We start from the raw sequence: 72,089 nt of genomic DNA on the forward strand, positions 1-72,089 counted from the left end.
GGATATGTGTGGGAATGAATATTAAGGGTGTTAAATATCGATCAAAGATTATAAAGTTGGATCAGCCTGAATTTAATGCTATGTGTCCACTAAACAGAGATCCTTGATTCTATGTCATAGCTTGAGGGATTAGAAAGGGCTCTAACAGTTTGTTCAGGCATTTGGCTGAAACATGGACCAAAAGGTGAAGTACATTACCTGAGGTCCAAATGCCAGAACTCCTCTTATGTAATGTTGATGAGGGGATCCAAAGGCTTAAAGAAATTAGAATGATGGAATGTATTTTTTTGTTTATGTAAGCCCTGCTCACTCACCCCAGGAATGTCCAGAGGATACACTTTTTGAAAAGGATCTGATGAAAAAATTTGTGAGACCAACACCATTTTCTCTGAAGAGCTCTGTGATAGATCTTCTTTATTGGTTAAGTATTACTGTGGAAATTGATATCACCAAACTTTGATCCTTAAACTCATTGGAGATGAATCAGATCCAGGGTTGGCAGAAAGTGGCAGCACTTAACTGTCAAAGACAAGATGTCCGTGGCTATAACAATGTACAGCAGACAAAAAGCAGCAATTAAAATAGTCTGATTTGCAGAGACAATGGCATTGGCTAGTTGATCATGGGATACCTAGAAGTAAAAGAGAAGGGCAGTGTACTAAATTCTTATTTGATCTGTCTAAGCAGAAGAGTTCTAGGTAAAGTGAACAAAAGTCTTACTTGAATTACAAAAACAGAGTCATGGCTCCTAATTCCCAGACTTGAGACATTTTACAGAGATAGAGCCAATAGAATGAAGAGAAGTTCAGATCCCCTTAGGGAAGAACCCTGTTACATTTTCAAAATATTATAAGTTAATCTTCCTCCCAACCTTTCTCAAAGAGATGTACAGACTTTCACTAGGGTAAAGATGCTTTGGGAAAAAGGAAATGATCAGAAATTTGGGTCATTTTTAGAAACTTTCTCAGAAGTCACATTAATTCCAGAAGAACCAAAATGTCACTGTTTTCCACCAGTCAGGCTTATATGTCAGGCTTATAGCGTTTGGGTGATCAATGGAATTTTAGCTCAGGCCCACCCTACGGTGGGTCCAGTAGGTCCTCAGGCCATTTCTGTGACAATTTCCTCATTCAGGAATGCATAAAATTGAAATAAACATACTAAGCAACTTGCAGAATCCCCAGAGTGGTTTCCTGACCTGTGAAGGGAGGGCTATTATTATTAAGGCCAAGTGGAAGCCACTAGAATTGCCCTTTCTTAGGAAAATAGTAAATCAAAAGCAATATTGGATTCCTAGAGGGATTACAGTGGTTAGTGTCACCAACAAGGACTCGAAAGACGCAGGGGTGGTGTTTCCCATCACATCCTCATTCAACTCTCCTATTTGGTCTGTGCACAAAACAGATCAATCTTGGAAGACAACAGTAGATTGTCATCAACTTAACCAGATGGTGACTCATTTGCAGGGGCTATTCCAGATGTTGTATCATTGCTTAAGCAGATCAATACATTCCCTGGTACCTGGTGTGCAGCTATTGACATGGAAAAATTATTTTTTCTCATTTTCTATAAATAAATACCACCAGGGATAGTTTGATTTCAGGTAGCAAGGCCATCAATATATCTTCACTTTCTTACTTCAGGAATGTATTAATTCTTCAGCCCTATGTCATAATCTTCACAGGAAACTCAATGATCTCTCTTTTCCACAAGACACTATATTGCTCCATTATATTGATTACATCATGTTGATTGGACCTAGTTAGCAGGAAGTAGCCCTGCTCTAGACTTACTGGCAAGGAGTTTGCATGTCAGAGCATGGGAGATAAAATATAAACGCAGAAGCCTTCCATCTCAGTGAAATTTCTGGGTGTCCAATTGTTTGGGGCATGTTGATAAAGTAAATACAAGTATTTGATAATTAAAATTAAAATCACTAGCACATCAGCATTCTTCAATCCACAGTAACAATTAGTTTGTTATTTGTTTCCCTTAGCCTAATGCTCTTTCTTCTGGACCTTTTAGATAATGTGGATGTCCTGGGGTTTCTAACTGGTACGCTACAGATAACTCTGCTGTTGTTTCTGTTTCCCAGCATTCCACTGCTTTGCCATATGGTTAGAAGTACACTGGGGCCTTTTAAAACACATCCTCTAGCTATCCTGCCTGAGGTGGGATCACAGCAGTCCTGCACTCTGAAGATGACTAAGGGGCCTGCTGTTTTCACATCTTCACATGCCCCAGTAGAGCAGATTTTCAATGCAGGAAGCATTGCTTCAAACCTGGTTAACTGGCTGCTTTCCAAGTTTTTAAATTCGCTCCTCTGGCTGTATCATTTAGGAAAATAGATTCTCTCTTTTCATTTATGGGCGGTGTTGGCAGCTCTCTGTGGAATGTAACCAAAGGAATGGGTGGTATAGGAAAGGTAATCAAAGACACAGAATAATTGCAAATACATGGGAAAGTACAAGGTAAAGGACAATTTTCAACGAATGTGAATGTCAAGCAATCATTTAATTTTATTCAGTAACTTATCAGTACTCAGTATCAGACCAAAGCTTACTGAATACGAATCTAGTGCTCTTTCCAATAGAACATAGCCTCATTTTCTTAAGGCATTTCTGATAACTATCATCATTACTATTATTTGAGTCAAACTGTCCCCAAATATGAACTATAAAAGGCCACAGATTTTTTTTTTGCTTTTTTTTTGGGTCAATTTAACTTAAGATATTATATGTGTGGTTAAAAGCATAGATTCTCATTTCTTATGTACTCATAGATGGAGTTGCCCAGGAACACAGGCAGAACAAGGTGTATGATGGTTTTTAGGAAGACCCAGAAAGTAAAGGGTCATCTGGACATTCCAAATTGGCTTCCACCCTGTCCCCTCAAGTTGTTTACATTTAGCAAAAAATGTTTTAGGCTCTGTGTTTCACACTGAAAATACAATGATAAAATAATACGTTATTACTCCCCAAAGCATATAGTCTCAGAGGAAGAAGTATAAATGAATAATGACAATAAAATATGGTCAATTTTAAGACAGAAAAGTCAAGAATGCACATTAATGGGCACTGATCTAGACTAGAGAGTCCTGGTAAGTTTTATGGATGAAATAGCGTCTGTTTTCTTTTATTTATATTCAATATCCAACAAATTATAAAGTTCTGTTAAAACTATTCAACAAGCCTCTTCTTCCTGTTTACATGGCCAATATCCTTTTTGAAGTTACCATAATTTCTTACCTAACATGTAATAACATTCTAAATAATATCCTACCTTCACTTTTGCCTATCTTTCATTTATCTTTTCTATAGACAAAAACACAAATTATGTTTTTAAAATTTATATCTGATCATCTTATATATTGCTTAGAAAATATTTTATTTGATCCAAATAAATTTATTTTATTTTGTTTTATTTTTTATCAAAGCCAATAAACTCCTGCATTATTTCTTATTTATATCTCTAATGTAAAGTGATACTGATTTTTCTCCTTGTTATTTTTCTTTCTTGCTACTCTGACCTTCTATCTGCCTTTCTATGCTAAAGTTCCAATTTGATAGTTGCTGTATGCAGTTCCTTCTCTAGGAATGCTCTTTCTAAATGCCTCCCATTTTGGTTTCACCAGCATGTCTCCATTCAATTATCTCATTCTATATCATTTCTTCCTAGAGACATTTTCTTAAATCTACTAAAGGGCTAAGGCATTCTGCTTTCATGGTACCTATTATTTTCTCCCATTATAAGAATGTTCTTTGTATTCATACAGTCATTTCTATAATTACTGCTCTATTAAATATCTCCTTTTTGGATTTTCAATACCATGAAGGCATGGATATAACCTATATTTTTCTTCATTCTATCATCAGTACCTAGCATGGTTCTTCATATATTCACAACAAATATTTGTTGAGTAAATGAATGTATTTGAATTCTAAAGAATGAGACAGACAAGTGAAGAGGGGGCAAAAGATGTTCCGGGCAGAAGGAAGATCTGATGTCAAAATTTCTGAGACATGCACATCCAAAGATCTGGAGACATATTCCAGAAAGCATGCCTGAGATCAGCTAGAAAGTTAGTAAGGGAATCATTAATGAAGGACATTTTGTTCATTGCTAAAGAATTTGGGGTTTATTCTAAAGACAATGAGGATGTAATGATTGATTTTACAAGTAGATGAATTTTGTTTTTCAGAAAGAACCTAAGATAGTATGTGAATTAGCAAGTACCAAGATTTGAATCATTAATAGGTTCTATAAATTCAAAACCAGTGTGTGGTAAAAATGTGAAGAAAGTCTAAAATTATCCATGTTCTTCTGAATCCATTCCATTTTTTTCTTTTAGGGATTCAAAGATTTCAAATGGCCCCCAATAAAAACAGAAGAGAAAATAAAATAATCTTCCTTTGATCCTAAATAACCATGTATCTACAGTCCTAACTTTCTAATCCCATTAAAAATTTCATGCAAGATACCTACATATACTCACCTTGTATTTCTCCATCAATTGATTTAAGTATGGTTTCTACTCACCATTAATGAAAATGCAGCTGTCAAAGACATTAGCATCATCCTTATGCTAAATCCAAAGAAACGTATTAATTCGGAAATTCTGGGAAGCTATACCAATGGACATGCAAATGATAAAGACTTTGCAAAGGCAATTGATGACTCATTAGTCATCAGAAAGAATGAGGATAACTCTATAAGAGTTTTCCAAGGAAACAGAATTGATAGGATATAGATATAGAAATAAAATAAGATTTATTATGGGAATTGACTCACATGACTGTAAGGATGGTCAAGTTCAAATTCCATGTGGCAGACTGTAAACTGGGAATACCAGTGAAAGTTTTGAGGAATTCCCAAGGAGAAGCTGGCTGGCTGAAAGACAGCTGGACATTCTTTCTTCTGACTATTGAAATCATCACTTCTTCTTTTCAGGTCTTCAGTTGATTGGATGAGACTTCTCTCTCACTGTTGAAGGCACTCTCATTAGTTGATTGTAGATGTAATCAAACATTGATGCTATTAACATACTGATTATTTAAAAATATCCTCATAGTATCAATCAGGCCAGGGCTTGCTTGACCAAACAATAGAACACAATAACCTAATGAAGTTGATACGTGAACTAAACCAACATTGTCAATTTGACACCCACACACATCTCCTTAAAGCACACTTAATTACTAAATAGAAACAATGGCAGTCATATTTTCCCTTACAATACACAACTGCCATGCATACAACCAGGAACCCTCTCTTCCTCCAGAAGAAGGTAGAAGTCCTTGGGTAATATTTACTTTTATATTCAATATTCTATCACATAGTACTAGTACATAAAGATAATACAACTTACGTTATATGATAAGGTGATAAGATAGGAAAGAAAATAAAAACATTAAATTTATGTGTATATATACAAACATATTCATAACAAAATAAGAAAAATATTCAAAGCTATTATATTCCTTATTTCTGTAACTGGTCACGTGGTTGTAGCCTTGTATTTATAACTACCTTCTTCCAATACCCATGCAACATTCCCCTTAATTTCAGCAAGAACCTCAGCTGGACATGGTTCTTTGGTTTTTGGGTGACCTAACCCTTCATTTCTGAGATTTCTAGGCCATTAGTAACTCAGCCTGTATTGGGTTTTAGCATTTTCCATTGATTTTAATCGTGGGGCATGATAGTGCTACAAGATGCTCTAAAGCATCTCCTGTATTCCAGACAAACTATCATTTACATTCATTGTATATTAACAGTCCAATTGTGGGGTCTGTGTCCAGGTTTAAGGAGAGCTTGGTTACCACCACAGAGGATACAGCCTGGGCCCAGGTGTTTGCATGACCATGCTGATACTCCAAAGAAGATAGGACATACATTACTGTGTTGAGAAACAGCTTGGTCACTATGCCAGTGCTTGGAAGGTGGGACTGCTGCTTCATCAGATCCAGAGGGCAAAACATCAAGACCTGGAAATTTAATGAAGTTTGTCTTGCAGAGTTGCAGAATTGCTTGGAACTCTAGACTCCTGTTTTTCTGCCAATTTAATTATCCCTGGCTCCCTTATATCTTGGAAGCAGATTACTTGTTTTCTAGAGTTCACAAATCCACAAATAGAGGGGAGTTGTGCCCAAGATAGAACACACCCCTAACTGATTTTGATGAGACTGTACTTAACATTGTTTCTGAAATGACTTAAGGGTTTGGGGATGTAGTGATGGAATGAATGTGTTTTGAATGTAGAAATACAGTTCACCAGAGGGTGAAATGGAGTGGTTGAGAGCTATGTACCCAAGAAAAAACAAAAGTTCTTAAACTTAACCCATTCTTAAGGGAATGAACCATTGTAATAAGATCTTTTTGATGAGATTACTTCAGATAGAGTGTGGCACGGGATGGGTCTTTATCCTATTATACTGAGGTCTTATTGGGAAGGCCACAAAAGGAGAAAAGCCACAGAGAGAACAGCCAGAAGCTGAAAATCAGTAGAAGCTGGAAGAGAAGGAAGAGGACAGGAGAAACCACCATGAGCATTTCCATATGACAGGGAGCATAGTACCAAGGTTTGCTGGCAGCCAGCCTCAGAACACCAGTTATCAGGAAGAAAACATCACCCTGATAATGACCTGATTTGGGCATCTCCTAGCCTCAAATTTGTGAGCCAATAAATTCTCATGGCTTAAGTCAACCCATTGCATGGCATTTGCTTTATCAATATTGTAAATAAAACACCACCCAAGAAAACTAAAATTTTAAGTTGGGAAACATTCACGCTAACAGTTGTTATAACTACTGAAAATATGCCATTGGTGAACATGGATGGGTAAGTGGAAGAGGAGCCAATAGATACACTGAATATGGACAACTCATTTTGGAAGTTTAGCTCTGAATGGAAGGTGGGTATGGGTAATAGCTAGATATTCAGAAACTAGAGTTAAAGAAAGATAGATATTATTATTAATAGTAGTAGTAGTATTACTATTGTTTTTCTTTTTATTATTACTCCTATTACTAATTCTTTTCCAAGAGAGAAGAAACAATGGGATGATTGTTGAAAGAGTTCTCTGAGCAAGTAGAAGCAAATAGAGTCGGAGAACAGCTGTAACAGGCCTTCAATAAGAGAAGGAACTCTGCTTACCCTGAACTCTAAGATAGGAAGCACGGTTATAGAAATAGTATTTTGAGATGTAGAAAGAGATGATAAATAGTTTTTCAGTATGCTAATTTCCAAGAGAAATGTAATATGAATATATCTTCTGTGGTGTTATGTTTTGCAGAGAAGGGTGAAAGCTAAAAATATTTGTGGGAAAGGGAATTTATTAAGAGCACATAAGAATGTCAAAGCACTATTAAGATTTCCTTTGAGTTTAGAGTCTATCGTTTGCTTTCAAATAGTAGTATACAGATTTCTGCATGCAAAAGTGAAGGCATTTGTTAGTGTTGAGTCCAGGTTCATGTTTTTTGATAGGGAAATAATATTAGAGAAAGCATGGCTAAATTATGGATCACCAGGTCTGTGTAGCATAAGGAAGGAAAGAAAAAAGACCTCGTTTTTCAGAGGAAAAATAGGTTAAGGAAAAAGCAATTTTAATTTGATCTGAAATCAGGGTCTATGTGGAATGAGTGAATTAAAGAAGAGAAAAAATATGGAAACTCATATCAAGAGTTGCATAATGAAGTTTAAAATTTTTAAGTTTAAGTAGTTTCTGGCAGGACTAAGAAGGAATAGCTGAAATATGATAGAGAAATTATTATATTCTTTGAATTCAAAACCAAAGAGACAATCATGTTAGAAATAGTCATAAGACAGAATATGTTTAATGATATAGTTTATTGAGTGGTAAAATTATTGATGAATATGGACTAGTGACCACAAATTGGTAGATCAGGCAAAATATAGAGTTCTGCACTTACATTTAATAAGCATCCAGAAATGTACAAATTGTAATGATGATTAAAGTCTTGCAAGTAAAGGCGTGGAGATACTAAAGAAATTCTATTTGGTAGGGGCTTGGACAATGCAGGTTTCATGTAGTAGAGGCAAGATTGAATTAGATAACGAGTTAAACAGAATACAGTGAGGAGAGGTTAACATGCATAATAGTATTTTTTTTTTTTAACCGAAGAGTTGGTTCTAGGATAATGGAAAGGATTTAACGCTAAGGAAAATGAAATGAATCAATAAAAGTTGAGAGGATGACTGAGAACAGATAATTTTAAGTCATGCTTTTTTCTATCAAGACCAATCACAATAGAAAATTAAGGATGAGGCTAATCTCAGGCTTCCAAGAGAAACTCTAAAGTTAGTTTATGGTAATCTTATTGCTATTATGTGTACTTGGATATACACATTTTTTTTTTCTTTACTTTGGCTATGCTGTCTTAAAATTCTCACTCAGGTTTAGGTGAAGAGTTTTGTTGGTCATGTGACTTTTGCATTTTATTGTTTAGGACTTCAGTTTTCTCTCTGTGGGTTAACCTGCTGTAAGTCCTCCAGTGAGCAAACAGCGATGTGTGTGAATATTCCTTGGATACTAACCTCCTTTTGGAAATATAAGCTACTTCCAGTGGCTGGAAAGATTTAGAAGAGAATAATAATTTATAGGTATTAGACAAATAAAAAATAAATTCCTTTGACCTAAACTTTTGTTCTCCACTGAAAATCAATATGAAATACATAGTATTAGACTTAATTATTTGTATTTAGTGAAATATATCAATAAGGTACTTTTTTTTTTTAAAGTAAGTTTGAGTTGATCATAGGGCAATGGCTCAGGAGGGTAGGAAGGAGTGGGTGTCATTGAATATTGAGAAGTAACATGAAACGAGTTTGTTGTACCAGGGAGATGCTTCTACAAACTCACATTCATACCTCCATCTATCCACAGCAATGTAAAAAGTGACATATGAATAAGAAATCTTAACTAATTTAATTTATTATTGAGAGATAATTCACGTAATCAAATTATGTTAGAATTCTTTATTTATTTACTTTTAAAGAACTGTTACTTGATATACCAGAAAAAAAAAAAAAGAGTGGAGGGAAGGTAGAGATATGATTAGAGTTAGAACTCTGAGCAGGAGCATTGAGTCAACAGAGGATAGATAAAACCCAAAAAGCTAGGGAAAGTGAATTAAAAAAAATGTATTCACCATGGGAGCAGATCTAAGGGAGGTAGTAATAGACAAAGAGAAAATACTGAAAATAGATCATGAACAATAAGATAAATGGGAATAGAATTTGGAAATCCCATATATCAGGGATAAAGCCATGTATCTGAGCTCCTTCTAGAATGCTCCTAATATTGGATGGTGCCACTCATGGTCAGGGATGCAACTTTGAGAGCCACCAAACATACACTTTGGATGGATTGTATAAGGCATGGGATTGTAAAACACAGTGAACCATGTGATGAATGATGGTCTATGGTTAATAGTACAAATATGAACATGTTTTGTCATGAATTACAATGAATGTACAATAACAATTCATGGCGTTAATAATAGTGGGATGCATGGAAAAAATATGCCAAATGTAAGCTACAACCCATAGTTAATATTATAGCAATATTTTGAATATATTCTTTCATAACCTGTAACAAGTGTTTCACAAAAATGCAAGGTGTTGGTGGAGGGGTGATGTAAGGGAATTCTGCATGTTATGCATGATTGTTTTGTAAACTCACAACTTCTCTAATAAAAAAAAAATTATTAAAAATAAGGTACACAAGAGCCAGCATGCCAATCAGCAAGATTATGATGTTTAATGTTAAAAATAGGAAGGATTATCAATTCAGTGGGACAATTCCAATTTATGACTATTTACTGATAACTACCCCATTGAAGATGTATCGCTATGTTTTTGTGTTTTAATTAAATTTCACTATAATAATCATTGTAGTATTTTACATTAATGAAAGCTAGATTGATTGTTACAACTCCACTTTTTACCTTCTTCTTTCGCTGTGCTCTCCCTTAATTATGTGGAAAAGAGAATTTTCACTTTAATATAGTTAAAACTATTGTAATGCATGTCACTAATACTTTTCTAACTAGAACACAAGTAGAGCTTTGCTAATAAAATAGAATGAGTTTGGACATGAGTAGCTGTGAACAACTAATTCCTTCTTTATTAGGCAGTGGTAGGAGGAAAACTAAATGCTTCCAAAGAAAGGTCTAACACTAACATCTGCTGAACATTTAGGCCACTTGGTGTTTAAGCTAGTTATTCCAGGATAAAATGTCAAATCCTGAGATTTCACACAATCTCGCTGTCACCAGTTAAGGAAATATTTATAGGAGATCATAGTTCAGATATATATATATATGTGTGTGTGTGTGTGTGTGTGTGTGTGTGTGTGTTGTAATTTGTGATAGCTATTCACCTTTTTCTGCTATGGTATCTTGGAATTTATAAAATTTTATAAATATACAATATTCACTTTCCATTTAACAACACTTTTTAAAAAAAGGTAGCACATGATTTTAATATGAATTAGCTCATATAATTAAAATGCATATTAAATGAAAAGTAAGAACATATCCACAATGTATTAAATAAGAGGTAATAATCTTTATGTTCATGTCTCAACAATAACATAAGAAGAAAATTATTTTTGGTATATATTCACATACTTTAAGTGTTTGCTTAGTTGTATGTATTTCTTATACCAAGTCACTAATATTTTTCTGAAGAATTACTGTACTGGCTGGGGTGATTAATCCTGACTATCAAGGGGAAATAGGACTGCACCTACATAGTGGGAGTAAAGAAGAGTTTGTCTGGAATATAGGAGTCCTCTGGAGCATCTCCTAGTACTGCCATGTCCCATGATTAAAGTAAATGGAAAATTGCCACAACCCAATCCAAGCAGGACTGACTATGGTCCAGAATCTTCAGGAATGAAGGTTTGGTTCACCCCAGCAGGCAAAGAACCACGGCCAAATGAAGTGCTTGCTGAGGGTAATGGAAACATGGAATGGGTAGTGGAAGACTGTAGTGATAAATATGAACTTTGACCACGTGACCAGTTACAGAAATGAGGACTGTAATGGTCATCTTTCTTCCTTGTTTCATTATGATGATTATATATATGTACACAAAACAAATTTAATTGTCATCTTCCCCAAACTTACCCCTTATCATACAACAAGTTGTATCCATTTCATGCTAGAATATTTGAGGATGTCAAATGTTTTTTTAAATTTATTTTTATTTATTTCTCTCCCTTCCTCTCCCCCGCCCCACCCCAGTTGTCTGTTCTCTGTGTCCATTTGCTGCATATTCTTTTTGTCCCCTTCTGTTGTTGTCAGCGGCATGGGAATCTGTGTTTCTTTTGTTGTTGTTGTTGTGTCATCTTGCTGCATCAGCTCCCCGTGTGTGCAGCACTATTCTTGGGCAGGCTGCACTTTCTTTCATGCTAGGTGGCTCTCCTTACAGGGCACACCCTTGCGCATGGGGCTGCCCTTGCGTGCATCAGCACTGCACGTGGGCAAAGGAGGCCTGGCATTTGAACCGTGGACCTCCCAGGTAGTAGACCGATGCCCTATCCACTGAACCATGTCCACTTCCCATGAAGATGTCTTCCCATGAAATTTGAGAGTGAATATTACCCAACAACTTGCAGCCTATTCTGTAAGGAATTAATGCATTTCTGGTTGTACCAGGAGAGTTGAGAACATTTTTAGGCAGAAACATATATACATATATATATATATATATATATATATATATATATATATGCATGTCTCTTATTGTTTTTTCTTAGAGACTAAGTATGGTTTAAGGTAATATGTATGGTTGCTGGGTTGACAAGTGGTGGACTTTGATGGTTAGGCTCTTGTGTCAACTCGGCCAGGTAATTGTGCCCAGGTGTTTGGTCAAGCAAGCACTGGGCTAACTGTAATACAAGGGCATTTATGGACTTTAATCACCATTGACTTTACTGCAGGGGCAAATCATAAATAGCTGGTTATAATTACATCAGTCAGGGAGATTGCCATCAGCAATGAGTGATGCTTAACCCAGTCAGTTGACTCCCTTAAAAGGAGGAGTGATTCCAGCATTGAGAGAGAATTTCCCAGCTTGTCTTTGAACAGCCAGCATCTCCCAGAACTCGTCAAGAACCTTCACTGGACTTTCATTGCAGCCCCTGGTTGTGGACTGCCTGTGGAACCTGCATTCCCATGGCTGCATGAGAGACTCTTATAGAATCACATACTATTGACAGATATCTCTTGTTGATTCTGTTTCTCCAGAGAACCCTAAATTATACATATATCAATGAGCCAAAGAAGGCCTTTGTTGTTTACTTCTTCACAGAAGTAAACTTTGTGCATTGTTTACTTCTTCACAGAAGCCTGGGCCCATCAGAAAAAAACCTGCTGGCACCAAATTCAAAATGTTTCACATTCAAATTTTTTTATAACACCCCTAATAAGCAATTCTTAGCCACTTAAAGTTCACCTGCTTTGCCTCACATCTGCTTTCATTTAATAAGATGTTGTGCACATTAGGTCCCATGCCCCTTCAGTCCCTTGCCCTCTGGCCCTAAAGCTCCCTGTCATAATCACTCAGCTTCAACACCAAGACATGTAAGTAGCCCCCTCCCTTCCATTCTCCTTTCCCCTAGAAGTTCAGGAGTTTTTCTCTTTGTACTGTTGGCCTCTGGAAAGTTTCCTGTTGCAAGGGTCAAACCCTCTCTTTGAAAACCTACCCGAGTCACCCCCAGTCAATAGTTTGTGTGTTACTTTCATCTAATGGTAAAGTGTTTTTCTTGGTCAACTCCAAAATTCTCAAATTCAGATTTGTTATTTTACACTACTCATTGGTGATGCGAACAACATTGGTTTGGAACACAAGATGTAGTATTCTGAAATAAGATAGATAGAACCTGACACAAGCTTGGGACCACAAAGAAAGAGCTGACTCTGCTGTAGTTGACCTGTCAAAAGAGACTTACTACTGTGGTAGACTGCTACCCAGGCATCTATTACATATTCTGTGATGACTAATACTTGATAAAACAGAGATAAATTGTTATTTATTGTATGTTACCAGTGTATATGGGATTTTACTGACCATTACCACATGTCTAATTTTAGAAGGTAAACAATAAATGTTGGCTTCATGAATGAAGAAATAAGTGAATGAATTTCAGAATCATTTCAGTTTATTAACTTATTAAATGTCACTTGAACAAAGAAGAATAGGAAAATTACAAAAGCCTGAACAACAAAAAAATAGTTTAGTAAAGGAGCTATTTAAAAATGGTGGAAAGTCTAAGTTAGGTTATTCATACTGTCTTAGAGAGACAATTTTAAGGGTTTTAAATGAAAAGGCAAGAAAATGTTTGAAATTAATATGTTGCTTATAGAAGAAAAGGGAATGGGAGATGGAAATTTAGATGAAACACTGAGGAGAAAGTTTAAACCACAGAAATAAGTGAAAAAAACTTGAGGGAGAGTGAATATAAATCCATATAATGTCTCCCCATGGGTTTAACATCCTGTAAACCAGACCTAATTCACATCACCATTAAAATATGCAATCATTTAATGTATATTACATTTATCTTTTTTGCAGTAACATGTATTCTTTTTAAGGTTAAAATGGCTCTTCAGCAAAGAAACAAGTTTCCAATATTTAGTCCTTATTTATCTGCATAAAATCTGTCATAAATGGCACGATTTTGTAAAATATAGGAATTATAAGGCAAGGCTACAATGAATTAGCATTTAGTTGGGAAAGAATTAAATCACCAATATTTATTAAGTGATTGAAATTCTTAATTTTCATACTTTTTAACATAGCAAAATTTTCTGATCCTAATTAAAAGCTGAAAAATAAACTTTCTGATCTCTAAAATAGAGAAGAAAAGTATCTCTGTATATTTAAAATATAATTTAGAACCTTACAAGTAAGTGAAAGACTACACACATACTTTAGCATAAGATATGAGCTAAACATTATAAACGTTTTATTTTGCATTAATAGAAGATAGTTATTATATATTATTTCAACTTAACTGGATTGAAGACAATGTAAAGCTAGTTTGTATTTATTTTGATGCATATTTTGCTTTCATTTTTTCCCATAAACTTGAAATATTTGAAATTTATTTCCATTTACTTTTTTTATGAGTTCATTATTTTTCATTTCAGCAATATCATCTAAAGACAAATGGCAGAAAGTTATGAATTTAACAAGCAAGTTTATCTGCTCAAGTTATCATTCAATGTCTGTAAAAATCTATCCAGAAACATTATGAATTTTAACAACTGATTCCTATAAAATGAATAAATAATTATTAAAAATCTGTCATGCACAAGAGATTTAAGTGGTTATTTTTAAAGAAAGAAGCATGCAGTATTTGTTTTTATAGATTTAAAATTTAAGGAGACATTGAATAGAGAGAGAAAAGTAAAATTAAGCAGTAATAATTGTATAGTATTTCAAAACAACAAAAAAGTAATTTTCAAGAAGAAAATGTATATAATAAGTGTTTTGCTTACACATAGAGTTGACAGAGGTTGCCTCAGTCCAATTTGGTTTGAAAGTTTAAGATTTATAATTTATTAATATTTTTTTATAACTCGTACTGAAAACAGTTAACATTTGAGGATACACAGTAATACAAATGTCAAAATCATAATGTAATTTTTATCTAAAAATTACAATTTTGAAAGTTATTGTTACTACAATAAGTGAGAGGAAAATAGAATATAAATGACCTTACCAAGATCATTGCTTAACAAAATCTAAACTGGAAATAAAACCCAGATTTGCCGATTTCAATGCTTATATTCTTTCTCCCATGATTCCTGGGTGTATGACATTCTTTCTTTTATTGAAATTACCTTTTTACTCTGACATCTATTAATTAGTTGTAGGGGTCCAGTGAGTCTCTAGCCCTGGCTTCCCCTCCCTAAGGAAAATTCAGCAGGCAGGACTCAGCTGTCTGCATGCCCCAGGACACAAGTTAAACTATAACAAACCTTCTCACAGGAGAGCAATGTACAGATGGTATCATAAACTGTGATTTTCTCCAGGGTCTACAACTTCTTCCTACACTAACATCACCAGATTCTTTATGTGCTTCATCCCACCCTAGCAGAAACTCTATTATGAAATATCTTTGTTCTGAGACCTTATATATTGCTCTCATTTTCCCTGCCTCTTTGAGGAGCACTAATTTCATTCTTTGTTCTGCCACTGAAGACCCTCTTCTGTGCCTATGTCCCAATAAGTAAAGCTTATGTTGACACTGTGCCAAGTGCATCCTTTTGTCTTGCAGCTACCCTGACCTGTGCTTTCCAAGAGCTGGATTGTAACAATTTGGCAAGATGCTAGAAGATTATGAAGATTTGAGTAGTGGGAAGCATGTCAATAAAGGCACTTAGGGTTTTATAAATATGACTTCATATTGTTTTCATGATTATTATAATTAGCATTACTTTGTGCTGTTGTTTGTTTATCATAAATGGTCTATTCCAAAACTCAGGTAATAGTTTGATTAATTTTACTTTATATTTTGACTCATAACTCACAAGTAGGGATCAAAATGTTTATTGTTTTATTTGTTCTGTCAGGTTCTTCATATCTATGCAACTGCTGAAGGCCAAATTCAAGGGATAAGAGTAAATAAGAAAAATCATCAGGGAAAAATTCAAATCCAAACTCCCTCCAACCTAATTCAATCCATAAGTAATCTATTTTTTTTTTATGATTTCTACATACTGAGCTTTTTTTTCTATCTCCAGGATAGGCTTTGGGTAATAACAGAAGAAGCAAAGCTTACTTAGTTTCATGCTTACTGTAAAGAGATGATTGAAATGCAGAATTTGATAACTAGATGAAGAGAGTATCATCACAATGCATCTATATAATGATTTATAAGGGATTGAGTGGAATCACAAAAATCTTATCAAAGTCCCACTGAGCAAAGTGGATAAAGAGTACTAGAGCATTATAACATTGTCCCTGAACATTTTGATAAATGATCTTACTTAGAATACAAAGTCTTCATTTTGACTGAGGATCTTTAAAACATCTACTATTTCAGATCAAACTCATATCAGGTACATATATATCTAACATACATACATTTTTCCAAATTATACAGAGGAAAGATACTCTGATACTTGGTGTATACATTTTTGCATTTGTAAATAATTTTATTAAATATAGTAATACATGTATAGTTTTGTTAAAAATCTTAATGTTTTTCATTATGGAATGAAAAACTAGATAAGCAGGCCTCATTTCTCATAAATATGTTATGATTATATTAAAGTTGACAGGGTATTCTTAATGTTCTTCTAATATTTTAATTAAAGGAATATATCTTAGAGTTCTAATACCTAAAAGAAAGTGGTAATCTCATGATTTGGGATGTGATCAATTTCATATAGTTTCATGTTTAGTATAAAATAACATGAAATCTTATAAAAGTAGTTTACCTATAAAAGCATGAAATTTATAAAAATAAAGCACTTATCAGCAAATCATGGTACATTCATTAAAGTAACAAGAGAGTTCCAGTTGACCAATATAAAGGTGTAAGACAGTACAGGATGCCTATCCCTCATAGAGTAATTGAACAATTAGCAAAACTGACAGATTCATCTTTCTCAGTCACTGGAAAACAGTGAAAGGGTTGATACAACTATGAGAGTGCTTGATCAAGAAAATTCATCCTTAAAATACAGTAAGGGAAACTGTGACACATTTTCTGGACCAGCACCATACCCCATTCCAGGGCAGTGTGGAGCCAGCCTGTACTCCTGTCTATGGTCCTGTTCCAAAGAGAGCAGAGTAACCCTCATGTGTGTACCGAACTGCCTGCATATTGGTGCCAGTCTATTTTCTGGTTGTGTGAAAGACAGAACCAAGAAACTCCTCTCTGGCTCGTTCTCCAAGAAGTTTCTCTTCAGACCAAAGCAGCTGGCAGACAGCTAAAACAATGTTAAGAAACAATGAAGGGACTTCCGGCAAGATGGTGGCTGAGTGAGCTTGCCTTGCCGTCTCTCCTGGGAAGAGGCAGCTGGGCACCGCTGGAGGTTCTCCGGGACCAGGCTTTTTCAGGATTTTTTCAGGGCAGGAAGTGTTTGGACATCGATTTGGTGGGAAGGTAATTGAAAGGACTGGTCTATAAGATATAATTTGGGACTTTTCAGGAGGGGGAGGCAAGATGGCGGCTGAGTGAACTTCCCGGTTACTAGCTCCTGGGGGGAATCGGCTGGGAGGCGTCGGAGACTCTTTGGGACCGGCTGTTTTGGGATTTTTCCTGGTCCGGAGGTGTCTGGACATCGATTTGGAGGGAAGGTAACAGAGAGGATCCATCTGTGAAATATACACGGAGATCCCAGCTACGTGTGGAGGACTCCCTCCTTGGGTAGGCGGAGCCGAGGCACTAGCACCGCGGCGGGTGGCGGGCGGGAGAGCTGAGCCGCGCTGTGCCTCGGCGGGCGGCGGGCGGAGGAGACAAGCCCAGCCGAGCCTAGCCGTGCAGCGGCGGGCGGGAGAGCTGAGCCGCGCTGCGCCGCGGCGGCGGGCGGTGGGCAGGGAAGCCGAGTCTGGCCGAGCCCGGCTGAGCCGCGGTGGGCGGGGGGGGGGCCGAGCCCAGCCACGCCGCGCCGGGCGGCGGGCGGGAAAGCCTATTCAACAAATGGTGCCTGGAGAACTGGATAGCCATATGTAGAAGAATGAAAGAGGATTACCATCTCACACCTTATACAAAGATCAACTCTAGATGGATCAAAGACCTAAATATAAGAGCCAAGACCATAAAGACCTTAGAAAGCAGTGTAGGGAAACATCTACAGGACCAAAGAAGAAATACAAATGGCTAAAAAGCACATGAAAAAATGCTCCAAATCCCTAGCTATCAGGGAAATGCAAATCAAAACGACAATGAGATACCATCTTACTCCCATAAGATTGGCAGCCATGAAAAAAACAGTAGAATACAAATGCTGGAGAGGATGTGAAGAAAGGGCAACACTCATCCGTTGCTGGTGGGAATGCAGAAGGATCCAACCATTCTGGAGGACAGTTTGGCAGTTTCTCAAAAAATTATCCATAGATTTGCCATATGACCCAGCAATACCACTGCTGGGTATATACCCATCAGATCTGAAAACAAGGACACAAACCGATATATGTACACCAATGTTCATAGCAGCATTGTTCACCATCGCCAAAAGTTGGAATCAATCCAAAAGTCCATCAACAGATGAGTGGATCAATAAAATGTTGTATATACACACAATGGAATACTACTCAGCTGTAAGAACCAATACACTACAATCGCACGTGATAACATGGATGAACCTTGAGAATCTTATGTTAAGTGAAGCAACCCAGGCATTGAAGGACAAATACTATATGACCTCAATGATATGAAATAAGTTAACTGCCTCAGAGAGCTAGAGTCTGGAAAAGTGGCTTACTGGAAATCGGGGGGTGGAGGAAGGATGTGAGTTAATGTCTGTAGGGGTGGAATCTGTGATGAGCTGGGGGTAAGTATGAGCACAAAAAAGGGACTAAATGGGGGCAAGGGGTTACCTTCGGGTGGGGTTTTCTGGGTTTGAGGGGGGCTGGGGATGGGAAGAGGGGTAATATGGTCCAAGAAATAGGTGGGAGGGAGGGGCAACATACAAACATGGGAGAGTGCCAGAAGTTCGTTGAGAACTAAATGTTGAGTAAAACGTATCAAAGTATAAATAGGAGGGTCACCTGGTTAGGACGCTCAGGGGGTATGGTCTGATGCGGGACGGACTCCGGAGGGAATAGCTGAAGGCTCATTTTGCCAAGGTGGGTTCTACCATTGGGTGGGGTGGACCCATATCCTGGGGAAGACTAATGCCGTCGAATAGAGAGAACTGTATCTCTCGTGAGAAAGGACGGCTCCCAGGGCATTAGATTGGCAGGCGTTGTGGGCCCTAAGGGGAGGGGAAAATGGACGTGCAATGGATAGAACAAAGGTAAATAAGGGGGCAAAAGAGGAGTTATGTGAGAGTACACGAGGATGAATATAAAACAGCTAATATTACACCAAAAACATATAGGGGACGACAGACTAATAATGAAAACCATAAGACAAAACATAGGATAACTAAAAAATTTAGAAAACTGTACAACCTAAAGTATGGACCACATAGTAAGCACAAATGTTACCTTGTTTGAAAACTATAGTTTCGGAATCTGTACATCAGTTTCAGGAAATATGATATGAATAAGTTAAAAGATTATTGCTGTGGAAGGGAAAAGGTTTTATGGTGGATCTGGGGAAATACTGTATATTGTATATATGAATTTTGGTGATCTAAGACTCTTCTGAAGCTGACATTATGTTGGGATTCACTTTACGGGAAGTTTTGGATCACAGAGTGGTTCAACAATGGCAGCGGAGGAATACTGATATGGGATGTTATTGACAGGATATATATGGTTGACAGGGAGTTATACAGGGCATATGCCCAGGGTATATGGTAATGTCTATATATACTCATAGTGGAAACAATTAATAACAACAGCTAGGGGGGTACTGGGCTCCTGGCCGGGGGGTCACTGTTGTGGGCCCTGGGAGAGCAGCGGCAATCCTCCAGGTGCAACGGCAAGAACCAGGAAGGAAGGAGGGCCCAACAGTGGGCTCTTGATACTAATGGCTACACTTTTGAGCCTATGCACCTGCAATAAGAACAAGGCCTAGAGTAGCATTGTGCCTGGGGGTTTCCTCCTGACAGCCTTCATGTTACTCAAATGTGGCCACTCTCACAGCCAAACTCAGCGTGTAGATGTGATGCATTCCCCCCAGCGTGGGACACAACACCCGGGGATGAGCCTCCCTGGCACCGAGGGATCACTACCACATACCAGCTGAAGAAACAACTAGAAAATGACCTTGAATTAAAGATTCAATGCGGAAAAGCAGAATATACCTGTCTACATATAATAACATGACTTCGGGAAGCGGTTTGACCTAATGTAAGGGGGAAATGGAAAGGAGAAATGAGATTATAAGGCTGTGAGTCTCTAAAAAAGAGTCTGGAGGTTGTCAGAAGGAATACCCCTATGTACAACTGAACAGAGTCTAAGAGACAGATAAAGTAGATACAACCCCAGGTATTGGTTCTTTTGAGGGATAAAGAGACCCACGGGTTCTATGGTCATGGCAGAAGGGGTTCACTGCCATGACAGATGGCCCTTCTTTTTAGCTGGTGTTTCTGCGTGATGGAAATGGACTCAGAGGGGATCTCTTTTCACAAGACTTGCATGCTACTTTATTGGAATTGTAGTTGGTGCTGAGTTTAAGATATATGTAGGGGATTTGAATCTCTGGACTGATAATATGACACCCAGGCCCAGAGCCTCAACAGACTTCAGCTCCTACACTTTGACTTATTGGACTTACTCCACTCAGCTAACATGGAGTTGAAGAAGGTCAACCACCACAACATGGAGCCTAGAGTGTCTACAACTAGAAGCAGGAAGAGTGCATCCAGTACCCATGTGGAATCTAAGCCCTCACTTGACATAGGTGTGCAATGGACACAACCAATCCAATGTCCACAGAGGAAATGTGAAATGGGTGTGGGAACGGTAGCCATGGGGGCTGCTGGGTGTGGGGAACGGGAGGAAGAGATGAGATGTGGAGGCATTTTCGGGACGTGGAGTTGTCCTGGATAGTGCTTCACGGACAATTACGGGACACTGTAGATCCCCCCAGGGCCCACTGGATGGAACGTGAGAGAGTCTGGGCTATGATGTGGACCATTGACTATGGGGTGCAGTGATGCTCAGAGATGAACTTACCAGGCGCAATGGATGTATCACGATGATGGGAGAGAGTGTTGCTGTGGGGGGAGTGGGGGGCAGGGGCGGTGGGGTTGAATGGGACCTCATATTTTTTTTTAATGTAATTAAAAAATAATAATAATAAATAAATATAAAAACAAAAAACAAAAAAAAAACCCAAAACAAAACAAAAAAGAAACAATGAAGTCAAAGTGGCCTGGGTCAAAGTGTTGCAGCAAAGCCAGTACTGAACTGCAGAGAAACCCAAATCTGGCACTCAGGAGAAGTGGAGGAACAGATGTATTACACTTGGGCCCAGAAGAGAGTCAGTCTCCAAATTTTGAGTCCTGGTTTTCAGTTTCTGTAGGTTTATATAGGATTTCAGGTGGGATCAGCGTAACTTTTGCTCATTGGCTAACACGTTGCTAGGTGAACTTTTGCAAGCAGGGTTACACAAGCAGAATGCAGGTGCAAGGCTGTGATTTTGCAGGCTGATTTATAGATGCAGGGGCAGGAGTTTCTTGTTAGATATTCTCCTGTTAGGCCTTGTTTTCACAGGCTGATTTACAGAAGCAGGGAGCAGGAGTCATTCATTTGATATTTTCCTGCAAGGCCATGTTTTCACAAGCAGATTTACAGAAATGGGGGCAGGAGTGACTTGTTAGATATTTTTGTAAGGTTATGCTTTTTATTTCTCAACAAAAGGATTCCTTCTTTAAGTCATTAAACATAGCACCTGGCAGAAGAGGGGGTAGAGGGAGCACTTGACTTTCTGTAACTAGAGGAATTCCTAAATTTATCAGCAACCACAAGGCCAGCCAACACACAGGCTCAGAAAAGACAGAAAGGACCCTGCACTTAAATTTCTTGATAGGAAGGCTAATTTTTCTCAGGGACCACCATTCAACAGAGACAATTTACAAAATCTATGAAAAGTGAGTTGTTTGTTTTGTTTTTATTTTTTGCCTTTGTTTTTTGTTAGTTTCTGGCACTAAAGGAAATCACTATCATATCACCAGTTCTATACAAACTTAAGGAAAAGACAACTCAGGAAATTAATCCCAGATTTAACACTTTAAAATGTTAAATTGTACACTCTCCAACAAAAGGATATCTATAAAACGAAAACACAGGAAACAAGGAGCCATTCAAAGGAACAAGATACAAATTTAGAAACCATTAACAAAGACCAGACTTGAAAATTCCAGACAAAGAGTTTAAAATACACTTCTCAGTATTCTCAAGGAGATAAAGACAACCCAGAAAAAGAAATAAGGGATATCAGGAAACATAGGAATCTCAATAAAGGAATAGAAATTTTAAAAAGGAATCCAAGAGAAGTACAGGGGTTGAAGAACAAAATAACTGAAAAGAAAAACTCCCTAGATTTCAACATCAGATTGCAGGAGGCAGAACAAGAATCGGTGAGTTTGGAAACCATTGAAATGACTCAGATTGGGGAGCAGAAAGAAAAACGTATTTTAAAAATAGTGAACAGAGTTTCAGTCCACTTTTGCTCATGGCAATGGCCATGGTGTCCCAGAGCAAGCCTGGAGACACGGTCCACAGTCGCAGGCGCTCTCTCAGTTTCAGGGCGCGGATAGTCCTGTGAGGAGGTGCTGCTCCTGGGGACCCAGCTCGATCTACGCTGACAGCCTGTGGTGGTTGACGGCGTTGGTGTCAGCGTCCAGGCCCCGGGGACAGCGGTGGCTGCTGGTTTCTCCATGCTGTAGCTGGAGACCGGATGGTCCAACCTGCTGACCCGAAAGCCCGACGTGGCGGGGACCTCAGGAGGGTATTTTAGGATCCATCTCTGTTCAGTTTAAGCTACTTGAGAAAAATGATTCGACGATTCATATCAAAAAGGATTTTTCAGAAATGTATAACATCTGAAAAAAGTGGCCCTTTTTCTCTTTTGTAAAATAGACTGTCTTAAATTCCAAAATGCCAGCCAAGACAGCAATTACTTGAAATTTGCCAATAACAAGAAAGAAATTTAAGCTGAGGTATGTTGGCTCCTGATATGATTACTCCTCCCCTTGAAGACTTTTACCACACCATGCTCACTGGGAAGGATGTCAGCATGATATTTCTAGGTATATTTCTTTCTTCAAGGGAACAAAGAGCTGGAAACCAAGAGAAAGCATGCCTGGGCCAATTCCCTGGGTGTAATGAATTGTTCTGCGCCAATAGCACCTCCGACTGGATGTTCATGGAAATGCCCTCTGCAGTGCTCAGAAACATCACATTCCTGCCCTCCCCCAATACCACCATCATTGGAAGATCCCAAGCACTCATGTTGCCCTTATTGTCACCAGTGACGTTTAATTCCAAACAAGAGTCCTTCGGGCCAGCAAAGATGCCCAGGCTTAGCTATGAGCCCATCATGGAGGAAAAAGCTCAAGAGAAAAAGTAGCCGTTGGAGAAAGGGACAGTCCACCAGGGGGACACCTCATGGAATTTTAGCAGTTCCCTGTCTCAATTCAGTCAGGTCAGGGATAGCCACTCTCCCAGCTTCTCTGAACAGTACCCCGACTGGCCGGCAGAGGATATGTTGGACCATGCTGACCGTGCGTACTCATCATGGAAAAAAACAAGAGGAATCCCTCTTCTATTTTACGGCTTTCCTCTTTTCACTACAGCTGGATTTAGGGTCCTCACTTTTGGATGAAGTGCTGAACATCATGGATAAAAATAAGTATCAGGACGCCAACCCTTTTCCTCTGGGGTAAAATGTGCTGAAAACCAAAACTAACCACAGTCTTAAGAGAAGGGCGTCACTGTCAGTATTTGCAATTGTGCAATGTGTTTTCTTGAACAATGTTCCTACAAGAATTTTTTGTTTTACTTGTTATATCCTGTTTGTTAAAACAGTTTAAAATGGGAAAGAAAGGGAAACAAACAAACAAAAAACAACAAAACTTGTCCCAGCAAGAAGAAATGACTCAATCTGAGCTCAGAATCAGCAGGTATTACTGATGTTCAGCTCCCATTTTCGTTTGTAGACACTTCAGAATCTGTCTTGGCTATGATTGACACTAGTTATGAATGTTTGGTGGAGTCTCGTTAAGGAACTTTATAACACTCCAACATTTTCTGAGCAAGAGCAAGTCAAAAATTTTTAACATCTAAGCATTTTTTCTAGACTGTTTTCTATATTATACTGTCTGGGCTTATTGTAGCAAATTCTCCAGTGTTAAAACTGTTCTCGGTTTTCACATTTGAGCAACTTTATGGTTTGGAGGATTTTCTTGTAGCTCTTATATATTCCTCTATATTATACCTATATTGCAAACTCCTGACTGTCAGCTACATGGTGGTAAGACATAAGCAAAGTATTACTGTAAATAAGTTATTTTTAAAGTTAAAATACATATTTTATGTGCCTTAGGCTTTTTATTGCAGACTGTACATTTTGTACATGTATTTATTTGTTTCCATTAGGGTCTGTTCCACTGTAAACTGTGTTTATATGTGTTTGGAAAAGTGTATTCATATTTAGTTTTTTTCTCCCCTTCATCTATTATCATACTTTTAACAGCAGCCAACAATGAATTGTAAAGTATAAAGGCACAGTTACTCATGAAGCTTCTGCAGAGACAGTGGGCTATACCACACACTGTATTTTGAAATATATGTATTTTAGTACAGTATATATTTGCATTGCATAGATACTTCATAAAACACAATAAAGAGCAAATTTTTTTAAGTTAACAAACCTTAAAAGATCTATGGGGTACAGTCAAGCATATGAAAATATGCATTATGGGAGTCCAAGAAGGAGAAGAAAGACAGAAAAGGGCAGAGGAATATTCAAAGGAATGATGGCAGAAAAGTTCTCAGATTTAACAAAAGACATGACTATATACTCAAGAAACCTAAGGAACCTTGTATTAGTAAGGCAAAGGGGTGCTGATACAAAGTACCAGAAATCTGCTGGCTTTTATAAAAGCTATTTATTTAGGGTAAAAGTTCATAGTTACATGGCCCTAAACAGTCCCACCCAAGGCTGCTTTCTCACAAGTCAGCTACCCCATGTTGAAGCAAGATGGTGGGCAATGTCTGCCTCTTAGGGCTCTGTGGGCCCCGATTCTTCTGATCTCAGCTGTAAGCTGGTGTGGGGCTTATTTTTCAGGGCTTCCTTATCAGTTTGGCATAGGGTTCATTTCTTTCCAGGCCTGTTCAGCTGCTTAGTTGCTCTGTTCTGTTCAGCTGCAAACTATCAGGTAAATGGCTTAAAATGTTTGAGCCTTCTCTCCTCTGGCATCAGTAGAGCTGTCTCTCTTCAGTGTCTTCTTCTGTGTGAGTATCAGTTTATAACAGTCCACTAAGGGGTGGGGACTCAATCTGAATCATGCCCTTCTGACATGATCAAAGCAAAGCCCTAATCTTAAAAGGTACTTTAATCAAGACAAGCCAGCAGAATCTAATGTGTTCAAAGGGTATCATACCCGGAGGATCAGGGCAGTTTACAAACATAATCTCTCTCTTTTTCAGTAGTCATAAATAATATCAAACTGCCTTAACCCCCAAACAGGATAAACTGAAAGAAAACTATGACCAGACCCATAAAAGCCAAACTGTCAACTGTCAAACAAAAGGGGAGTTCACAAGCTGCAAGAGAAAAGGAAAAAAAGTCCTAATAAGATTAAATACTGATTGCTCATCAGAAACAATGGAGGCAAGAAGGCAATGGTATGACATTTAATGTGCTGAAAGAAAACAATTGCCAGCCAAGAATTTAATGTTCACCAAGACTCTCTTTCAAAAATGAGGGTGTGATTATGACAGCACCAGATGAACAAAAGGTAAGGGACTGAGACAACCAGCAAGATGGTGGCAGAGTAAGGAGCTCCTAGAGTCAGCTCCTTCTACAAGGCAGTTAGTAAATATCCATACTTATCTGGACCTAGCTGAAGACCTGTTTGTGGGGTCCAGGAGGCCAGAAGAGCATCCTGGCACATCCATGAAGGAATGGAAGGAGGAAACTGCCCATCTGCAAAGAAGACTCATAAGTAGAGCTCTCCAAGCTCCAGAGGCAAGTGTCCATCCTCCACTGGAGGCCCAAGCCACCTTAGGAGCTATTCCACAGCTGGAATTGAAAGTTCCACGTCCCAAAAATGGGGGAGGAAGAGATGGTTGGGCACCAACTTCATCTACTAATGAGTAAATTCAGTGGGTTAAAGTATAATCATGAGAACAGCTAAAGTTTGAGCCTGTCCAAATCAGAAAGAGGCCAGAGTCACCATCTTAACTCCATACCTAGCACAAGGGGAAGGGGACAGACTGAAAATCCCAGTGCTGGTGGGGACTGGCTTCTTTCCATCCAGATCAGATTGCAGCTCTAGCCTAGGCCCCAGTGCCACCTCTGGCAGGGAGGAAGGTGCGGGGACCTGTGACAGCCTCTTGGGGAAATTACCAGTGAAGCCACAGAGGCTGGTGATTATCCTACTCTGGCAGCATGAGCCGCCCCAGGAGCTATTCTGTGGCTGGAATTGGAAGCTCCATTTCCCAAAAACAAGGGAGAAGGAGATGATTGGCTGCTGATTTTGGCTACTGATTGGTACACTCAGAGGCTAAGATATAACCCTGGGAACAGCTGGGGTGTGAAACTGCCCAAGTTGGAAAAAGGCCAGTTGCCACCATCTTGATTCCACCCCCAGCCTGAGGGGAAGCCAAGACCAAAAATGACAGTGATGGGAGGAACTGGTGTCTTTCACCCAGATTGGTGTGCAGCCCTAGCTTAGGCTTCAGCCCCACCTCTGGCAGAGAGGAGGCTGGCAGTCCCTGCACCAACCTATTGTGGTAACTGCAGGTACCTTTGGCTGGCACAGACTGAAAATCAGAATTCTATCAGGTCAACTGTGGTCATCTTTGAACCACACTGATTAGATTGCTGCCCACACCTTGCCCCAGGCAGGGGAAAAAGGGGCATGAAGCTTCATCAGTCTCTTTGAGCAACTACAGTCTGGTGTTGCATGACTTGGTTATTCCACACAGCTGTGACTCTGTCCCTACCCCTGAAAAAGAATAGAGTTGGGAGAAGCTTCATTGTTCCGTGGAGTAATGAGGGCAGCTTGAGCCTCCACAGCTTATGGTACCAATTACAACCTTGGCTCCTACTGCCCAACCAGCAAGGGAGAAAGGGCAGGAAGCCCTAAACTAATGAAAAAACTGCACCCAGAATACCCTAGTAAGCCAGATGCCAAGACACCAACAAAAAATTGCAATCCACACCAAGAAACAGATGACATGAAAGAGTTGAGACAACTAATCAGAGATGTTCAAACAAATCTCCTTACTAAATTCAATGAGATGGCTGAAGAGATTAAGGATATTAAAAATACACTGGTGGAAAGTGGCTGTGGCTCAATCATTTGGGTTCCCATCTACCAATTGGGAGGCCCTGGGTTCATGTCCTGGGGCCTCCTTGTGCATGCTGCAGAGAGCCACCAGCCCACAAGTGCTGTGGAGAGCCTACTCAGCAAGATGACACAACAAAAAAGGGAGACAAGTAACAACACAGAATACTCCACAGTGAATGGACAGAGAGAGCAAAACAACATGCAAGCCACAAGTGGAGGGGGAATAAATAAAAAATAAATACAGACAAACAGAAGAATGCACAGCAAATGGAAACAAAGAGCAGACAGCAAGTAAGCTGCATGGGGGGAGGGTAAAAAATGACACTGGATAAGCACAAAGAATTTGAAAGCATACATAGAAAAATAGCAGATCTTATGGGAATGAAAGGTGCAATAAATGATTTTTTAAAAAATTGGAATCATATAATAGCAGATTTGAGGAGGCAGAAAAAAGGATTGATGAGCTTGAAGAAATGGCCTCTGAAAGTGAACATACAAAAGAACAGATGAAGAAAAGAATGGAAAAATTTTGAACAAGGTCTCAGGGAACTAAATGACAGGAAAAGGCATGCAAACATACATGTCATGAGTGTTCCAAAAGGAGAAGAGAAGGGAAAAGGAATAGAAGGAATATTTGAAGAAATAATGGTAGAAAATTTCCCAGCTCTATTGCAGGACATAGATATCCATGTCCTAGAAGCACAGTGTATTACCATCCAAAAATATCCAAATAGACCAACTCCAAGACACATGTTCATCAAAATGTCAAATGGCAAAGACAAAGAGAGAATTCTGAGAACAGCAAGAGTAAAGCAATGCATAGCATATACAGGAGACCCAATAAGATTAAGTCCTGATTTCTCACCAGAAACAATGGAGGCCAGAACAGTGGTCTGATATATTTAAGATACTACAAGAGAAAAACTTCTAGCCAAGAATCTTATATCAGAAAACTGTATTTCAAAAATGAGGGCAAAATTAGAATATTCACAGATAAGCAGAAACTGAGAGAATTTCTAAGCAAGAGACCAGATTTTCAGGAAATACTAAAGGGTATACTAGAGCTTGAAGAAAAAAAAAGAGAGACCTGGAAGAGAGTCTAGAAATGAAGATTATATCAACAAAAGTAACTAAAAGTGTCAAAACAGTGGTGAACATAAAATATGACAGCTAAAACTCAAGTAGGTAGGAACAAACTTAACCAATGATGTAAAACACTTGTATTCAGAAAACTGTAACTCAATGTTAAATCAAAAAAAGGCCTAAAAATAACTGGAAGAATATTCCATGCTCATGTATTGGAAGATTAAATATCATTAGGATGTCAATTCTGTTCAAATTGATATACAGACTCAAAGCAATTATGATAAAAATATTCCACCAGCATTTAAAAAAATTGAAAACACAATCATCAAATTTATTTGTAAGGGTAAGGGGACCTGAATAGCCAGATCTATCATAAAAAGGAAAAAAAAAACACCTCATCTCCAGACTTTAAATCATATTACCTAGCTATAGTGGTAAAAAAAACAGAATAGCACTGGCATAAAGACAGACACATAGACCAATGGAACCAAATTTATGGTTCAGAAACAGACCATCACATGTACGGTCAGGTGATTTTTGACTAGCCTGTCAAATCAACACAACTCAGGCAGAATAGTCCATTCAACAAATGGTGCTGAAAGAATTAGATAGCCATAGCCAAAAGAAGGAAAAGAGGACCCCTATCTCCCACCTTATCCAAACAATTAACTCAAAATGGATCAAAAACCTAGAAATAAAAGCGAGAACCATAAAACTTCTAGAAGAGAGTGTAGGAAAATATCTTCAAGCCCTGGTAGTAGGTGGTGGATTCTTAAAGGAGATGGAAGACTGAGATGCACTGCTGATGTTTAATGTATGCAGAAGTTTTAATTAGCTTTACTGTACAAGTGTGGAAATGTATAGAGTGGGTGGTAACACATAGTGAATAACAACTAGTTTATAAATGGGGATGTGGCTGAAAATGGTAGTCTAGGTATATAAATGCCAATTGACAGAATGCTAGAGAATAGGCTAAGAAATGAATAACACAGTAAACCAAGAGGTGGATGAGTATTGTGGTTGATGGTACGGATACAAGAGCATCCTTTGAAAGCTAGAGCAAATATACATCACTACTGCTGGGTGTTGGGACTGTGGAGAAGCATGGGAAATATACAGCTGGAGTGAGCTATGGACGGTGGTTAGTAGTAAAAATATAATATTCTTGCATCTATGCAAAAGATGTAATATGTTGATAATGAGGCAAAATGGAAAATATAAGCCAAATGTACACTATGGACATGGTAACAATCAGATGATATTATCTTATCTTTAGAAAATGTCCCACCATGGTGTGGTGTGTTGATGGAACAGTGTTGTTTGGGAATTCTGCATATGTGCATAATTGTTTTATAAGTTTACAACTTCTGTCATAAAAAATATATTTAAAAAAATAATAAGATGGGTTGGGGGAAAAACAACAAATGTAAGATAAGGACTATGATTAGTAGTAAGATTTTTCAATATTCTTTCATAATTAGTAAAAAATGTCTCAAGACAATGGCAGGTATTGATGGAGGGTTGATGTATGGGACCCCTGTATGATGTTTTGCATGTTTGGTTTGTAAGTTCACAATTTTTACAATACACTTAATTGTTTACATATGTTCATATATAAATGATACAAAGATCATTATAATAGGGTTGGTTGTGGGAAAAATACTTTGGTTAGTAGTTATATTTTGAAAATGCTCTTTACTCATTAATTAAAATGGTTTAACAATAATGCAAGTTATTGGTGGTAGGGTAAGTTATGAGAGTCCTGTATGATATCATATATGGTTTTTTTGTAAGTTTGAAACTATTATTATACACTTATATTTATGTACGTTTATTACATATGAGTGGTATACTTCAATAAATTAATTTTTTAAAAAAAGGTAAGGGAGTTTGTCACTAGGACCCTTGTCCTAGAAGCAATACAAATTTCAGAGTGAAAGAAAAGGACACTACAAATGAATTAAAGGAACATAAAGAAATAACCCCTTCTTTTAAATGTAATCATAGGATAATTTTAAATGCCAGTATTATTGTAAAGTAGTTTTTGGAATATAACTCCACTTTTTACTTCTTCCAGTTTCTAAAATGCAAATGCATACAAAGTAATAATAAAGCTATGGTTTGGACATAAATTTTAAACGGATATAATTTGTAAAAGGACTACAATAAGATGGAGGGACAGTGGTCAAAAAAAAAGCATGCAAGTGTATGCTATTGAAGTTAATTTTGTATAAAATCAAATGTGATTTTTATAGGGTTAGAGTGTTAAAGGTAAATCCCTTGGTAACCACAAAGAAAATATAGGGGAAGCATATAAAAAAAAAATGAGAAGGAATGCAAAATGGTACAATACAAGAAATCAATAGATATAAAAATAGTCACTAATGGAAAAATTGAGGGACAAACATTTTTTAAACTTAAAAAGATCAATTAGCAAAATGGTAAGAGAAAGTCCTGTATTATCAGTAGTTGCTTTAAATATAAATGGATTAACATTGCCCAATCAAAAGACAAAGATTGCAGAATTGATTTTTTAAAAAAGCATAACTCAATTATGCTATTTACAAGAAATTCACTTTAAACTCAGAGACATAAGTACGTTGAAAGTGAAAGGATTAGGAAAAGTATACAATTGGAGTAGTAACCAAGACAGCTGGGGTATCAATACTAATTAATAGATAAAATAGACTATAAATTAAAAATTTTAAATTATAAAAGACAAACATCATCATTCTATGAAACCATATACTGATAATAGTTTCAATTCAACAAGAAGACTAACAATTATGAATATATCTGCCCCTAATTCCAGAGACCCAAATTATATGAAGCAAATATTGACAGGTTTGAAGGGAGAAATAGATGTTACTACACTGAAAGTATACACAAACACCACCTTCAATAATGGATGGAACATCTCTACAATAGATCAATAAGAAATAGAAGATGCAAAACTGTAAATTTACAGAACACTGCAGCAGTTTGAGATTACTCATGAATTCCAAAAGGAGGGATTGTTTGTAAATTGGTGTGTTCCTCTGGGTATGATCCCATTTGATTACATTAGATTCAGGTGAGATGTCTTTGATCAAATTAAGATTAGGCCTTTGATTTGACCATTTCGGTAGGGCATATCTCAGTTTAAGTCCCTGCCTCCTTGGTGGGCTGAATAAATGAACACTCACTCAAGAAGACAAGCAGACACACAGAAGATACACAAGAAAAGAGAAATAGCTCCACTGATAGCAGAGGAGAGAAACCCTTTCATGACATGAAAGAGGAGAGAATTTGATCCTGCAGTCCTGAGAATAAAGACAAGCCCTATGCCAGCATACAGCTGAAATCAGAAGAGCTGGGCCCATGGAGTCTTAAGAAGAAGAGGGAAGAAGAGACCAGGCAGACACCACCTGCCATCTTCCTTCAACCCATGGCAACTGGCTTTGGTGAGAAACCAACATTGAGGTGGACTCTTTGGGGCCGTCCTTATATCTGTAAGCATTTACCCCTAATAAATACCCTTTATAAAAGCCATTAGATTTATGGAACTTTGAATCAGCACTTCTCTGGCTGGCTAAAACAAACACATATGGAATGCTTAACCAACAACAAAAGAACACACTTACATCTCCAATGCATATGGATCATTCTCTTGGAGAGACTATCATAGGTCACAAAACATCACAATAAATTTTAAATTATTCAAATGATAAAATATGTCTTATATGAACACAATGAAATGCAACTTGAAAAATATTAGTGGGAGAATTGGAAAAATAGAAAAATGTGTAAATTAATACACACTTAAACAACCATTTGGTCAAGGTAGAAATCAAAGGGGAATTTATGTATTCCCTTGAAGTGAATGAAAATAAAAACACAATATACCACAACCCATGGGATGCAACAAACACAGAGAAAATTTTATCTCTAAATGCATAGATTAATAAGGAAAAAAGATCTAGAATCAAGGACTTAACCTCATAACTGTGGGATATAGGTAAAGAAAGGAAATTAAAGTCAGAGAGAACAGAATGAAGAAAACAATGAAAATAAGAGTGGAGATGAATAAAGTAGAGAATTAAAAGTAATAGAAAGTTTTATGAAACCAAAAGTTGGTTCTATGAAAAGATCAATAAAATTGACAAACTTTAAGTAGAATGACAATGAATAAAAGATAGATGAGGCAAATAAATAAAATCTGAAATGAAATGGGCTTATTCCTACCAACTCCAGAGAAATAAAGAGGATTATAAGAAAAAAGCTATGAACAACTATACATTTATTAGATAACCTTGATGAAATGGACACATTCCTAAAAACATACAAATTACCTACACTGAATCAAGAAAACCTTTAATATATTGCTCCAGTATCTCAAAGGAACACTTTCTAACTCATTCTATAAGTTCAACATCACCCTAATATCAAAGCCAGATAAAGTTCCATACAAAAGACAATTACAGTCCAATATTCCCTATGAATATAGATTTAAAAATCCTCAACAAAATACTAGCAAACCAAATCCAACAACACATTAAAAAATTATACACTATGACCAAAGGAGATTTATCCCTGGTGTGCAAGGGTGATTCATTATAAGAATTACAATAATATTCTCTCATTAATTGAAACAAAGGCACTGTAGCACTACAGTGTTGTAAATATATTAATAATAGAAGAGGATTATATGGGAATTCTGTATTTTATGAAAAATATCTACTCCTTTTGAGGCTTATATTCTCACTAGCTAAACAACATAAACATAAACACACAAAGACAATTTTAATAAAATTGTCCAAAGTGAAATGAAAACTTTTATATGATAAAAGTAACCACAAACAAAATAAAAATACAAAGCATAGATTGAAAAAGATATATTGTATATATAGCAACAAAGGAATCATTTCTAGCATGTAAAATCTAATTATCAGTAAGGCAAGTATACAAACAAGTATAAAAATGGGAAAAGTTCTGATGAGAAATCCTGAATGATCAATAAGTAAATGAAAGATTCTCAAGCTAATTCAAATAAAAAAGTGGTCTAAACTCATAATAAAAATAATTTACACTTATAGGATTATAAAACTTAAGAACTGGCTAATATCAAGATGTTGGTGACAAAGTGGAATAAAAGGAACACTGCACATTGCTACTACTGAGAGTAAAATTTAAGGGAAATTGCCAAGACCTAATGAAGTTAAATACAGCAAAACTTATGCCCTGCAATTTACTCTAGAGAAACTCTTGAAGAAGGAAACATGTCCATCAATGTTCATGGCAGCTCTTCTGATAATTATGAAAACATTGAAACAGCCTAAAAGTTAAATTTTGTGGTAATTGGAAAGTAAATGTGGCTGATTTATATGAAGGGAAGTACATTATAATGAACTAAATGTCTAGAGCTACACAAATTAATAATTCTCAAAATTGTCATGTCAATGGGGGAAAATATTTCATAAAGGTAAAAAATACACCATTATTTGACTTTTCAAATATGTAAAATCAATATATTTTTATGTATGCATGTCAGTAGGTTCACATAAATATAAAGATATTTATTTAAAAATATATAAATGGTCATACACTTTAAAGTTAGTCATAAAGGATGAGCAAAGAAAGCTATGGCAACTTGGACACTAGCTGGGCTATTCACATTCTTAAAGGAAAAAAGCTCTTAAGCTAATTATTCAAATAGTTAACATCTGCCAAAGCTGTGAGGTCAAACCACTGAGTGTTTTCTACTATTTTGTGTGGTTTCCTGTGTTTTTGAATAATTTCATAAAAATTTTAAGGTCAAAATTAGTAACAAATTGTCAGCTTTATACAAATCTTAGAGATGATTCAAAATATGAAAGTTAATAAAAACACTGATATAAAAAAGTCAAGGTTTCTCCCACAAGTATTTCTACTGCCATCCCATCAGAGTATTTTACTGTTATTTAAAAATCAGTTACTACTTGACAGAACCCAGGGATGAAAGAAAATCATCTTGTAATTCTTTTCAAGAATCTATTAATTAGCTGCTAGGTATCTGAAAAACCTTAATTAAAATATAAACAGACATAAGCAATTAAAGAACAAACATAAGAAGAAATAAACCATTTCAAAAATAGGCCAATATGAGAGGAGATATGTGATTTTTAAAAATTGAATGTACATGAAGTATTTTTCCCCTAGAAGACAGCTGGAAAATTACAAAATATCAACGGTTGTTTTAGTACACATGAACCAGCTTTCTTGAGTTCAACTCATCTTCTAAGTATGTGGCATGTAATGCTTAATTTCTTACTATATATATATATGTATATCACATGTATATATACATACTCATTCATATTAATATATATAAATTTTACTGCAAAAAATTAGTAATTCCTTAGTTTTCAATGATAAAACTTTGGGAATACATACATTTTCTTTTATTTTAAAAAATATCCTTAATATTTTTGTCCTTACAACCCCGTGTATATATCCCCAAATATTTTGAGTATGTCAACACCACTTTTGTAGTGTTTTTGAAACTACAGTGACTTTCATTTAGTGTTCTTGAATTTCTGTGATGAACACACAGCTAAAAATCTATTAGTATAGTAATTTTTAAAAATTCTAAGGGTCTGAGAAGAATTTGTGAATCACACAAAATATTTAAAATGAGATATATGTAAAAATATAGTTTCTAAAATTGACCCTCTGAAGAAAAGTGAAGTTGATAAATAGGAAATCAGAAATAGTAAATTTTATTCACTACTTCTAATAATATTAGAGTGTGTAGAACTTTTACGTTTTCTATAAATAAAAAGAATATAGTAGTAAAATTGAGGGTAAATCAATATTAAGGACTAATATAGTCTTTGAATCCAGTGTTCTTGTTTTGTATACTTTTAAAATGTAATAATACTTAATGTGAAATTCTTCTAAGAAATATTTCATTTTATTTATTTATAGAATAAAATTTGGTATCATTCCTGCAACAATTTTTTTTATTAGTATGAAAAAAAATCATTCTTTTTTGTGCCTTCAGACCTGCAATCAAGAGAAAAGTTGTCACAAGAAGTATGGTTAGCTGACAAGCTCCAACTGCAGGAGCTTTGGAGAGGTTTCAGAATCTGTCTCATCTTTTGAGCCAAGACACATGCAGAATGGCTGTCCTTATGTAGTGACTGTACGTTATGATAAGATGAATGGTCAGCATTTCTGCCTTGTGTGGGATGTCTTGATAGATAATCTAGTGCTGTAGTTTTTTGTTGAGCTAACCAGGATTTTCTCAAGTCTACACCACTGTCTGGGTCTCTTCCTCTCTAATCTCCTTTTCCTTTGAATTTTCCTTGCACAAGTGTTTGTCTTGCATTGCTTTCAAAACTCTTTCCTTGACTACTTGTACATTCTGCCCTCTTTATCTTTCACTGTAATTGCCCCCACAAAATCCCCAGTACCTCTAACCACATAGGTGTGCAGGCTTCTTGAAGGACCCAGCTGACAAATATTGTTCCAGATATGTAACAAAATCTTAAATGGATTATTTATATAATTAGCTAAATATGTATTAGATACTCAAATATTTTAATAAAATTTTCTTAGAAAATAAATAGTGGATGTAATGCATATGTCTTATGTGGATCCATAAATGTATTATATGGATATGTGTTATGTGGTGTATTATGGATTATAATGTGCTTTCTTTAAAAGAGAATCTTATATAACTTATTAACTTATTAATGATTCTTATTAACTTATTAATGATTCTTCTCTATGACTAATCATAGAATTGGATGACAACACAGTGCTAACCCCTTTCTCTAATACATCATCAGCTTTTGATTGGATAGAAGTCTTCAATTGTTATCCCTGCTTCAACTTTTGTTCTCTTAGAGACACTATAGAGTCTATAATTCTTAAAATTAAAAAGGAATATAATGAGAAACTTCATGTGAATAAATAAATTTATGTGAAATGGATGATCCTTGGAAGATACAGACTACCAAGGCTCAATAAAAAAGAAATAGATTACCTCAATAGTATGATATTGATTCTTTTAAAGAAATTGAATTTTTCATGACTAATCTGAGTAGAAAGAAAATTTCAACCCTGATGACTTCATTGGCAAATTTCCAAACATATAAAGAAAAATAATAGCAATTATTGAAAAAATTTTCCAAATGATTGAAGAATAGGAACATTTTCCAATTAATTCTATGCAGTCAGCATTATCTTGACAATAAAACAAAAACAAAAATTGATACTACAATCAGAGAAAATTACAGACCATTTTCTCTCAGGAACGTAGGTGGAAAAATCCTGAACATTAGATTTCCTCAAATCTCATTCAATAATATACCTAAAAATTGGTTTAACATTTGAAAATTTAAAAATGTTTCAAGAAAACACTGGAAAGATAAATATATGTTCATTTTTTTTCTTGCAGTGTCATTATTATGGCATATATATGTCAAAATATATCAAATTATACACTTTAATTGCATGGAATTTATCATATATTTTGTTAAATCTCAATAAGCCTGTTAAGAAATAAGAATGTGCTAAGAAATAAGAGTTGGTTTAGTAGCAATAGATAAATAGAATAGTGTAATATTACCTCAACTCCTTTGCCTCGTGAGAGGGGTTACTCTAAGCACAAACTCTGCTTTGTACTTCTTTCAGAGTCCCACTGCCTGCAAACTTGGTTGATTAAAAAAATTCTGTATAAACTGCCTCACTTCCCACTCTCCCTAAGAAAAGCTACTTCAAGTATTTCATCTCAAATTCTCATTGCAAATCTGCTTTCTGGCAATGGAGAGATGCTCCAGGTTCATCCTGTGTTTGCTGAACACCTTGAAGAATAGTGCCTTATCAGGGGCTGAATGTGGGTGTCTGCTATTGGGTAGGGCACCCAGCGGTGACTGTGGCCAAGTTGGCTTTAGTGAGGGGAAATCCATGTCCTTGATTCCATGCATAATCTCCATCCCTGGCCATTTTGTTCATGAGCCTATTGGGCAATGCCAGGAATGGCTGGGGAAAGAGGTTGAATGTTAGCCAGAGAGCAGTTCATCTTATCCACTTGATTATTAAAATCTTGCTCTGCAAAAGTCACCCTCTAGTCAGCATTCACATGTGATACAAATATTTTCATGTTTTTTGTTCACTCAGCAAGGTCTATCCATTTACCTTTTCCCCAGAAGTTTTTGTCACCAATTTTCCAAACGTGTTTCTTCCAAGTCCCTGACCATCCAGTCAAACCATTGGCAACAACCCATGATCTGTGTAAAAATGCACCTCTGGCCCTTTCTCCTTCCAAGCAAAGTGAACAGCAAGGTGCATTACTCATAGTTCTGCCCACTGGGAGCATTTGCTGACCAATGTCCTTCAGAAACATCCCAGAAAGAGGCTGCAATGCTGCAGCTGTCCACTTTCTGGTGCTATCTGCATATCGTGCAGAACCATCTGTAAATCAGGTCCGAGTTTTCTCTTCCTCCGTCAACTAACTGTCAGGAAATCCCCAAGAGACAATATGTTTGGGCAGGGACAGAGAAGGTAACATGGCAGGAGTGGTGACTATGAACATTTGGGCCACTTCCTCATGTAACTTACTTGTGCCTTCCAGATATGCTTGAGCCCCATCTTGTATATGCCACTTCCACTTTATGATCAAGTAAAACTGTACATGCCCAACTTTATGGTTTGGTGGATAAGACAATACCCAGCTCATGATTGGCAACTCAGGTCTCATGGTAACTTGATGGCACAAGGTTAAGGGTTCAGTTTCTTCTAAGGTCTCCATGTCCAGTAGCAGACCGAAAGCTGCTTCTCAAACGGAGGGTAGTTATCTCCAGGGGATGGAAAGGATTTGTTCTAAAATCCTCAGGGTCTGTGTGGTAATTCTTCTATAGGGACCTGCCTAAGGCTTCAGAGAGGATCTCTATTTATGACTGACACTTCCAGCATCATTGGATTTGCTGGATCATATGGTCCAAGCATCAGTGCAGCTTGTAAAGCAGCCTGGATCTGTCACAGAACCTCCTCTTGTTATGGTCCCCACTCAAAACCAGCAGCTTTTCTGATCACTCAGTAAATGGTCCAGAGCAGCAAAACCAAAGGAGGAATGTGTTATCTCCAAAATCTGAAGAGACCAACTAAATGTTATGTCTGTTTTTGGTCATAGGAGGGGCAAGATAGAACAGCTTGTCCTTCACTTTAGAAGGGATTCTGTAACATGCCCCATACCACTCAACATATGGAAATTTCACTGAGGTGGAAGGGCCCTGTATTTTTGTTGGATCCCTCTCCCATCCTTTTTAATGCAAATTCCTTCCCAATAATACTAGAGTCATTGCTATTTCTTACTCATTAGGTCTAATATAATGGAACAGTGTGATAGTTTGGGAGGGAGAGAGATCAAGGTCCCTACAGACAATATTATGACATGAGGCTAGAGAGTTGATACACTCCTGAGGCAGGACACTGAAGGTATACTGCTGTCATTGCCAGCTGAAAGCAAATCGTCTCTAGTGATCCTTAATAATGAAAATTGAGAAGGAAAAAAAAAGCATTTGCCAGATCAATAGCTGCATACCAGGTACCAGGGAATGTGATAATTTGCTCAAGCAATGATACCACATCTGGGATTGCAGCTGCAATTGGATTCACCACCTGGTTAAATTTATGATAATCTACTCTCATCCTCCAAGAATGATCTCTTTTCTTCAAAGCCAAACAGGAGAGTTGAATGGAGATGTGGCAGGAATCACCACCCCTGCATCCTTCAACTCTTTGATGGTGGCAATGATATCTCTGCAATTCCTCCAGGTATCTGGTATTACTTTTGTTTTACTAGTTTGCTAAGAAGGGCCGTTCTAGTGGTTTCCACTTGGCTTTTCCTACTATCACAGCCCTCATACTCCACACTCAGGGATCCAATGTGAGGATTCTACCAGTTGTTATGTCTACTGCAGTTACGAATTCTGTGGCTGGGGAAATAACCACAGAATGGATCAGGGGACATGCTGCACACACTGTAAGATGTACCTGAGCTAAAACTCCATTAATCACCTGACCTCCATAAGCCCCTACTCTGGCTAGTGGACCACAGCCACTTCGGAAATTAATGTCATTTCTGAGCCAATGTAGAATAATCCTGAAATGTCTGATGATTTCCTTTACCCCAATTCACAGGTACCTTGGAACAAGGTTATAGGTTTCTTTGGGGCAAAGCTGGGACAAAGATTAACAGTATAATTTTTGGTATTGTAACAGGATCCTTTTCCCCAAGGGAACTTGTCCTTGCCCTCACACAAGGGGCTTTGGGTCTGTAAACTGTCTCAAGTATGAAAATTGATTAAGGGGCCATAACTTTCTGTTTCTGTAATTCAAATTAGGGTTTTGTTCACTTGAACTAGAACTCCTCTGATTATACAAATCAAGTGGGAATTTAGTAGACTGCTCATCTATTTCTCTTTTAGGTAACCCAAGATATTTTAGCCAATGCCATAGGTGTATTTGTGACTCAGATTCTTTTAATTGCTGCTTTGAATCTGCCTTTCATTGTGGAAGCCATACCCACCTTGCCTTTGGTGACTAAGTGCTGTTTCTTGACTTCTGCCAACCTGGGATCCAGCCATCCCCACAGTGTTTAAGGACTCTAGTTCAATGCCAGTATTTCCCACAGTATTATCTGGCCTACAGAGAAGAGCAACCACAGAACTCTTCAGGGAAGTAGGAATTATTCTTTCAAATTTATTCCTCACAGTTCTGGTAAAGGTGTGTGTTCTGGAAACTCCTGTGGTGGGTCTTAAATGGTGAATCCATTCTAGCATTCCAATCTCTCTAATCCTTTTGATCCCTTCATCTATAGTATAGCAGTTTAAATCTCAACCCCAGAAGAAGCATGCTTTGTTTCGTTCCTTTTTTCACACAGACTTTTTCTCTAGTAAAGGATGTATGTTATTTAGGCCAGGGTTTTTACCTTTTTATTGAGTTCTAAATGTTCTTTATGTATTTGTTATACTAATCCATGCCAATTATTTTACTGCATTTATCTTCTCCCTATTTGTGGTTTATTTTTATTTTTTAAGGAAAATTTTAATGCTTGCCATGTCTTTTAAAAAGAATGTCTCTGCCTCCTGTGGGCAATAATAATTGGAAAAGCAAAAGTAAACTTATTTGGTTGAAATTTGTCACACAGATTTGTTCTACGAATACATTCTTTGTTAGTTGATTGACCCACAGTTTGAGAAGTAGGTAGAACTTATATGTCAGCAACTTACTTAATATAACTCAAATGCCATAACCTTTTCCAAGATAATAGATAATATCTTAACCCAGATAATAGAAAATATTATAATAATAAAACATACCTCCTTATTCTTGACAAATCGAGCATTCGTCACTTCACTTTAATTTTTGATCCAGAGAGAAGGTGTAATTATGAATCTTATACTTGCTCTAATAAATGCCTTATACCTAAATTAGGTTAGGTTATTGGCAGTGAGTCCTTAAGGGAAGTGCGGTTTCTCTGGATGCTGCTCCAGTGACCTTTTCCATAATGTGTTCTCCCCCAGACTCTTGAAGACTAAATCATAATGAGCTATTTGACCTTATCCAATAGATATTTTCCAGTCTGTCTTAGTTTTCCAGGGCTGCTATAACAAGTATAACTGATTGGTTCACTCAAACGGTAAGCATTTATTGACTTACAGTTTTAGAAGCTAGAAAAGTCTCTTTTGGACAGTTTTCTTCTGGAGTTGTAGTGTTCAATCATTGGGGTTGCTTGGCTGGCATCTCCACCTCTGTCACATGGAAATCTGCCCCCTTCTCTGGCCTCTTCTGACTACATGAGAATTTCCACCGCTCATAAGGCATCTAGTCATATGGACTAATGGCCTACACTGATTCAATTTGGCCTCATCTAAATAAAGTCTTCAAAGATTCTACTTGCAATGAGTGCACAATTTAACTCATAATAACAACTTCAAATGTCTTATTTACAAATATGTAGCTGAGCGAGAGGGTTTCGTCCTCGCTCAGGCCCAAGAGTCGGGGGGGCTTGCTCCTGCCGAACCACCGGCGGGGGGTGCCCCAAGAGGGAGCACCGGTTCTCCAGGCGTGGGGGACGCGCGGTTGGGGAAAAACCACGGAGTCCGCTTGAGCGCAAGAACAGGTCTGCTTTATTGCGGAAGTACACTTGGTTATATAGGCAGGGAAGGGGGTGGAGTATGAAGGGGAGAGCAGGGCGGAGGGGTGGCTGCGGATTGGCTAAAACTGGGGGGGCAGACCTCTGGTAATACGCCGTAAGCAGTTACTGGGGAAGAGGGCAGATTGTAGGTTGGTAATATGGCCGGGACTGGCGGGAAGGGTGGCAGGGGCTGGAAGGGGAGGAGGGGCGGAGAAAGGCGGCAACACAAATAGGTTCACACCCATGGGACCAAAGGTTAGAATTTGAGTATTTCTCGAATGTTTCAATCCCCAATACAATTTACTATTGTTTGATTATTTTACCAAATGATTTTCCAAATATAGCCAACCTCAGGTAGTAAGATTATTTCTTTTTATATTAAGCTACAAGCAATGACATTAAAACAGATACTAAGGTTTTGCACTTTTTTTTTGCCTTTAATACTTGTTAACTGTGCCATTCATTTATACATGTCACTTAAGTTTTTTATATGTTTTCTCATTTCAGGAAGCCTTTGAAAAATACATTCTAAAACAAACTTCTAGAACTTGAAATTTGATAAAAAGGAAATAATTTCATAGGAGAGCAGTTTTAAAAGTTTATTTCAACATTATTAACTAAGAAACATTTCAAAACAAAAGTTACGATAGAAGCATTCTTATTTAACTGACAAGAACATATGTTCTTTATTTTGTGATATGCTGTTTTACAAGGAAATAGAATACCTTGTTTGCCTTAAAAATAATTTACTGAGTTAATTGAATTAGTGGAATATATATATATATATATACATATATATATATATATATATATATGCCAAATTTCTCAGTATAATGGAAAGGAGAATAATTTGTAATGAAGTGAAAAAAATACTATGTGGAGGTCAAAGAAACTTAAGGACTAGTCTGTGCAAGATGAGTGGTAAGAGGGAGAATTGCCAATACATAAGAAATTAGGAAATTGAAGTTGAGAAATGACATTTTTTGGTTGAAACATTTTTTTCCTGTAAAATAGGAATCATCCATGTAATGTATGATAACTCTATTCAAGACCCAATATCCAAATACTATTTGATCTGAGTGGTCTCCTGTATGAATCTATCATTTGAGTTAGTTCTGCTACTCTTTGAGGCAACACAAGTATAGCATTAATGTATTAGTTAAGGGTCAACTTGGTGCCTAAACTAAACAAGTTCATATAATATATTAAATTTACAAATAACCCATAGAGTTATAACAGCCTATCTATTGGTAAGGTGGGTGATACATATTAGACAATCATTTCCTGAGATTCCCCCAAATCTCCAAATCTCCAATTATTTTGAGAATGATTTAGTCTTTCTTAAAGGATTTTACAGCCTAGAGAATATATACTGGCTGTGCAGGAAATATCCTAAGAATTTAAACTACTACTATACAAATACTATGAATTATAATATTTCAAACAGTGTATAAGGTTAGAGGATAGATATAGTAAAGTAATAGAGTGTGATTCAATGAAGAAAAGCTTCTTAAGAGGTATGGTTTTGCTTGGTAAGCAGGCTAAGTTCAAACCGAAGTAAATAGAGGTGCTTGGAGATTGTTATAAAATGCTGGGGGCTAACAGAATGAGGCTGTAAGCCATGTCTATTTTTATCAGTATTTCTTTCTGACAAATATTTCTACTGGAGTTAAAATGTGTGGACTGTTGTTTGTAATAGGATTCTTAAGCATTGGCAGTCAAGTGAACAGACGGGACACAAGTCTAATCAGGTTATGCAGAAGAAATGATTTAAAGATGCATTGAAGCACAAATTCAAATGACACAGCACAACTGTGCAATAGGGGAACAACAGCTGCAGCCAGACCTCCTGGCAGTTACTTATAGGTCCTGTCAAGCAGTGCTATCAGACAAATTTGATTTGTTGCAGTTAAATGATGGTGTCAAAAAGAACACAGAGGTGACTCTCGGGCTAACAAGGCTAAAGGCAAAGTTCATTCAGAAGGAAGGCTTATATTTTCTCCAAGTGTCAATCGCTATTGGCTTTTAATATAATCACTTTTACATTTTAACCACTGTCATATCTCATTTATTTGGATTTCTTCCATGAATAAAACAATCATTTTATAATTAGGCACTAAAAATTACTGACTCACTTTTTAAATTAGTCTACCTTGAACAGAGGTTTTTTGTCTGTTTGTTTTAAAATGACCTATCCACTGTTTGAATTCTCTTATAGTCTGATTAATTCTAACAACAGTTCATAAGTCAGTTATATTTACAAGAGAATGAATTGAAATGTCTTCTACTGTAGTGAAACTTAGCATTTCCTATTCCGTATTTTACATGGTCTATAACAATCACTTGTTGATGTCTTCTAAGTAAATATTTTATTTATTTATTTTTTAATTAATTAATTGCTTGTGGTTTTTTGTTTTTCTTTTTGAGGTGCCAGGGCTGGAGTTTGAACTCAGGACCTTGTATGTGGGAGGCTGGTGCTCAATCACCAAGCCACATTGACTCCCCCTAAGTAAATATTTTAAAATAAAACCTTCCAAGGGTTCTGCAAGAGACATGTCAAAATTTAAATAGTTGGAATAGCTGCACATTTAGTTTGCATAATTTAAATGATATATACTGCAATGAAGCATATAGTTTCATGTTATAATCCTATAATCTACATTCGTGTATTAATCCAAGAATTGATTTCTTTTTGTCTGGGCCAGTACTTTATTCATGTATGGAATCCCTTGGACAGTGACATGGTCACTTGCCTTTAAAGACTTCTTCAATTTTCAAAAAATCAAACAGATTAATAGTATCAGAACCTAAGTTAGAATATGTTATTCTTCTACTCAGAACCTACCAATGGTTTTCCATCTTACTCATTGATAATGCTTAGTTTGCCAAGGTTGTTATGCCAGATACCATGGCTCACCATTTAAGAGGCTATAAGTCCCATATCAAGGCTTGGAATTGCTTTTACCCAGCATTTTGGCCTGACTTGCTAGTAATCATTGGGGTTTCGTGGCTTGCATCTCTGCCTCCATCACATATGATCTGCCTCATTCTCTGACTTCTTCTCACTCCTGGTTTCTACTAATTGTGTTCAATATCTTTTGATTTTATGGACTCCAATCGTATGGATAATGGTTCTCCCTGATTCAAACTGACCTCATCTAAATAGCAGACTTTAAGATTCTATTCACAAATGGGTCCACACCTTAATAATAATATCTATGAATGTGTTATTTACAAATGGTTCATAGGCACAAGAGTAGGGATTAGGACTTGAACATGTCTTTTGTAAGGAACATGATTCAATCCCTGACAAATCTGCCTCCCACTGCTTTGCTGAATTCACTTTAATACTTCCTCCCTCCCTCTACTCTAACTATTTCTGCCTCCTCAGTGTTCTTATAACACACGAAACATATTCCTGCCCTGGGGAGTTTGAGATCTTCTCTCTCTCTGGCATGGCTTACTTCCAGATATTTTTTTGTGGCTTACTTTCTTAGCTCCTTCAAATTTAACCTCATTTACCACCCTCACAGTCCAACCTTCCCTAACCACACTATTTAAAATTGTAAACCTCATTTCCACCTCACATTTTTTAAACCCTTCTTTATCTTTTTTTCTTCCTCCAGTGAATTTAACAACTTCTGCTTACACTGTAAAAAAAATACAATTTTATTATTTTTGTCTTTCTGTTAAGTTGTATGCTGATTCAAAAATTTTAAGAGTATTAAAATAAATCTACATTTATGGCTATATGAGTGGTTAGAAATAGAGTGACTTTGGTGGCATTCTTAGCTATAGACACATATTATTACATGATTAGAGAAATTATATAATTATGCTTAAGAAATAAAGGATCTTGGAAAACAAGGAAACCTAGTAATGTTGAAAGCCCATATTTAACATCTGATGGACCTGATTCCTGATAGGTTGTATGCCTTGTTCAAGGAAACTACAGATCAATTTATTAGAGACAGTATAAAAATCGAGCCTTCGATCACAGGTGAGAGAGGTCACAGAGCACCTATTACAGGAGGTTAGGAGCTGGCTCTGGTGAGAGAGTGTTACACTCCAACTCTCACTCCAATACTTGTTAGCCATCACTTATTAGTTATTAGGGCAAGTTACATAACCTTCCTGAGATAGGTAAGATCTCATGTATAAAACAGGGAAATAATAGTACCAACTTCATATATTTGGAGTAATGATCAAACAAGTTAATTTATATAAAATATTTAGGGCCTACCACAATGCAAGCATTTCAATAAATGTTAGATGCTATTTACATTTAGATAAACAATATATTAAATTACTAAGGGTCTTGTGTTGCTTTGATGTAGACATAGGATATATTGTATATGACAGTGGGTCTATATATCAGTCAGTACATTTCCAACACATGCCCTTTTTTCATTTATGTGAAGGTCAGTCCAAACTGCATATATATGGGTTGACTGACAGCAAATACAACATTCTTTGGGAAGGAAACTATAACTGATTTAATTTTGTCACAGTTTTATCTCCTCTAAAGAAGAGGTCTTACCAGAATCAAACTCAGCATGAAAACAAGGACAATTACAATTTATGTAAGTAGCCTCTAAAAGGTCAGTGATAGTAGAGTATATGTTCTGCCGTCTTTATAAACAATCAGAGCAAAGCTTTCAACACCATAATTATATTCCAGGGACAATGATGATATCAGTAGAATTTTCTAAGTTGGGATGGCTAAAGAAAATATAATTTAAAAACTTAATGTTACTATTAGGATGTATTTACAAGGCTACACTCCTTTGGGGGGGGGGGTTGTTAGTTTATTCAATATTTTAAAGATGGGCATGATGAATATGTAACTTTAAATTAAATTTCCAAAACTGACCGATTCCAGGGAGCAGTTCATGAGTATTTCAGAATTTGGTTTTCACCTTATTACTTGACTAATGAAGATGATCCTTTGCAGCTAAGGTTAGATACGAGAAATGAGATATTTTATGACTTATACAAATCTTTCCTCAGACTCAGAGTCCAGTGGTGCAGTACCCTTGATGGAGGGGCAAAGCACTGCTGCAGGTACAGTTTTATTTAAGTAAGTCTTGAAAGGTAACCTTCATTGGCATTAACTCTTTTAATTATCTTTGACCTATGCAAGTACTGCACAAGGGATTCCCACCATGATTGTCAGTGTATACTGCTTTGATCATTCATAACATGTGGTTTAATAGATCAGTGCCCTCAAGCCAAGAATTCAGACTGTCAGCAAGAAACATATCATATGGGATTTCAATTGCTCAAGCTATTATCTTATTAAGCTTAACAAGCTGTTGTTTTAATATAACAAGGAACTGTCTTGAATTAACTCCAGGTAAAATTCTGGAAAAAGTTGTGTTTAAAGGTCTACCAATATTATAAAGATTTTTTATTAGTGTCAATTGAAGCATAACAGATATATTATTTACTTTCTGTTGTATACAATATTTCAAATAATAGACATTTCCTGCTCTTTAAGCAACTGAGAAGATCCAGTAACATAACAAAACCTAGATTGTAGTGCCATTGGTTCCATCTGTTTACATAGTGTAGCTTAGATACCCAATAAAAATGATTTTTCTTATCTCTATGACATACAGATTTACAATATTTTATGTTCAGTACTAGAAAACGCATATTCTTAAGTTAAAAATATATTTAACATATAACACAGGACACCATATATAATCTCATATTCAATGTAAAGTAGTTTGCTCTTAGGATTTCTTGTTTCTATTATACTTGTGGTCAATAGCAAAGATATTGACTCAAATCTATTTATGAAAGCACATTGAAATGACAGGGATCTCAGAATTGCATTCAGTGAATATGCATAAATCTGTCAGTCCTTAAAAACACCTACTTTGTTCTGTAAGGTTTATATATAGCAGAGGCCACATGGAAAAAGAAAATGTCTTGGTCTTTAAATCAGACAATGTGATATCATTCTCACATTTGGTATTTTTGTAACCTTGGGTAAGTTATTTAACCTAACAATGTCCATCATCAACTTATCTTTGTATGTGAGCTGCTCCAGGGGAGGAAGCAGCTTTCTTCAGGTAAGAGCAATTACTGAGGAAGCAAAAGCGCCTAACCTTCAGCAAGCAGTATCCCCAGCCATTTCAGCTAAGAAAACTAAAACAACGGGCATCTCTGTTCTAAAGGAGGATCTAGGCTGAGCAGTAGGGCACTCATTTAGAGTTTAGTATCCAATGATATTTGAACTAATGATTTTTCTAATTTTTCTCTATCCCCAGCAACAAATGTTTCCATTCAAAATAATAAGCTTCTCTTCACTAAATTTTACAGATCTTGTCTGTACAAATGTTGTCTCACTTTATCGTGATTATTTTATACTGCTTTTTATTATTGTCTTTGTGTGTAAATAATACCTTAAAATAGAGAAGCAGTCATTCAGTGGTTAAGACTGTCAACTTTGGAGTTAAACTGTATCAATCCATATTTCGGTACTATCAATTACAGGCTATGATAAATTAGTGCAGCTCTATACTTTGGTTCTGTAATCCAAACAATGGCGTTAGAAGAAAACTTACTTCATACTTTGTGAGTGTTAGATGAGTTTTATAATGCATGGAAATTTCTAGCAGTGCCCATCATAAAATAAATGATATGTAGGTATCTATCAGCTCTTACTACTGTGCCCAGTGTTAAAGTTCTCTTCATCATAATTAAATATTTATAACCATACTTAGCATACTTAGCATGATTGAAGAAAGTGAGTTCAAACCCCATCTTTATCACTGAAGATTTGTGTAACTTATATGAATCCCCACAAGAATTATGGATCTATCATATAAAATATGGGAGGCTATAACCCAGTCTTCCTGACTGATGAGGTTATTTTGAAAACCACATAAAGTAATATATCTGCAAATACTCCATTTTCTAGCCAAAAAAATAAATTATTTTAAATGCCCCAACAAGCTATACTTTCTCACATCCTATATCTTTTGCACATAGGTCATACTGCCTAGAGTTCTTCACTGCCTCCCTTCTTTGACTTTTACTTGTCCATCAAGCTTCAGAAATGTCATCCCTCATTATAGGTTTCTGCAGCTTTCCCAGTCAGAGCTCCAGCTGTCCCATGGCACATTATATCTAGTAATGTCACCACATTTACTCCACTTCTTTTTAATTATCTGTTTCCTTTTCAGAAGATTTTGCAAAATTTTTCTCCTTGAAGAAGAGTTTATTCATTACCTCTTTTTTATTCTCAAGACTAACCCAGAATCTGGATTTCATAGTAGGGACTGGGGTGTGGTGGGATGGAATAGGGTATATGGATTGAGCAGAATCTTACAAAACAGTTGGGACTTAATAAATGACATGGTAAATAACAAACATCTTTACGAATAGAGATCTATTATCTCACTTTCTGCCAAATTTATCAAAACTGTTTTCTAAGAATGAATTTCTCAGCACTACTTCAAAATCATATCCATTGTTTTGTTCAATTGTTTAGCACAGATGGAGGCAAATTCCCCTCTATATCTAAGGTCCCTCCTTCAAAATATGTTCATGGTTCAGGTGATTTTTTTAATGTTTCTTATTAAACATGACAGGAAAACCTTACTTCAAAGTTGGATGAAGAGTACATGAAATATTTTATTTTATATAAATTGTAGCATTTTAGCTGGAGGTACTCAAACACATCCATGCATACAAACACAAATGTAGACATACAAAGGAGATAATGTCAATAGTGATCAGAATTCACAATTTTTACAACTAAGTGTAAAGACAATTGAAAATGCCTTGGTGAACTTGTATTTGTATTGATGATTGGGGCTGTGGAATTTGGTCGACCTCTTTTTTCTGAGGATAGCAACACATTGAAAATAAGACTAGTACTTGAAAACATCACAGGTTTCACCACATTTAAAGCATCAAAATCATACTCTAGAAATATATATTACTAGCTGTGTCAATTTGAAAATATTTTATGAATCCCAAAAAGAGAAACCTTATGTTTTAAACTAATCGATTCCTATGGGTGGGAGACCCATCTGACTGCATTTATTCAGTGGGATATGATTCATGTTGAATCTCCACCCTCTTGCTGGGTCTGAAGGGAAAAAGGGAGTCAGAATATCTGCCATGCAAGAGAGAGAATTATTTAATCACAAAGCCCCCAAGAGCCTAGGCCCACGGAGCAGCTCTGCTATATGCTTGATAGCTTACAGCTGAATTGGGAGAGAGCAGAACTGCTGATACAGGAGGCCTGGAAAGAGACAAGCCCTATGCCTAATTGCTCACAGCTGAGCTCCAAGAGACACTAGATTCTGGAGCGGAAGACAGAGCCCTTAACAGAGATTGGCACCTGTCTGTTTTGCTTCACCGTGTGGCAACAACACCAGCATCAACAGTAGCTAAATTTGGTGAGAAAGCACCTCTTATGGTACCTTCAATTGGACTTTTCATGGCCTTGGAACTGTGAACTTTTACCCCAAACAAATACCCTTTATAAAAGCCAACACATCCCAATGGATAGGACATCTGCCTACCACGTGGGAGGTCTGAGGTTTGAACCTGGGGCCCCCTTGACCCGTATGGAGCTGGCCCGTGCGCAGTGCTGATGCGCGCAAGGAGTGCCCTGTCATGCAGGGGTGTCCCCCGCGTAGGGGAGCCCCACGCGCAAGGAGTGCGCCCCGTAAGGAGAGTAGCCCAGCGCGAAAGAAAGTGCAGCCTGCCCAGGAATGGCGCCGCACACACGGAGAACTGACACAACAAGATGACCACAACAAAAAGAAACACAGATTCTTGGTGCCGCTGATAAGGATAGACGCGGTCACAGAAGAACACACAGCAAATGGACACAGAGAGCAGACAACTGGGGGAGGGGGCAGAGAATAAATAATAATAATTTTAAAAAGCCAACACATTTCTGGAACTTTCAATTGGCAGCCCTTTGACAAACTAAAATACTGGCTCACCAACTTGGAATGGCTAAACTAATATTAATTTTTGACCAAAAGGTGTTATTTTTATTATGAAAACTGCATATCATTCTATTAGATTTTTTTCTCCTAAACTTATGGTGGATTTTTTTGGAAATCTGACCACCACCTTGTCTTTTAACTAGCAAATATTTTAACTTGACAGCTAATATAAAAGGACGTTGAAATAGGAAAGCAAGAAGTGCCAAAAGTAATGGACGACATTAAGTGTTAGTTAATGTATTCTTTCCTTGCTCTTTGCCTTTCATTGACTTTGCAGAATTAAGAGTAGTGTTTCTGGGTCAAATGAAGTTTCATGTGCAAGGTTTGGTAAGTTTCAGTCTCATTTAAACCTTCATTAAATCCCCAAATTTAGCTATGCTCTTCTAGGGACCAGTGGTCCATGCTTTAATAAGAAAGGGTAGCAATACCTCTAAATGACCCGTGCATATTTTTCAGGATTGTCGGGGTAATGATGTTTCCCTTTATTTTAACAGTGATATATAGTTCACTCTCAATTATCTAGGAGTGATTGTCCATTTTGCTCATTATTTCTAACCTTTACTTCTTCTCCCTTTTCCCCTGTTGTAAGATTTTTGGACTTTGCATTTTACCAGCAAAAATTGGAGAGGAAAAATGATGAAAGATAAAATAAAAATGAATATTGCAGGGTCATTACTAGCAATTTGAAATGAAATTATACTGAAATAATTAAACCCATATTTTGCCTTCTTGATTGTTTTCCTTGTGACACATCTGAAAAAAAAATGACTAAATAAATTAATAGGATAAAGAACCCAGAAGAGACAATTAAAAACATTTGAATAATAAATTTACATTACTTTAAACACATCAATTATTTTTTGAAACAAAGGATTTCTATTGATTACAAATTCAACATATATCAAATAATATTATTTCTTATAGGGCCTTTAAATGAAGTCATTCATTGGAAACTAGTCTAAGTTACTATTATAAACTTAAATTTAATAAAATTTATATATTCTACATGTATGGCACTTCCCTATATGTATTGTATTTGAATTCCAGTTATCTTGAGTTTCTTATGCATTCTTATATTTTCTTGAAATATAATTTTAAGTATTATTAATTATTATATTACTATCCTTCATCTATTATGGAACAGAGGAAATTCCTTTTCTTTCTCCATACCAAGCATTCTACATACTGATGTGAAGCTAAATGCTTTAAAAATTGCTTTTTCAAAATTTATATATACTATATTCTCAGACCAGCAAAGGTCTGAGAATAATCTGGTCATTCTATATCTGTCAAACTATGTTTTTGTCACTCTTTTGTACTTCTCCCTTCCATTTAAGTTAGCTTTCATTGTTTCTGATATTTATAGCACAAGTTTTTAAAATCCATTTGTTGATATAATTTCATGATTGGTGATATGCTTGCTTCAACTCTTTGTCTTTTCACAGAAAGTGGATGTTAGATAGACATGTTTTAATATAATAAGAACAATCACTATGATTGTTACTATAATGGTAAACATGAAAGAACCAACAGATATTTGAGACCAGGAGAATAAATTGCTTCCTAGGATAGGGAGGAGCCATTACATTGAAGACATTTGGAATCTGAATTACTACTTAGAGTATAAAACATCCATCTGGAAATTAAATGATAAAAAGTGACATTTTACTAATACGTTAAATATTTTATTATAGCAACTATTATTAACTAATACATTTTCACCTTTCTTTCACACTATTGCCCTAACTTCCCCATATAGGTTTGTTTATATCAGTATATATTTATGCTATGTATGTCTTTCTGTTTCTATCTATCTATCTATCTATCTATCTATCTATCTATCTATCTATCTATCTATCTATCTATCTATCTACCTTAAAGCCTACAAATCTGTACTGATTCCTTCAATGCTAACCACACAACACAGAGTTTACTCTAGTTTTCCCCTGTCCATATCTGTTACTCTCTTCTCTACTGTTTTTGAACCTGCTTTAAATATGTCAGTCTATTCCTAGCTTGCGAAAATTAACCTATAATTTAAAGTTACTCAAATTAGCAATAAATTATTATCCATTTTAATCTGGTACAATTAAATTCACAGTTGTGGAAAAATATTCATTTGGACAGTGTTTGAATATTTCCTGCTGAATTTCAGAGTCACACTTGCTTGGACCAACATGACCATTATAATAAAATTTCACTTTAAATTTAAGTTTAAGTTGAAAATAGAGGGATAAAATACACACACACAAAAAAAATTGATGACATGTTAAATATTTTTACTTAATTCTGGAATTTTTCTTGGGAGGTGGAAGGGTAGATTTAGCATTTCAGCCAAGATTATTTTCCAACATATCTTAAAAAGAGACATTTCTAAACTATATACTTCATTAGGATTGGATTTTTAATTGGTTTATCAAATCTGTAGCCCATGTATGGTATTTCAGAATTACAGAAGGGTACTTGTATGATGCATGTTTGAAATACAGTAAGCCAATATCAACAGTTCCACAAGATTTACAAGATTTGTGCATATATCTATATACTTCTGTTAACTGTGTGAGTCAAGATTTTTCCATGCTCAGACCTAGAATTCTCAAGGGTGTTAAATGTAGAGATTATTCAGTTTTAGCAACTCTTCAGATGCAGGTCCACCTCATTGATGACGTTTATGCAAGGATCTAGAATATAAGATTGACTTCCTGAAAAGAGAATTTACTGTTAGCTTTGAAAAGCTCTGTCTCTGTGTCTTAACACGACTGTATGTTTGGTTTTTGAGTCTTGCACAGAACAAAGGTAATAGCATTTATATGTGCCCTCCACCTCCCCATAAGGGTTACTACTGGGAGTTTTCCCAGGTTGCTTTCCTGAAAACAATGTTCCTTAGACAGACTTGGCAGTTCATGCAGAGACAGCACAATCCACGTATACAAAGATTATCTCTGAGAACTTTGATGCTTGCTTGCATTCTCTTTCTCTTGCTGTTCTGTATCTTTTGTCTTCAAGTAAAAGCCTCACATGACTATACTGTCTGGAATCTGCTAAATATTTCAAATATCTGAACTGGGGAAACAATAGAGTACCATACTGATGACTCCAGAATATCATAAGAATATAGTAATATTAGTGATGGAAGGTGTGGGAAGGTTGGTAACTAAGTCCAATTTGGTTGGATAAAGCTAAAAAGAAAAGGTCTGATATTGAATAAACTTTTAAGAACAGACCAAACACTAGATTCTGTTATTCCTTGGAGGCAAGTTTTTCCATGTTTGAAGGATCTGTTCTGATAGAGCTGAAGGAAAATCTGGTGTGATTCTCATTATGTGTTCACCTTGGGGGAAGTACTGAAGTACCATTCATGCCAGTATCTTGCTGAAGGAGGACTTGATCCCTGCAGGGGATATTTTCTTCAGGATTGCTCCTATTCAATGGAATATAAAGTCTTATCCCTAGATTTTCTCTTTGTTATTTCTTGTAAATGGGCTTATTGTAGCTTCAAGCATGGGCTCAGAAGAGAAATAATCTAGTGCTCATATTCTAACTCTAAAACTAGCTATGTCATCTTTCATTCCACTACAGCCATTATCCATTAAAAATTTTCTCATGAAACTTTTTAGATTAGTGAGATAATACATAGAAACAATAAATAGTACTGGCTTATAATAATTGCTTAATAAATACCAGCTAATTTCATATTTCTAGTTACCTGGTTAGACTGGTTAGACTGGCTAAGCCTTCTCCACAAACTGGTCAGACAGAATTAATTAAGCACTGGATGGCGAATATTAAGATAATCTAGTCCATAAATCATATTTATCTTGTTAAAGATAACATTCTTAACACTGCCATATTTCAACCAGACCTACAATAACCTTAGAAATCAATGTTGCCAGGGTCACTTGTGAACATGGTTGCAAGAAATATCCTTATGACCACCCAGATTCTTTTCTTTAGAGAGTATTAATGTACTTCCCCCTGGACTTTATACTATATGATGTAGTGATCCCAACCCCAGGAAAACCTCATTGGTTACTTTTTATGAACTTCAGAATGCAATATTTACTTTGTATTCATATTCAGTTTTAAGCCTCTTTCCTATGTGTAAAATTATTAAAATCCTAATTTCAGAAGTATTCTTTTTGCTTAAGTGAACACTTGAATAATGACTTCTACTTTAGAATACTATCATATTTCTCAAAGATTTCTGGGGAAAAGAGGTAAAGATGAAACTATTTTCAGAATTAATGACAAATACAGATGTTCAAATGTTGAAATGTTCATCAACAGTTGCTATTTTCATTTTGAAATAAGAGATTACCACATCACAATATTCAGTTGAATAACAAAAATAAACAAAAGGATAGCATATGCTTCAGAGTTAGAAAATATACATGCATAGTAAAAGGTTAAATAACCTCTGTTATTCCTTTTGAAATACTACTTTGTGTGAAAAAAAAGATGCATTCTACATGATTATTAGGCCCAGAACTACTTAAAGTATTTGGTAGGAAGTGCATTATTTGATAAAAGAACATAAAAGGGTACTTAATGACTTCGGTGGTATAATGAAACATTCTACCCGCTGAAATCTCAAGACCGTTTGGTAAGAATTATATTTTTTAACTGAAAATTAAAGTAGAAATTTTGGGTTGATTTTTGCTTTTGAAGGACAGTAAGTAGGCAGAATCCCCCTTTCTTTCAATAGTATATTAAATGTCAGGAAAATTGGTAATAATTCTTCCTTCAGTCCTTTTTTTCAAAAATTCCAGTGATTAGAATGAAAAGAGTTATACAAATATTTTAAAATAGATAGATAATTCAACTTATCTATAGCATACCATATTTAAGAAAATTAAGATCATCTAAATAAAATCAATGTTGTTTTGCCAGAATACTTTTATTTTATTTATTTTTGCATTTATTATTATTGCTATTATCTTTTTCTTAAAGATACATTAAACACACAAAATGTGACATTAAAAAATGTAACAGGGAAGTGGATTTGGCCCAGTGCATAGGATGTCCGTCCACCACATGGGAAGTCCAAGGTTCAAACCCAGGACCTCCTGATATGTGTAATGAATTGGCCCACACACAGTGCTGATGCATGCAAGGAGTGCCATGCCATACAGGGTGGACCCCGCATAGGGGAGCCCCACGTGGGAGAGTGCGCCCCATAAAGAAAGCTGCCCAAGAATGGTGCTGCGCACACACGGAGAGTTGACGCAGCAAGATGATGCAACGAAAAGAGACACAGATTCCCACAGAAGAACAACACACAGCCAATGGACACAGAGACAGACAGACAACTGGCGGGGGGGGGGGGGGGGGGGGGCGGGGAGGGGAGAGAAAGAAAGAAACAAACAAATAAAAATAAGAGGTTCCCATATACTCCACTCCCCACAACCCCCACTCCTCCCACATCAACTTCTTTTATTACATTTTGGAGCACTACTACACTGCATGGATCGTAGTTTACATTGTAGTTGACACTCTCCCCTAGTACATTCAGTGGGTTATGGCACTGCAATATCTGTCCCTGCAATATCATTCAGGACAACTCCAAGTCCAGAAAATGCCCTCATATCATATCCCTTTTTCCCTCTTCCTGCCTTCAGCAACTCCTGTGGTCACTGTCTCCACATTAATGATATAATTTCTTTCATTGCTAGTGTCACAATAATTCTATAGTAGAATACCAGTAAGTCCACTCTAATCCATAATTTATTCCTCCATCCTGAGGACCCAGGGATGGAGATGTCCACTCTGCCTCTAAATTGAGAAGCTTAGGTTCCACATGACTGATGGAAGAGATTCTCCCACTTGCAGTTGTAGACTCTCTCAGTGGAATATTTTTGAATAAATGATATCTCTATCGTAAATAAATACCATACTTCATCTCTTATATATTCTATAGTTATGTTAATGTTTTAAGAGAAAGGTGGTGAGCAAGATTTTAAAATGTCTGATGTACATGTCCTATATAATCCCTTCCTCATGATTGTTGGCAGAACTTTTAGGTTTGATGGCATAGCCCTTCTGTGATTATGTTACTGTATATGTACAAATGAAAATTTCAGATATAATTAAGGTTTCTAATTACCTGACTTTTAGTTAATCAAAAAGGAGATTATTTTGTGTAGGCCTGGCTTCATTAGGTACTAACTTAAATGATTCAAGTAACAGCACTCGATTCTTCCTGCTCACGTAAAAGAAGCAAACTGTTATGTTGTAAAGTTGGTTATGTGGTAAGGCCCAAAGAGTGACCTGTAGATGCTGAGAACGTTCCCAGGCAAAAAGCTTGCAAGACAATAGGACCTCAGTCCTATAGCCACAAGGGAATGAATTCAGTCAACAGCTTGAAGGACTTTGGAAGTGGATCTTTCCCTAAGTTGATTCTACAAATGAGGATGTAGCCGGCCAACACTTTGATTCTAGCCTTGTGAGATCTGGAGCAGAGGGACCCAGTTAATTCATGTCAGACTCCAGATCTGTGGAAAAGTATAACATAAAAAAAAATTAGTGTTGTTTCAAGCCCCTAAGATTGTTGAAATTTGTTATGGAGAAATATAAAATTAATACATGAACTTGTGTTGATATTGATGTTGGCAAGAACAATCAGACACTCAGTATTTATTGTGCACTTTGATAGACAGTGGTAGCATGCTGATGCCTAACCACTACCTTCCCTTCATTCATGACTTAAGAATTAATACCCTGGTAAATATAACATTTCCAAGCTTCCCTTGAAGTATGCTGTGACCATGTCCTGGCCAATGAAGTATAAGAGCAAATGAAGCATGCAACTTTGGAATCATGTCTTTAAAAGGAAGAAACATACTATTTCCTCTTTTATGCTAAACTCAATGAAGGATTTAATATAGTAGAAATTGGATTTCCTTAAAGAACTTACAAGCTGCTGAGCAGACAAAAACAAAAACAAATAATTCAAATTGGAATGTAATGAAGTTCTATAGAAAAAATATGTAATTGTATATATATATATATAAAATGAGTGACATAATATCAATAGTAAATCATCATTACTGTATTATTATGCCAAGATTGTTTTCACAGTAAAACATCCAAATGAATAGCATGTATTTTAGAAATATTTTCTTTAAAATGTTGAAACAATGTCTTTTATTTAATCCCAGTTTACCAGACAATTCCATTAATCATAATATCCCACATATATTGGTTAATAATGGTTTCATCATAGTCCATTTTTTTTCAATTTCATGTGCTGTAAGGCGTTAGTTAGAATCACAGTTAGTCAACTGATTTCTATTGAGTCACCACTCTTTACTATGTGCAAGATGATTCCAGGATGAATAAGGAATGTTCTCAATCCAAATGAAGCTTATATTTTAGTATTAGAGATATATAAAGAGATGAATTTAATACAACGTGATAAAGTTGCTATAAAGGAACATAGAGGAAGGACACCTGCCCCTGTCAAGGAGGTCAAATAAATATATGGAGGAGATAAGATCTGATGATAGATTAAGTAGAAAGTAAAATGATGAGGGAAAGACATTTCAGTGAGACTGATTAGAGAAACAAATATGAAACAACATGGAATATTTAGGAAAATGTATGAAGTCCTTTTTAGTAGATTCTAATAAAAGGTGGATATTGGTAAAAATAAGAATGGAAATGAAGATTTCTGTTCTCAGAAAAGAGACCAGGTGAAAGATGGTCTTACATGTCATACTAAAGGGATAGAGTTTTAGTCTATGGTCAATAGGAGTAGACAGGAACACATGAAATAGGAATGGAGAGGAGAGTAGTAACTAATCTTACTTACAGCTTCAATCTGATATTAAAAGTGGTTTGGTAGCCTATAGACCCTACGATGAGGATGAGAATAAACAGGCAGACTATATTGGAAAAGAAGATATTTAGAAAATTTTAGATGTGGCATTTAAATTCATATGCAGGAACAAAAAAAATGAAGTTGGTGAAATATGAAAAATAAATAAAATTACTAATATATGTGATAACCTTGAAAATCTAGAAGATAATGTTATACACTGAAGACTAGTGTAAAAATTAATAATATTTTTAAGTAGGGAAGGAAAATGTCTATTCACTGAAACCAACCCAAGACAGTGATTTATTTGACAAGTGGAAATACCATAGACTCTCAATTCAGGAAGTGTTGAATCTGAATTCTCTCCTTTATAATTTGCCACATATGAGACCATGGAAAAACATGTAATTTCTCCTAACTGGTCTTTCTAAGTACAATAGGAAACTATGGTATTCTATATTTAAATTCTTACTCTTGACAATAAAACATGAATAATTCATATTTGTTTTTATCCAACTATACAAACAATACCCAAAAATCTACTGTAGCAGTTTGATATGTTATGAACTCCAAAAATAGTTATTGGATTATGTTTGTAATTTGGTCTGTACCTGGGCATGATTGAGTTATGATTGAGGCTTTGATTGGGCCATGTCATTAGTGTGTTGAGTCCCCAACTGTAGGTGGGTGGGCACTCACAGATAAAAGGCATGGCAAAAGACAGAGCTGAGGGTTTTTGATGTTGGAGTTTTGATGTTGAAATTTGATGCTGAAGACTTAAGCTGAAGCCCTGGGAAGTAAGATCACAGAGGAGAGAGAAACAAACCCCAGGAAGAAAGAACCCTGAGCCCAGGAAGAAGCAAGCCTTGAGAAGAGAAGAACCCTGGACCCAGAGAGAAGCAAGACCCTGGAAGGGAAGAACCCAGAAAGCCTGAACTCTTGCAGACATTGGCAGCCATCTTGCTCCAATACCTGAAAATAAACTTTGGTGAGGGAAGTAACTTATGCTTTATAGCCTGGTATTTGTAAACTCTTATCCCAAATAAATACCCTTTATAAAAATCAACCAATTTCTGGTCACCCCTTTGGCTGACTAATACATCTACTTAGCTTTTTAATAATTTTGTTATATTTCACAAGATAATAACTTACAAATTCAAGTCTTGATAGGTAGTAAACAAACTTCCCATCAGTACATGACTCTATCCAAATATTTTAAGATAAAACAGTTTCTATAAGTTGTTTCTGTTAGGACAGGTACTTTATTGTTAAATACTATACTGCCAAAGTGATGTGCTGGCATTAAATTATCTTCATTCTAAAATATATGTATAGTATATAACACATCCATAAGAGTAGTTCCTTTTTATATTTTGGAATTTTCAAGTAAGTGTAAATTGTGATTTGACCTAGATCACACAAACAGCAAGAATGACAAATCCAGGTTGAAGGCCATAAGAGCTTCAAACTTAATCCACTACTCTGTATAGCTTAAATGTGCAGCTATTGAAGAATCTGTCTAATTCCTTGGGAGCTTACATTATGCTGGCTTATGCAATTGATCCTGCATAAAAGACAAAAATACTGATGCCTCAGCACTCTACAGATCTGTAGGCAATGTATCCTCCTGGATAATTGCATGAACAAAAAGAAAAAAGACATAGCTTCCTCTCCACTCTCTGTTCCTCTTTCCAAATATCAAAAAAAGAAAAACCCAGTATTTTAATAAAGAAAACTAAAGGTACTATTTAAGGACAGCATTTTTCAATTTTATTCTTGAAATCAAGCTTATAAATTAAAAGAAACAGATAATTAAGTTTTTGCATTTAAAAATTTACCACATAATTACATTAAGGAATAAAAAGTATTTGCTTAAACCAAGTGCACACACACAGACACACACTCATAGGTATATGCACATCTGGAAGTTATTCTATATGTCATTGCCACTCTTTGCATCCAGTTCTAGCTGATATCTAATAGGGAAATAAATGCCTCTTTATTATACTAATAGCATACTCTTAGGAAATAAAATTTTGGTAGCTGCAGTTACGTATTTTACTTATGTACATAAACATTTATAAACCACAATCCTATTTAAGTTATTATGAATATTTATAAGTAAAGATAGAAATAAGAAATTTCTGATATGTTTGAAAAGGTACATAAATTGGTATTAGATGTGTAATTTTTTCTTGAAGAGTAATATAAGCAAATAAAATTCTATATGAAATGATGGGATTGTAGCAGAAATTCATGTAAGTTAAATTTATTTATAGATTTTTAGAAAACAAATGTATCTAATGCTGAGATTTAATAGAGTTAGGAATTTCAAATGAATCATTGATCATATAATCATATCAAATTTACAGAAATTTGAGAGAATCATTTTCTCAATACTCATTTTCAGGAATAAATGGGTAAACAAAAGTAAAATAGTGAGAATTTCATTTGTCTCAATCTTATTTTTTACAGTGCAGAGAAGATGATATTTTCCTAAGCTATGTCATAATGATCAGTCATCATGATTTTATTGCTAAATAAACATTGTCCTTACCAATGTGAGTTGCAATGTTTTGAAAATTTTTTTCAATGTTCATATTTTGTGGCTCATTTGCCTTAGCTATTTTGATAATATGGTTCATATAACCTGATATCTATTTTTAGCACTGAACCAACCACATATTTTACAAAGATAAACACATAAAACAAATTATTTTTTTTGAATCACAGGTCCCTGGACTATCGTTTTATTAATCTTTACAATTGTAAAATATCTTCTGGCTCTGGCAAACTAAGACTAATTTAATAAATGTTTACTTCAAAAGAATCTCTGAAATCTTGCCAAGTATTTAGGTAAGGACAAATTCAATAAAAAACATTTGTAATTCTACACTGAGTTACTTAATAATGTTTTAAAATCTAAATTAGGGGGAGAGTGTAAATTACAATGTAAGCTATAATCCGTGTGTGCAGCAGCGCTCCAAAGCATATTCACTAAATGTAATGAATGGGCCACAATGATGGAAGAGGTTGTTGATGTGGGAGGAGTGGGAGGGTGGGAAGTGGGGTATGTGGGAACCTCATATTTTTTAATGTAACTTTTTTTATGTATCTTTTTTAAAAAGACAATTTATTATTAAAAATAAATTAAAAAAACAAAATCTAAATTATAGTTCACATGCATATTCTAAGTAATATTTTTACATTAACTAATTACTGTGATGGACTAAATTTTCATTTTAGGAAGAGATCATCTGAAAGCATTTGATCTCATCACAGGATTTTTCATATCTCTGACACAAAAAAGAACAATACTCGAGATTGGGGATTACCTTATATTTCACTATGTCCTTGGCATAGGACATTTCAGTCATCAAAGGTGCCAATGACTTTTTCAACTCAGAATGTTTTTGTATGCTTTTTATTTCTGTTTAAAGCATCGCTTCCAAAATAAGTACTAATTTGAATGTCATGTGCATTTGTTACAATGCATACTTCACCTTCAAAGTACTTATTCTTCTCTTTAATTATGTAATTTGGTGGGATTATTTATTTTTCCTGATCCATTATCTGTGAGATCCATACAGGCAATAATCTTGATTCATTTGCTTTTCATTGGCTGCCACAGAACAGAGCATAGGATCTGGTTCATAGTAAGCTATTAAATAAGTATTTGTTACATGAATAAGTAAGAGATAAGAAAAACTTTATTCGTGGAATGAAAATAAATACAATAGTAAAAATGTTTTTTATTCAGATCCCAAAATTCACAGTTTGCTTCTATGCCTATATCCCTATACAAAATGTAAGATTCAGTTTGGTAAAACTCATGTTGTGTAAAGGAGGATGATGAGAGATAAAAGCAGAGATGGTTTTAGAAGTCTCTTTAAGGAAGAAGACAAGGTTAATACTAAGATTTGTTCTGGACACGTTTCTATCAAAAGAAAACATACAGGATTAAGAATAGCCTTCCAAACATTTAATTAAAAGAGTTTCAATTTGTGTTGTTCACAGAAAATTGGGCCAAGTATGTAGGGAATCTAAACATACATTTCTAACATGGAAATGCATATGTGAAACTAAAATTCAAAGAATGGAGGGAGGGAGGAAGGGGGGAAAGGAAGGAAGGAAGGAAGGAAGGAAGGAAGGAAGGAAGGAAGGAAGGAAGGAAGGAAGGAAGGAAGGAAGGAAGGAAGGAAGGAAGGAAGGAAGGAAGGAAGGAAGGTAGGAAGGAAGGAAGGAAGGAAGGAAGGAAGGGGAAAGAAGAAAATAGAGGAAGAAATATACAAAAGAAAAAGAGAAAGAAAAGTTTGAGAAATTATTCTGCAGGAATTGGGTCAAAAGCACAAACAATAATGGCATGTTCGCATTGTGTGAGAGTCATTCTTTCTTGGCTCCATGATCAGGAAGTTGGAGAGGGGAAGTTTTTCCTTTGAAAAGTCCCTGGTAGTCTGAATGGGCGGGCATTTTCAGAATAACAGTGAGTAATTGCAGTTTAACAAAATTACATAAAAATTTAAAATTCTAGTGGAAGTGAAACAATTTCTTGTGATTTGTCACCTGAGCCTAAATAATAAAATGCACAGATAGAATTTTAAAAATAGAACTGAACAGTTTTGCTATGAATAAAAAAAGCTATACTGAATAGGAGACTTCTGTAAATATCAAATTTATAAAAATGGAACAAATGAATAAAATAAAAGCAGTGAGTATGAAGGTTTTAATAAAATTCTAGTTTGATTTGGCATGTCATAAATGTCAAAAGGGGCATCAGCCAAAGACATTTTATTACCAATGCTCTGCAGCTGGAATAAAATCTGCTAACTATTGGCCTTTGAACAACAGGAAAGGGAGGAAAAGTGGTAAATACAATCCCAGCTATGCTGGAGTTATCGATTATAACAAACTAACATGAAAGCGTTCTTTACCTACTATTTTCCAAATGGAAATGTGGGTACAGGAGAATTCTCTCTTTTTTATTTCTTTATGCTCTGCAGAAAGACACTGCCTGCAAAGTGCTGTAGTTTTTTTATATAGCTCAGTATCTGAGTGGTGTAAAGAACTTCTAGCCTGAAGTGGCCTGAATGGCAACCCTCTTTTGATACATTAAGAAACTGTTGCTGTTGTTAAGTCCCATAATAATTAATGCCATCATATACTTTTACTCCTGGGTCTGGACAAGGGAGAGATGGGGAAATGAGTTTTGATAAATCTGCATATAAGAATGACACAGTTTTCATCTCTACTTTCTTATATAATACCTGTGGATAAAATGGAACATGGATGTGTACCAAGAACAGAATCACCCATTTGGAATTCTTACAAGAACATTAACATGTCTATACCAAACATGCTTTCGAGCAAATGGGTGTTTGAGATTAAGAGTAAATGAAGATAGAGTCAAGAAAAGCACCTTTCATCCACTCTACATTTGAATCTAATTCTTAGCCATTTGAACAGAATACACTATTACTGTTTATCCTGTCTTACCCAGCTAAATAGAGGTATCTTATTCGTCTTATTTTGTTAAATTATTTTGCCCAGAACATATTATGTCAACTGTAGTTTGACTAGTTTGACTAGTCAATGACAAGTTTCTACCTATTCATTACTAAATTGTTATTATTCTGTAAGAATAATTAGCTTAAATACTATTAAACACATAGAAAAGCCTTACAATTTTTTGAACATAATAATATATGGCTTTTCAAACATGCAATATTTATCCACAAAAAAATTACATCAAAAGGCAAAACCTTATTTTTCCCAAAAAATACACTTAAAAATGGTTTATTCATTAAGGAAATGATCCACTCATTTTACTACATTCTTTCTTCACGATATTAATAGTGGATGCATTTCCTTCTCCTTTAGATTAGGTGATAGAATTTATTTTACTGGTAATGTCTCCAGTACATATAAAAATGCCTATAGCTATCTGCTCTAAAATTCTACCACAGAAAGTTAAGTGTTTATTGCTGTGCTTGAAAGATATAATGTCTATCACTTACTTCTGGAAGGAGGTGCTAAAATGTGTAATTTTAAAATCACATAGGGAGACATAGACTGCTTTTTGACAAAGAAATATCCATTATTCCCTGAAATCTATCCTAGTACTCTAATACTTTTGGAAACAGCATTGTGCCAGATGACAATACATTCCTTCCTAGATTCTCTTAGATCTTAGGGTGACCATGAGAACCAATTCTAGACAATCACATGTAAATGAAGAAGATGCTTATTGAACAACTTTTAAAATATATATGCTGTATTGCTCTTTTTTGAACTTTTTTTATAATATGAGAATGAAAGTCATAGCTGAATTTGAGCACACATACACAAATGGCAATATAGAGCAATTGTTTTAACACTGAATTCCGAAATAGCACGATATTTCATTTTAGATAAAATAAGCTCATTATTTACTTAAATGAAGGAGTTGTTATATAAAATGAAGAACTTTCCAAACACAGTTCTAAATTATGCCATTTGTATATTGCAGACATTCTTTCAGGAATCATATCAATATTATTTCAGCATTTCCCTAAATTCTAGGAAAATTGACCGTTTATTCAGTTGTCCATTGGACGTCCATGTTTCTTTTTCTATGAATTCATTATGTCCATCCTTTCCTCTGCTGTTTTGATATTGAGCTGCATGTTTTTCAGATTAATTCAAAAGGCTTCTTTGGATGTTAAAGATATTAACTCTTTATCTTTCTTCTCAGGGCATTTTTTCCCTTCCACACGTCCTTTTGTACTGATTTAGTAATGTTATCTTTTGGCATCATAGGAGCAAAATAATGTAAGTTCTTTCTTTTAGGAAGAAAAACTTGAAATCAGATATATACGAATCTTCCTTAAGAAGAAAAATAATTTTAATAAAAAGAGTATAAAATAACCTTCTTTTTACCTAAAATAACTGTCAAAAAATTGTACTTCTTGCAGATAAAAATATCTAGATGGTATAGAAGTTTTAGAACCTAAGAATCTAAACAAAGAGTTTTGCAGTTATGCTGGTTGGTATTTGACCTATCTAAGTAAAACTAAAACTTAGCTCTGTGGTATAAGTATTAAATTTCCTCTATGTGTTTTCCTACTACTTAATATAATAATGATAGGGACTTTCTATCATATTGTTTTAGACCTCTGTAAAATGAAAACTTTCAAATGTGTCAGGAATAAGTGAAATATTTTAGATGATATGTGAAATTAAAAATCATGGCTAGTGTAGATAAATAAATGTCATAAAATATTTAACATAAGTTTACATGTAACTAAACTAAAGGTAAATGCAATTAGTTTGAATTTCTTTTATTTATTCATGGCCAAAGTCAATATTTTTGGCAATATTTGAAAATAGTGGCTCAATATATTCTATACTTTTTTTGCAGAAGTTCTGTAAAAGGCTGGTATTTAAAAAATGTGATTTTAGCAGTTTCATGAATGAAATTCAGAAAAAAAGTCTTTGAAAACTTATCCTACATTATATAGAGAATATTACATATATTCTATATAGATACATACATATATACTTTTTTCACATATATGCACATACATACACGCACATATTTTAATTTCTGGTTTCCCTCTCTTCAAAAGAACAAAAGAACCCTAAAATATTTTTGCTATTCTAGTAAAACACATACTATAAACTTCTTAATATTCATTTTAAGGAATTAAAGGGCAACACATAAACTAAATGACAGTAAAAAGGAAGAAATAATTCCATTGTAATTTGTAACTAGTGAAATGGAAAAGAAATGAGAGATAATATAAAGGGTAATAAATCCAAAATGCATGCTTCACAAAGAACAACATCATATATTTCCAATGTGCCTGGTTAAATAAAAAGCAAAGAGACAACAAAATTATGTGAGTTTTGAATTAAATTGTAGAATTAACTATTACTATTTCCTTGGATATTACCTCCAGGAACATCATTAGGAGTTCAAGGTAAAGACCCTAGAAACATCCCCACATCTTTAAGTCAAAGGGATGGAGAAAGTTACTGTTTTGAAATATGCCTAGATTGTTCTCCATAGCAAAGTCCTGCTCTCCATGGGAAATGACTTGCAGAGCCTTATATACCTGGGAGAAGTGCTATTTCCAACTTCAGCCCCTTCTAGCCTTCCTTTCTCACCTAAATGGTGAAAAATAAGTCTAAGATGCACTGCTTAAAGTCATAGTCCAGGCATACGAGGCTATTAATAAAACTGAGATTTAATCATAAGACTACAGAACGTCACCTCTTCCTATACATAACCACATCAACAGGGCTCCGATATAATAATAGTGGATTATGTCAAAAAAGCTGTAAAACATAGACTCAATTAAATAAGAAGTTTAGGAATATTTAAGGAAACCCAAAGACAACAGGGGAGCAAAAAGGAAAATAAAGCCAAAATAAGGACACCAAAGGGAATTAAAGCCTCTGGTATACACACAGCCCAGAGATATTACATAATGATAAAGAGGTCAATTCTCCAAGAGACATGACAACCCTTAATGTGAATATACCTAGCAATACAGCATCAAAATACATGAGGCAAATACTGAGAGAACAGCAGGAAAAAATATGCAAATCCACTATTATAGCTGAAGACTACAACAGCCCTCTTTCTGTAATTGATAGATCCAGCAGGCAAAAATCACTAGGGATATAGTTGAACTGAACAGCATCACTAATCAAATGGATCTAATTGACATTTATAGACTACTCTATCCAATAACAGCTGCACACACAATTTATCAATCATACAGGGAACATTCACCAAGAAAGACCATATTCAGGGTCATAAAACAAACCTTAACAAATTTAAAGCGTAGAAATATTACAAAGCTAGTTCTCAGGCCACAGTGAATTTAAATTAGAAATAAAGATGGAAAATCCTCAAATATTTGGTAATAAGCAGCAAACTTCTGAATAAGAAAAGGGTTAAAAAAGTCTTGAGGGAAATTTTAAAACATATTTTTAACTACATGAAAGTGAAACACAACTTATCAAAATCTGTAGGGAGAGAAGATTGTGGGAAGATGGTGGAATAGAGAGCTCCAGGATATAGTCCTTCTAACAGAACAACTATTAAACAGGCAGAAACTATCTAAAACAAGTATTTTGAAATTTTGGAGGGCAAAAGAATATTGCCCAACATTTAGGGAGGAGCAGGAGGGAGGCTGATAAATTATGGTAAAGAACAGTAAATTGCTTTCTCTGTACAGAGGGTACTGATGTCCATACCCCCTCTTACAGCAAGCTGCTGGGGGTATAGCTCCTGGCTAGCTCATGGGTGACAGAAAAGGAAGTAAAAATCCCCTTTCACAAAACCAAGAATGGGCACAGCCAATCACGGATCATAGCTTTTGATTAACATTTTCAGATCATTGGAGGCCCAACTTTGAGGACAGTTTTTGTTAAAACCTACCCCAGTTTAAGTCAGTGATGACCACTGTTTCTAACTGCCCTAGACAAAGGCTGTGGTGGAGAAGAATTAAAGATCCTATGCTTCCTCAGGACTTCAGGGTAAAATTAGATAAGGGCTGTATTTGTTGGGTGGACCAAGAAAGCTCAGTTTTGGAAGCTATGAAAGCAGCTCTTGGCACCCTTCCCTTTCCTAAGACACTGTGGAGACAGATTGCATCCCCTTCATAGGTCCTTGGCCCTGGTTCAGCCAGGAAAGACTGGTTAAGATAGTGCTCTTCAGCATTTCTCTCTTCCCAGAAATTGGGAAATTTTCCAGGAAAATTCTCCAGGCATAAACAGCTTGAGGCAATAAAAGTAGTAAAAGAGAAAATAGAGGTAGCCAATCAGGAGAAAAGGATTGCCAGCTTCAGACACGCAGGAGACTGAAGTCTTTTTTCAGGTAAACAGAGGGGAGAACCTCCCACGAACAGAGAAACTCCAACACAAATAACAAGCCAAAGCCCAGGACAAGAAGGACAGGGGGGAAAAAATGATAGGAAAAGCCATGCCACTGCATTAACATTGGGAAGAGCTTCCTGATAGGAAGGTTGAAGCTCAAGAAAATGTCTATATTATCATGAGCAGTTTATAAGATTAAGAAACAGACATAGCAGGGAATAAATTCCAGAGTTAACATTTTAAAATATTAAAATGTTCAATGTACAACAAAAAAGTACAAGATAAACAAAAAAAAAAAAACAGGAAATGATGGCCCATCCAAAGGAAGAAGAAATAAAATCCAGAAAACATCAACAAATAATATCAGAATATAAACATACTGAACCTTTTAAAAAATTATGTTAAAAATGCTCAGAAAGATGAAGGAAAATGCAAAAGAAATACTGGCTATCAAGAAAGAAAACATGAGAAAATATGATAATCTCAGTAAAGTGGTAGAAATTTTTAGAAGAAACAAAACAGAACTACTAGTGGTAAAGACCACAAAAACTGAAATGAAAAATTCCCAGGAGAATTTGAAACTGGAAGTGGCAGAGGAAAAAATCAGTGAATTTGAAGACAGGACACTTGAACTGGGTCAGGGAGAGGAGCAGAAAGGAGAAAAAAAGAATTATAAAAAGTGAAAATAGCCTAAGACACATCTGAGACACCTGCAAGAGTAACAGTAAATGCATTGTGGGAGTCCCAGAAGGATAAGATAGAGAGAAAAAAGCAGAGGGACTATTCAAAGAAATAAAGACCTAGAGCTTCCCAAACTTAGTAAAAGATATGAATATGCATATCCAAGATGTCCAGAGAAGAACAACAGGATAAACATGAAAAAATATACACCCTGTGATATACTGATCACACTCTTGATTGAGGATGACAAGAAGGGAGTGCTGAAAGCTGCAAAACAAGAGAAATTTGTTATGCATAAGATAGTCTCAATTATTAATAGATTGAGTGCCAATTTCTCATCAGAAACCATGAAGACAAGGAAGTATTGGGTTGAAATATTTAAATCAATGAAAAAAAAAAACAATTGCCAACCAAGAATTTTATATCCAGTAGGACTTTCTCTCAAAAATGATGGAGAGACAACAAGTAAGATGGCAGCAGAGTATCAGGAGCTCCTAGAGCCAGCTCATGCTACAGAGTAGTTAGTAATAACCCAGAGCTATCTAAAGCACCTGTTTAGGGGCTCCAGGACACCAGAATAGCACCCTGCAACATGTTTGAAAGAATGAAAGGAGGAGGCTGCCCATCTGCAGAGAAGATTCATAAGTAGAGCACTGTAAGCCCCCAAGGCCAGTGCCCATCCTCCACTGGAGGTACAAGCCATCTTGGGAGCTATTCCATGGCTAGAACTGGAAGCTCCACTTCCCCAAAACAGGGAGAAAGAGATGATTGGGCACCAACTTTAACTACTGATTAATCAATTTAGTGGGCTACAGTATAATCCAAAGAATAGCTGAGGTTTGAACCTGCCCAAGTCAAAAATAAGCCTGTAGCCACCATTTTAACTCTGCCCCTTGCACAAGGGGATGTAGACAGATTCAAAATAAAAGTGCTAGTAGAGACCAGCTACTTTCCATCCAGCTCTAGCATAAGCCCCAGCCCCAACCCCAGCAGTGAGGAAGCTAGGGGGACCTTCACCAGCTTCTCTGGGAAAATACAGGCCATACTGTGAAGGCTGGTGATCATTCTCATCTGGCAGCACAAGCCACCTCAGGAGATATTCTGTGGCAGAATTGGAAGTGTCATTTCCCAAAAACAGGGGAGGAAGAGATGGTTGGCCATTAACTTCAGCTACTGATTAGTAAATTTGGCTGGCTAAAGTATAATCCTAAGAATAGCTAAAGTTTGAGTCTGTGTAAGTCAGAAAGAGGCCAGTAGCTGCCATTTTCACTCTTCCCACAGCATGAGGGGAAGCCTGGTTGACTTAAAATCATGGTGTTGGTAGGTACTGGCTTCTTTCACCCAGATCAGCCTGCAGCCCTAGCCTAGGCTTCAGTCTCAGCTTCAGCAGGGAGGAAGTTGGTGGACCATGCACCAGGCTCTCTGGGTAACTGCTGGTACCTTTAGCAGGCAGACTGAATCATTGGATGTCTACCGGGAAAGCTGCAGTCATTTTGGACCCACATGGCATAGATTGCTGCCCATACCTGCAGCTTCATCCCCACCCTAGACAGGGGAGAAAGGGACTGGAATCTTCATCAGTCTCTCTGGGCAACTACAGTCTAAGCCTGCATGACTTGGATTATTACACACAGCTGTGGCTCTGTCCATCCCCTGGCAAAGGAGAAAGTTGGGAGAAGCTTCATCAGTCCCTGGGGAAATAAGGGCAGCTTGAGCCTCCACAGCTTACAGCACCAACTACATCCTTGGCTCCTACTACATTACCACCAAGGGAGAAAGGACAAGAAAGACCTAAACTAAAGAGAGAAACTATGCCCAGAATAAATATATCCAGTAAGTCAGATGCCAAGACACCAACAAAAAATTACAATCCACACCAAGCAACAGGAAGATATGGCCTAGTTAAAGGAACAAGTTAAGCCTCCAGATGACATAATGGAGTTGGGACAACTAATCGGAGATGTTCAGATAAATCTCCTTAACAATTTCAATGAGATTGCTACAGAGATTAAGGATATTAAGAAGACATTGGAGGAGCACAAAGAATTTGAAAGCATACATAGGAAAAAAAAACAGATCTTATGAGAATGAAAGCAAAATAAATGAAATTAAAAATATACTGGAACCATAAATAACAGATTTGAGGAGACAGAAGAAAGGATTGGTGAGCTTCAAAAAATGGCCTCTGAAAACAAACTTACAAAAGAACAGCCAGAGAAAAGAATGGAAAAAATTGAGCAAGGTCTCAGGAAACTAAAGGACAGCAAGAGTATGCAAGCAGATGTGTCATGGGTTCCTCAGAAGAAGAGAAGGAAAAGGGGAAGAAGGAATATTTGAAGATATAATGGTAGAAAATTTCCTAACCTTATCCATGTCCAAGAAGCACAAAGTATTCCTGTATTAATCAGTCAAAGAGGTACCAATGTGAAATACCAGAAATTGGTTGGTTTTTATAAAGGGCATTTGTTTGGGGTAAGAACTTACAGATACCAGGCCATAAAGCATAATTTACTTCTCTCACCAAATTCTATTTTCATGTGCTGGAGCAAAATGACTGCCAATATCTGCAAGGGTTCAGGCTTCTCGGGTTCCTCCCTTCCAGAGTCTTGCTTCTCTCTGGGTTCATGGTTCCTTTATTCCTGGGGCTTGCTTCTCTTTCATATGTGTGCTTACTTTCTGGGAAGCCAGCTTAAGACTTCAGCATCAAATTCCAATATCAAAACTCCAACATTAAGAACTGTCAACTCTGTCTTTTGCCATGTCTTTTATCTGTGAGTCTCCATCCCTTGGTGGGTGGAGACTCAAAACCCTAATGACATGACCCAATTAAAGCCCTAATCATAACTTAATCATGACCAGGTACAGACCAGATTACAAAAATAATTCAATATCTATTTTTGGAATTCATAACTATGTCAAACTGCAAAAATTCCCATCTGAAAAAATCTGAATAGACCAACTCTGAGACATACTGATCAGAATGTCAAATGCCAAAGACAAAGAGAGAGTACTGAGAGAAGCAAGAGAAAAGTAATGAATAACATATAAGGGATGCTCAGTAAGATTAAATGCTGATTTCTCACCAGAAACCATGGAGGCAAGAAGACAATGGTATGATATATTTAAGATATTGAATGAGAAAAACTTCCAGCTAAAAGTCTTATATCTGGCAAGATTGTCTTTCAAAAATGAGGTGAGTTTTAGAATATTCACAGATAAAGAGAAACTGAGAGAGCTTATAACCAAGAGGCTGACTTTGTGGGAACTACTGAAGGGTGTGCTGCAGCCTGAAAAGAAAAGAAACAGGAAAGAG

At 36.1% G+C, this 72,089-nt stretch overlaps 1 pseudogene; it reads left to right on the top strand.

Moving 5' to 3' along the window:
* The first annotated feature begins 22,343 nt into the window (after nucleotides 1-22,343).
* On the top strand, nucleotides 22,344-23,550 carry LOC101444742 (cdc42 effector protein 3-like; annotated as a pseudogene).
* Nucleotides 23,551-72,089: the final 48,539 nt, after the last annotated feature.

This window comes from Dasypus novemcinctus, chromosome 1 (assembly GCF_030445035.2).
Source record: "Dasypus novemcinctus isolate mDasNov1 chromosome 1, mDasNov1.1.hap2, whole genome shotgun sequence".
In the NCBI taxonomy this organism is placed as follows: Eukaryota; Metazoa; Chordata; class Mammalia; order Cingulata; family Dasypodidae; genus Dasypus; species Dasypus novemcinctus.